The 72,089-nt window shown below is 39.2% G+C and overlaps 1 long non-coding RNA gene across 1 annotated transcript; it reads right to left on the reverse strand.

Annotated features, from left to right (window-relative positions):
* Window positions 1-20,476: 20,476 nt before the first annotated feature.
* LOC120803053 lies at window positions 20,477-28,413 on the reverse strand. Its single transcript, XR_005709280.1, has 4 exons — window positions 28,338-28,413; window positions 24,425-24,539; window positions 22,575-22,637; window positions 20,477-21,163 (listed from the first exon to the last, which is right to left on the reverse strand). It is a non-coding gene; the product is annotated as an uncharacterized LOC120803053 (long non-coding RNA).
* Between the last annotated feature and the right edge of the window lie 43,676 nt (window positions 28,414-72,089).

A 72,089-nucleotide genomic window follows, 5' to 3' on the forward strand; every position in this document is an offset into this window, starting at 1 on the left:
GATATAACATAAAGAGGACAGATATTACACTCTCACAGGTTCACTGAATCTATGGCACTTTACAGCTCACATTAAAATGTACCTCTGGTGTGCGCACTGAAATCTGATTTCTCATTCCCTCGACCGTCATGCACATTACGCCCTCATAATATTTCCATCCTTTAAAATTGACAGTCAACACCTCGTCTCGCTTGTTCCCCATCTGCCAGCACCTTGACAATCCAAGCTACCTGTTTGAGGTGTGAGATCCCTGTTAGATCCACAAAGAAAACTCCATGTTTACGACACTCCTATATGTTGATTGGACACACGTCGCTTTAGTCTTTGTTGTTAAATTGGCCAACTGTGTCACTGACAACATCCAGAGATTATTTAGATGATTGTATCTTTACTGTGTCCTGGGTGTATCTACACTTGATTTCATGCATTTTTCACTTTGTGATTACAATCCATCATCTATTCCAATGCAAATTATGTTGGAAAGTGTGACACCCTTCTTGGTCAGATTAGATTAAAGGTCTCACCCATTTGGATTGGTCTATAATTGACCAAGGAGAAACAGAGCAACAGGATTAGTTATGAAGGATGCACATGGCCATGTAGCCATACTTATTTTAGTTGGACAGTAACTGTTTATTCTTCAGTGCTAAAATCCATTCAAAGCTTTAAAACCTCTTCTAACATAATACACAGTTGTGGTCCTCAAACTCTGGGGCAGGAGCCCCCTGTGGGGCCCATAAGACCAGGGGAAAAATGTGAAGCAAATCAAAAGTTGAAGAAAATAATTTACGTAAACAATAATAAAAGATAAGATAAGAAAGTACTTTATCAACCCCGAAGGAAATTCTTGTGCCATCAACATGTTCAATGCCACAGAAACACTGGTATAGAAAAAATAAAAAAAATAAAAATTTAGTTTAAAAAAAAAAAATAGTTCAGCTATAGACATGGATATGACATTGCAACATAGAACAATGTAGTTGTCAGTGATGGGTTGAAAGTAACAATTTATATTAATATTGAATTGATAAAATGATAAAATAAGGGCCATAGTAATGATAGCAGTCTGACGGCCTTCACCAGAAAGGATCTCCTTTACTGTTCAGTCCTGCAGCGAGGGGCATTGAGTCTCCTGATGCGTGTGCCCTGATGTCCTTCAAGGGAAGCATGCAGGGGGTGAGAGGGTTTGTCCATGAAGCTGAGAAGTTTCTGCAACACCCCCCTCTCGGTCACATCCACCAGAATCTCTAATTCGACTCCCAGAACAGAACAAGCCTTCTTAAGGAGCTTGTTAAGTCTGTTGGCATCAGCTGCCTCCACCCTGTTGCCCCAGCACACAGTGGCATGGAAGATAATGCTCGCCACAGCTGAGTTTTAGAACATGCACATTGGGTTCCTGCAGATTTTGAAGGACCTCAGCCTCCTCAGTAGGAATAGTCGACTCTGGCCCTTTTTGAGCAGAACACACTGTATCCCTAGGCTAGTCCACTTTATTGTCAATGTATACTCCCAGGTACATGTAATCATCAACCACCTCAATGTCAGTCCCCCTGATGGTGATGGGAGTCAGGGACGTCCTCCACGTCCCAAAGTCCACACTCAGCTTTTAAGTCTTTGTGATGTAAAGCTGTAGGTGGCTGAGCTCACACCTCTCCACAAAGCTGTCCACCAGCCCCCATATTCCTCCTCCTGTCCTTTACTGACACAGCCAACAATAGCTGAGTCATCCGAGAATTTCTGCAGATGACAAGACTTCTATCTGTACCTGAAGTACGAAGTAGAGAGCGTGAAGAGGAATGGAGATAAGACAGACCCCTGCGGTTCTCCATTGCTGCTCACTATGGTGTCCGAGGAGCAGCTCTGCAGTTGAACATACTGTGGTTGGTCGGTGAGGTAGTTGGATAACGAGGTGACAAGTGATGCCTCCACCTGCATGTCAATTAGCTTATTCCCCAATGATGATGGTCTGATGGTCTTAAAAATACTGGAGAAGTCAAAAAATGTAACCATCAAGTGTTTCTGACTGTCCAGGTGGGAATAAACGTGTTGCAGCAGATATGTGACTGCGTCCTTCACACTGATGAGGAGTTGATAAGCAATTGATAAGGGGTCTAACTGTGGTTAAGATCCACAAACAGAATGTGGAGTGCTCTACAGAATAGACACAAATGCAGGGGGAAATTGCACAGGGAAAGGACTTAAGAAAGTATATGAGGAATAACTTCTTTTTTTAGGCCACAAACTTGCCAGGTGAATTTAGATGAAAATAACGGCCACTTACTGATCAATTGAAGGAGATATGTAACCAAAGAGCGAGAGTAAGATAATGAAGGATTGAGGCAAGTAAAGCACGTGCAGACATGCAGACACTGAAAAAAAACAACACAGATGAGCTGAGTTCAGGTAAAAAGTAATTGACAATAGAAAGTAATTTAACATTGCAATGAATGATTTTATAACATCCGAACATAGTTGCACGTATGACTTCCTTCAACCACGAAATGATGGAATTATGGCCTGACATGGTCACCCCTTGGCTCTGAAATCACACAGCTCCCCGGCTCTCCACGCACCCGGGTATTTCAGATGCTGGAAACTGTTTGTGGGAATCACTGTAGCATGGGATGACCTTGGAATGGGAGGTATCGCATCATTTCCTCTACACCAATGAGATGAGATGGTGCCCGCCTAAGCTCAGCTGGTGTCCTTAAGCACTCCCTCCTCTACCATGAGAAACTCCCCCAACCACTGAATACTTGGTGCCCCAAAGTGACCCTACAGCCAATATCATTGTGGTCCCAAACACAATCACGGAGGTCTTTCAGGCTCCGGCTGCTAAAATAAAAACATCCTCACTGTAATATCTATGTATTGATACTGAGAGCACTTCCTACAGAAAGGCTACAGGGGTCAAGCCAACTTGACGGCTTTTAGTGTCTTGTTGTAAACGCTGCATCATTTCTTTCACTCTGCATTTCAGATCCATTTTCCTAAATATGGCCCTTGATGCTGTCTTTGATGTGCATGAAATTGGGCAAAAACAGGACATAGCCAACATATTTATAATACAAATTAGGTTAGAATGAGCTCTGCAGCACAATATAGGATAAACTATGGATATTCTTGATAATAAGGACTGAAGATAACATAGAAAATACAATGAATAATGACAAAAACAAATTTTCTGACAGACTGATGTGCAAACAGATTTGTGTATCACTAGCTGCAGCTGTTAACTGTATCTGATGCACAGATAGGAGAGCAAGAACAAAGAGCTAAAGATTTGATGACTCCAATTTTTCTGTGATATAGCTTTCTTGCAGCGCAGTCATATGACAGCATTTAATGCAAACAACTTTAAAGGCGCAACCAGCACTATTTTTGCTGCCAACCAACACCGTATATGGTAAATAATATGAATTAAAATGTAAAAGTTGCTAATAGTTTCTGTTCATAAAGTGAATGTAGGCAATTATCATGACATAACATTGAATGAAACTCAACAGTAGCTCTTAAAAGCGGAAGTCTTAAAAAGTCTGGATATTTTTCTCAGTCGCTAAGATGTTGAATATTGCGGACAAGTTTTCTGGAGGACAGCAATGTGTTTTCATCATTCCACTTAACATTACATTCAATCAACATGCATTTAGTCTTAAAACAGATTCCTAATCCATGTGTTTTCAGAGAGAATATAACTGTATCAACATTGTATCACAGCAACAAAAGCTTGTTTAAATGGCACTGCTGGGAAGTGCTATTCAAGTGGACTTTTGAGCGTAGATTATTAGTTGTATATATTTTTCTCAAAAGAAATGAACTTCCGTGCTTATGTAGCCTGCAAAGATGATCAATTATGGAAAAATCTACTATAATCACATGGATCAATGTGAGGTTTTTCAATTATGAAAAGGGTGGAGACTGGTAATAATTATAATTAAAAACATAAATATATATAATATACGCCTATAAAAAAAAATAGAGAGAACTATAAGCAATGTGAAAGATTACAGCCCATAAACTGGGTTTGCACAAATGCTTGTTTTCACATAAACAGACCTACAGGGGGCCATATAGAATATGCACACATATGTTCTGGGAGAACTATACTCTTTGCAGCTATTTTCACTTTATGGCGGTAAATGTATCAACATGTGCAGAAATCCTGTGTATATAGCAGTGCAAGGCAGAGAGATTGTGTACAGTCTTGAGGCAGCACAGAATGGGTTTGAATTTTTTTACACTGTTAATTTTTAGAGGGGGCTATCATGAATTACAGTCCCAGGGCTCAGATAAGATTAAACAACCCATCGACTGACTTTCTAATGCAGAACTTTGAAGAATCACTTTATTCACAGAGTGCAGGGAAACAGGATGGATTGTCTTCGTAACATCAGTGCAGGAATTCTTTAACAATTTGTAAGATATATACAAACAGACAAACCAGGTATGAGGGCCCATGCTCATGTTAAGTGTAAAGGTGCAAAAAAAACATCATATAACCGCAAATGACTATGCACAGCTATGAAAATATATGTTAGATTCAGTAGTTGTACATGCATTCAAGTGGCATGGTAGAATATAATATGACTGAAGTGCAGAAAGGTTGAATAGTAAACTGGTCTTACACTGAATAAAAACATTAAGTTAACATGATACAGAGCCTAAAAAGCATCAAGATGTATGAAGCCTGACGTTACCAAGACTCGCACAGACGTTGAGAGTCTGACTCTTCCCTGCAGTGAGCTTTCCTATTACTCCAGTGTGGTCTCGGGGCCACTTAGCTCTAATTACTGTACCCTAATGGCAGGGCCAATCACTAGCAGGTTAATTGTTTGATCTCTGCCATATGCACAGGCTGCCGTCATGTTAATCTACCTCTACACACATATGTGAGCCCACCATGCAATGTCCCACATGGCCCAGCCGCTCATGTCAGAGGAGCAGTCTGTGTTGGTACATAGCAGGGAAGTGTCTCAAGGTGAGTCTCGACAGGAAGTCAAATTAATCCTAAGTAGCAAAGTATCACAAGGTAAGATAAAGAAATTAACAACCTTATCTTCATAATGAATGAGTGGCATCTTTTTAAATATTTTTTCACATTGTGGCAGGTGGATTTTTATGAAAATGTGTGGGTGTAAAATGTGTAAACCTTTCATCTAGCATTAGCAGTAAAAGTGTGGTCATGTTTTTTTTTTTTGCTTAAACGTGCATTACCTGATTTTATAGCCATTTTGGGGCAGTTCTAAAAAAAAGCTGTAAAATCAACACAGACATTATCACCTTTTAAAGTTGATATGGCGAATTTGGATGCTGTCCTCATGTAAAAAAAAAAACAAGCCCATAGGGCGACTGAATAAACACCTTATTACAGTCTATAGTTACGTTTTATTGTTAGGTGACCTTTAGAGGCCGTAGTAATTATGACGAGATCAAAGGGGGAAGCTAGGTGACATAATATAAAGAGCAACAAAGTCCACGTTAGCAGGAGGTTGGGGTGGATGGATGGGTTGACAAAACACAGGACTGTCATGCAGGAGACTGCTGTTTGTTTCGTGTTTCAAACAGATAATCAACATTGTTTCTTTTATCCATTATCTTTCCACAACTTTAACCAAGTGTTTATCATTGTAACCGTGACAGCAAAGGTCCCCTGACCTTAAGGAAGTACTAATTTGCATGCAATCCACAATTGTTTCCTAAATTTAACCAAGTAGCTTTTGTGCCTAAAGCTAAACAAACCATGACTGTGAATTTATTACCACGATGACAAAAGTCTGTGTGTGTGTGTGTGTGTGTGTGTGTGTGTGTGTGTGTGTGTGTGTGTGTGTGTGTGTGTGTGTGTGTGTGTGTGTGTGTGTGTGTGTTCTTGTGGCCTTCTGCCAAATATAGGTCAAATATTCATTCTCCTTTTGGCTCTGTTTTTATTTCCACCAACTCCTGAGGGAAATATCTGGCTGTTTAGCTGCTAAATGTTCCACTATGTTTACCAGCTAATTGCTAAGTTTGTCTGTGTACTTTTTGGCACTGGACAGGGAGTGTCCAGTTGGCTAGAGCTTTTGTATTCAGACAGCTACCTGCTCTATTGATGAGACCAATGAAAGTGAGTAACAACAGAAAATTTGCAGGCTATAAAAACCAAAACAATGAGCTGAAAGACAGTAAAATGCTTTGTAGAACTGAGAGGAACTGCAGAGTCGGCTGATGATTCTCTGTGGATTTGTCACTATAAGCAACCCCTTTCACAATCAACTTTAAATAATTTGTTTTCAACTTGACACTCCCGCTCTTCAGAGACACAGTAACAAATACCTCACAGGTTTGAGAGTATAAACTCTAAATGCATTTAGAATTGTTTTTAAAATCTGAGAGATGACATAGTGATCTCAAATTTAAGAAAACATAACCTTTTTACTTTACAGCATACCTTTTATACGCTCCATATCCATTTTGCTTCTAACCTGCATCCTTTCCTTTCATTTGTATCTCTAACACATTACACCTTGATGTCTCACTTTTACAGAAAGGTTATGTATCCACTTGAGTATTTTATTTAGGCATTATAGAAACAGCTGAGCAGGAGTTAGCCTACCAACCAAACATGGCCTGTTACAATGTTTTGTTGAAGAATTACCATGACGTGTTGTTAAAACTGTCGAAATGTATGCAAGGACTCTGCTCTATTAGAAGCTATGAAAATGCAAAGAGACCGTGTCCTTGTGTACATACATTGTGGAGTTGTTTGAAAGGGTCATTCATATGATTTGAAAAATTACACCCCCCCCCGACACACACACACACACACACACACACACACACACACACACACACGCATAGGCCACAAACAGTATTCCAAATAGCCTTGCCTTGATGGAAAACAGCACATCCTGTGGGAAAGGACAGATATTACACGGATCATTAGTTGCAAATATAAAAGGGAGCATCACAGCAGCCTAATGACGCTTTGATAAGCTCTGTTCTGGAAGTAAACATAATCTGTTGACTTTCAATTCTTTTGTCACACCATCAATGATAGTTGAGGCAGAATGAAGCATTCTTCTGTAAATGGGCTGCAATGTGGGACCCTCTTGAAGAAAATAGGAGCTGGTGGGGAAGAGTTCAACATGTAAATACCTTTTTTTATGTAACATTTTCTAGATAATGAACTTGCCCAAGTGTCTACAGCTCCTTCTCATCTGGCTTGACATAAATGACTGCTCTCTTCCAGCCTTTCCATTACCGCTGATCACTGAGTCACTGTGACTCATAATGCCGTCTGACAGGACCAGCATTTTTTACCAGTCAGAATTTACGGACACCTGCGAATTAATGCTGCATTACAGTGATGCCATCAGAAATTCCCCTCCTCCTATGGGGTAAAAAAACAAAAGAAGGCCCTTTAAGTCTGAAGATGCAAAGTCCAGCCAAAGTCAAGGCTTCCAAGATGGAGTTATCTGAAGACATGTCAGTGTATGGCAGAAAAACACCACCAAAATACTTTGTTTTTCATGTCCATACATCTAACAAAATACCTGTTCAGGTTTCAAACAAAAAACCTGATGTGTACATTTGCACTTACAGTTGGTAAAATTCTCAATCACTAAGTAAAGGCACAGGGAGTAAAGTGCATGACTTTGGTACAGGGTTCACATTGACGTTTGGTATAATTAGGTGGTATTTTTTTATCATACAGTATCAGTGCGTGTGTTAGGGGTTGGTAACAATCATGGCCAATCACGCTGATTTCATGGCATAGTAGCAATGGCGCAGTTTGGTAATGGAGCAAAGGGTCCACAGGAGCAAGGACATGGATAGAGGTTAATGAGAGTAAAATGTTTAATGCTGTATAAGTTACAAATTTCTGGACTGCTGCTATCAGCTGTTTGCAAGCCATGTTAGCTCCTACGGGATATGTTAACTTCCTGCTTTTTGCACAAGTAAATTTCCCCAGGCAAATTTCGGTCCAATTTAACAGGATTAAAACAAGGTTCACCACATCAACATGTAGCCAGTGAGCAAGTTAAATGGGCAAAGGCAAACAGGAAACACCATGACTATGAGGCTCAATACATGATCCAGCAGAGAAATAAAACTGCTGGGCAAGTTTATATACTAATGGAGACTAATGGGGCAATGAGGAGCAGGTGTGCAGGCAGGTGGGCGAGTACAGAGTGGGAACCCACCGAGGACAATTGGTGGACAGAAAAGGAATGGCAGGTGTGAAATGAGGAGAGATAAGACATTAACATTCAGGAAATGAAATTACAGAGATTTTGTTGATTAAGCTGGAGTTGTCATGACAAACTGTGTATGAAACAGTAGAATGTTTATACCTTCAGACAACTGATAATCTACAAAAAATGTACTGTAACGCTTTTGGTTCTTACCATGAGCTAAAACATTTAGCTGCCAAAAGCTCTGGTTTCATCAGACAGACCAGAGTGTAAATACACTCTGGTCTGTCTGATGAAACAACTGTGTGAGTTGAGGTGCCCTTGTGCAAGACCCATACCCAGCTGATACTTAGTGGCCAGCAGTATAACACTGCAGTCACAGTGCCCCTCCCTGGTGGATTTGTAACTTAAGCATAACTGAATGAGTGAGGAGCTATTCCCTGAAAGACCGTAATGCTGCTACCCTGAATAAATAAATGGAGACGAGTTACGGGAAAATGGCTGGTTTGGTCACTGAGAATTGAGGTCATAAAGCATCGACCACATTACTTATAGGGCAAATAGTCATCGTTTATACCTCTCTGTTGTCAGTATACGAGACCAAAAAATTGAAACTTTTGGAGGGGGTTCTCCACACGAGACCAGACATTAATTGTTGTGCCTCTCGATGATGTTATATATACATAACTGGATTCCTCCTCACCTCATTACTCAAAATGCAAATCATCTTCCGAATAATTTAAATGCACCAGGAAAACTGCCTTGTGGTGAAAGGACGCTTGCATTAGGAGAGGGTCAACTAAGCCATTGCTGCTTCCTCTATATTAATTTCCTTTATAATTGCTCAAATCTTCGACAGCATTTAGAAAGCAATCCTCACCCAGAGCAGTGTTTACTTTTCACACAATCAGGAATGTCTGGTGAGCAGAGGGGAGGCACAGGAACACTGACGGTCTGCTTCATATTCAGTATTCATATTCACTCTCTGCTGCATGTGGAGGGGCATATGCACATGCAAAATTAGTAACATTATTATGTGGGGATGTGGTCAGTAATGTAGGTATTAACCCACACAACTGCCAATATAGCCTACATGGTGTTAATAGCTCTATGAAACCATTTGCTGAGGGTTTACACTCTGAAATGCATAATTTAAGGCAATTACATGGTGCTGCGATGAGGCACAAATGTTTTAGATGTTGAGCCCTGGTCAACACACTTATGATTCATCAATAATAACACTACTGAGATACAGTAGAAATTCATGGTCATGCATAATATTTCCTTATTCTATTTGTTCCAGCAACAGAAGTAACAGCGGGTAGGTGTTGTCTTCACTGCTTTATTTGTTTTGATGCTGACTGACGTAGTTTGGTTTCCAGCATGAGCTTAAAAAAAACTACAACGTATCAACATTTTTGCATGCATATGCTTGCAGGGCTTTAGATCTCTTGAAGGGGTTGCAGCTGTATGAATGTGATTTTTACACTATGTTACAATGTTGAGAAATGAGTCAAACTAGATTTGTTAAATTTAAATTCAGCCCCTAACCACTGGTGGTCCAGATGGAAACATAAAAGACCTTGCCTATAATAATTAATTAATTTATTTTCCCAACACCCCAACACAAAGACAAAAAACAGAAAGTGTAATGGTTTCAAAAACCAGGTAAACGGGTGTTTAGAGGTCTCACTGTGAACTATAGGTCCGAGGCCATGTCAAATTCAGGTGTTTGCCTTGTCATCTAATCTAATCTAATATAATCTAATTGATTTTCCTCTGTTTCTTTATTGATTGGGGCCCTTTTGTTTGAAAAATTTTGGGCCTGTGAAGACCTCTACTGAGAACATTTTTCATTAGAACTACTGTCTACAGAAACAAATATTCCCTATCATAACTGTTGACATTGTGCACTGTTGATCATCCAGGGGCCAATTTCTCCAAATTTGCAACATGCAAAATAGTTTACGCTTGGGTTAATTTTGACAAATTCCACTGATAAATATTAATGCCATGCTTGCAACCCATTGGTGAGCATACGAGAGCCCCGGACAACTCACAAATTTATCCGCCATTTGCAACTGGCAGTTATTTGTGACACTTTACATTGCCACCATTTGCATGTAAGCAGTGCTTGCGAATCCCTTTTGTGAAATGGGACCCAGGGTAAGAAGGACGTTGTCTGTGGAAAGACGTGTTGTTGAATTTTTTAAAATGTCATTTTTTTCAATGCTTTGACCACTACATTATAAATTCCATTCACATTTATCGAACTGGGGTGGAGGCAGATATCTCAGTCAGATATTTTTTAAACTGAGCAAAAGAAATCAAAACTCTCTGTGTAGATACCACCCGGCTAAACTGAGAAATTGTACATTTTTGTAATGTGAACTTACCCTTTAAAACGTGATCGTCATCAATAATAGATAATAGTCAATTCTGTGTAATACAATTTGTGAATTATTAGTGCAAGTTGTCTCATAAAGTAGGACGCCTTTCATTCGCTGTTTTTCTGTCCAAAGTCAAAGCTGTAGCCGCGCACTGCCTCGTGGCTCAGTGTATGCCTCAGTTACACTGGTCCTTCTTGTACACGCCCTAAGGCATGCTGTCAAAAAACCTTGCCTGATGACAACCTGACAACTCCATCTATCTTATTTACCCGCTAGACAGCGCAGATCTGCCGTGGCAATCAATAACGCACACAATTAGTTTCCCTCCTGGGGGTGTAGGCAACGGTAGGTACACGAGGAGGGGGGTGTACAGGGTTGGCTGGCGTTCCCTGACACAGCTGGACAGAGCGTACGTGTGGCCCGGGTCCATGCCAGCCACATGTCCTGACATTAGCAAACATCTCTTGGGAGGTGCTGACATTTCCATATGTCCGGTAGAAAAGAGGGAGAGGTGTGTGTGACACATGCAAGCATGCATGCCTGCGAGTGTGTTTTCTCCGTTATACGTGAGCACTCGTGCATTGTTTTGTTTTTCACCTTGGCTTGGTGACCTGGAAAATCTCCTCTAAAGGGCAGTGAGATGCTGAGAGGGACTCTCTGGAGGAAGCTGATGGATCTATATCAAGCCGTAAAAATAGATAACTGTCATTCATCATCGGGATGTCTGGAAGTTAACCCTGACCAACAGGGCTTAGCCACACCGAGCAGCCAAGGAGCATACAAGTCCCAGCATGCGTCAGTGTCATTTGGATGCCCTTAGCAACCTGGCATGACTGCAGATGGGTGATGGATACCGGGTTTCCTCTTTATTATATTTTTATGAGATAAAATATATTAGATCAGGAACAAATTAAGGAGAAAAAATCAATTAATAAAGACATATTGCCTGAATTCAAGTGATATATTAACCTGAGGAGGTGATATATGCCAAATATGACCTGCCATTCACGAATGACTGAGATGAAATGATCGAAAAACTGTTTTTTTGTCTTTTATTTGACCCTTGTGGCCGATGACGTGTCATTTGTCTTTCTATCATGAGTTTACTCTCTTTATGTATATTCATGTATTTATCATTTATTATTTTTCTTTTTAATATGCTAAATAATAATTATTGGGTTTTTTTTGTTTTTGTTATTTTTGTTTATTGTTTATTGTTGCAATTATTCCTAAATCTGCTTATATCTTCTCTAACTTTGGAGAATGGTTTTCTGCTTTTGCTTGAAAAGTGCTCTATGAATAAACTAATTTTTAAAATTATTATTATTATTATTATTTGAGCATCCCACTTTTGCTACATTACATTTAACTACGATGAGCATCCCGAGTATCAGAGAGATTTGACATTTACCGAGTGTCAACTTTTTTCACTTGTTGCAAACTTTTTTTTTTGTTATGCTGCCTCACAGCTCCGATTAAATTACATGGGTTATTTTCTTTTAGACATACCACAAGTGTTCAGGTGAAAATTGAACTGTAAAACATCTCTACAAAATAGTTTATATAATTTAAAATGTTGTTTTTAAACGTTTTTAATTTTTAGAAACAGCAGCTAATATGCATTCATTTAAGAGCACTTTACTTCCCCTAGGCAAAGGCGAAACCTTGGAAGGATCACTGCGGAAGGTCAACAAATGTGTTTCCCTTTTTTGGTCATCAGAAATTCCTTGAATATCTTCCCTTTCTCTCGTCTCTCTACTCCGTTTCCATAATCACACTTGGCTCAGTTACCCATCATGATCCCTTCACTACGAACCAATTACCTTTCTTCAACCTCTCCCAGTGAGCACTCCCACTTCTGAACTCATCCAAATGCTTATCTAGCAGAAGTACGACACATCAAAAAAGCCACATTTCCTCTTTTATGTTGTTAGAAATTATTAATGTTGCTAAACCCTTTTAAAACCCTAAGAGAATGGCAAATACATATTCGATTTCCCTAGAGGGCAGCGAAGAAAGTCTGCACAAGCAAGTTGTTCTGCGGGAATACTGCACCACGGTGAAAAATGTATTAACTCAGCATTACAAAAACTCTAAACAAATAAGAGATATACCCTCCTTTCATAAATGAGGCATCAGCAATCAGAAACCTGAGGAAAATTATTTCTCAGAGCAGTGGAAATACTTCAGGCAGGAGTGAGAATGTGCTGTTTTGTAGTATTTAAGAAAGAAGTCTAATTTATCCATGTTCACTATGAAAAAAACATGTCTTGATTGTCATTAAAAAGAACACATTTCCCTTTCAGTGCCCTACTAAAAGAAGAGTAAAAGACCTATGAAAAAGTAGAATAATCCATGAAAACAGCTGAAGGATATAACCTAAAAACTGAGGCTGTTTCAGTTTAACTGTACAACTTGTATATCTCATCAACCTGGATGTCCTTGAAGGTTAAAGACAGGGGTCTCAGCAGCCTGCGGCACCATTAAATCACTGTGTGTCAGCGTTAAACTTTGATCATGACAAATAATGGTGTTTTCATGTGAGTCCATGCATTGGACATCAATAAAGTCTAATGGCGTGTCAGCCCTATTAATGGATTACTGCACAGAGCTCATAAAAACACAATATCCCATCAAGTCTTAAGGCCCTAATGATCCCACAGAGTCTAGTAAAGTCACTGTAGGTCCCATCCCCTGATGGATATTGGCTCTTAGTCCATTTTGTCTTCCTGCTGTTTAAGAGAACAGAGGATGTAAAAGGATGATGAGCCAGTATGATTACCTGCTGCAGTATGCAAGGTAGGAGACCCCCAGTGTCTTAGGTGTAGTAAAAAAATTGTACTGAATATTAAACTGGCAGTAAGGGTGAAGAAAAATGTTGGTTTAATGTGAAGGTAAATGTAAGTTTATAGCACCTTCCAAAAATAGTTAAACCGCATAGTTTTTGTTTGTAAAAAGAAGTAGAAATGTGATAATTGATTCATTTTATAAGTTTTTTTCAGTCCAGTCAGATGGGCTGTAGATGTGGGCATTACTGATGCTTCCACCGGGGGGGCTCCAAAGTCTGAAATTTTCAAATCAATCGCTTCAAAAAATAGATCAAAATTTTGGTAATTATATGCTTACTTGCTTTCTTGTCAAGAATTACATGAGAAGACTGATACCACTCTCCTGTTTATAAACTAAACACGCAGATAGCACCAGCAGGCGGTTACCACATCTTAGCAGGGTGACTGAAAATAGTTTTCCAGCTGGCCGTGGCTGTAATGTGCTTTAACCGTATTCCCCACTTTAAAATTCTTTAACTGACTTTATGATATAGTAGAACGCTGGTGGGCTACGCAGGTGCTTATAGAACCTAAGTTACAACCAGGTAACTTCTATTTCCCCATATGTCGTTACTGAATATGAGAATCCTGCTGTGCCAGCTGGCAATCGCGGTGAACAGCAGGCTTGGAATAGAGATGGCTTTGCTGAATGTGTTTTTACTGAAAAGTAGAAGATGGGTCTTTATTCAACCTGCTTAATACTTTTAACAATCTCTATTGGTATAATAAGCTTGTAGGAAAAAACACAAGCAGTCCAGGCTGACCAATTACAATCTTTCAGTCTCTTCAAGGTATTTCTGTAGCCATGCAGAGCTTTAAATCCTCCTTTTCAGCCTCCCTGTGAAGCTCCCTGGGCTTCTGTGTGTATGTCTTTAAAAAAAGCATAATTTGTAGATGCACATGCAGTCATGTAGACATGCATGCACGGATGTGTGTACGTGTGTTTGGGCATTTTTCCTGACATCAGCATGACTAGGCTGTTTAAACCCTCTTAGCATTGCAGGCTGTGGAGCTTGATGCTCTTAGAAGTCTGATCTGAAATTAGCTCATTTATTCATTTGACAGGGAAAAATCTATTTTGGGAAATATTGTTCACGCTCAGTTTAAAGCTTTCTTCATATATCTGTGTGGTATCCTGTGATTTTTATTATTAGTTTTTTGCCTTTGGATAGCTGCACTCGTGGCTATGGTGTAGTTTCTGTTTAGAGGTGTATTTCATCACTGATCGTTCTCTCAGCCTTTCGGAGAAAGGTATGAAATACAGCTGGCTCACCCTCCTTATCACATCCATCAGGTCAAAATTCAAGTTCATCTGTGGATATTTGCAGGCCATAAATTTGATGATGATTGTTCAGAGATCAGTTCCGGCTGTGATGAACGTGATGGTATCTCTTGCCGTAGGTAAGCGATGTAATGATTGCCTTTATTTTTCCCTGTTTCCTTTTTACATATTTCTGCTTTCTTAAGAAAAAGAAAACCCTTTCAGATTAGACATGAGTTGGTCGTGCTTTGAAATGCTTTATTTATGTATTTAATGTGACTTTTGATCCCAGTTGGTCGTTGTATAGAAGTCAGGTTACAAACATCTTCTATGGCCATGCCACCACTTTTAACTAAGTACTCCAACCCAAATTCCCAAACTCACAACAGTGATGCAGACAGCAAGGTAAGATTGTTAATTTCTAGAGACAAAGCACTGGATGTTAGGTATGACTATATGTCTGCTACACCAGAATTTCCACTCTGAGCTGATATCATATAACAGGTATAGCCACTATGAATATCAGTATTGATACACTTGAAATTAAAGCCATGAACTACACCGGCTCCATGGGGCTGGTCTTTGGCGTGTGGTTAGCTGGGAAAGCAGAAGCAGGAGCACTCAGTGCTCAGCATGGCTCAGTATCAGTGCACTCTGTCTCCTCTGCCACTGCCACTGTCACCACACGCTGTCTCTCTCTGTTTCCTCTGCTCAGGCGCAGTGTTACTATGCGCCAGGCAGCTAACTCACTTGACAGCACTCTGCTTATTATCCAGCAGGAATTGTCAAGGAAAAAAAGAAATACCAGCCTCAACGGCACACCCTAACATGCTCAGGCTCCTAGGAATAAACATTTTGTCCATATCATTGTCTACCCACCTAGACACAACCTTTAAACATCGGCAAACACATGCAAAGGGCTTTATCTCTTAGGTTCCATAGAAGCTGGCTGGATGCTATGGTTAAGTGTAGGCACAAGCATGACTTGATTAGGTTTAGAGAAACATGGTCGTTGGGGTCCACACGTGCTTATGGTTGTGGAATGATTGTGGCTCTTAAAAAAAAGACACTGTTGACTGTTGGTTGGAAAAAGGAAACAAATAGTGGCCTCCCATGTTAAAGTTTGATATTTTACCGAGACAGCCATCCACCCCGACCTCCTCCACCTGTGCCGATTTTGTCGCTCTCCAACAACACCACCAGACTTTCAGAATTACTGCAGTACAGGCACTAGAGGGCTTTGAGCGTAAACAAATGTCAGCTGGGGCGCTGTTGATGAAACAACTGATGCTATCATTTCTCTTAGGAGGACGGTCTCGCCGCTGTAACCTGTCCACATTTTGTTGAATATTGTGAAGACAGTTTTCACTGGTTTTCTTTTATTTATGACTGAAAGATACAGGTGGATTACAAACAGGTTTTATTTGGTTGCTGTGAAGATGCTCTGTTGCTAACTTTTCATTAAGAATTGAAAACCCGCTTGTCCACAGGCATTAAAACAGTGGCTAGATGAAATAATTTCCTCACTAGACCTAGAGAAAATTTGCTATGATAGAACTGGCTCTGGTGAAAAGTCAAACAAGATCTGGAGGCCTTTCTTTAATGGATAAAGCTGTGGACTCTTAACCCCATTTTAGAGTCCTGTGAAGAAAAATTTCACGTTTTTCTGCAGGACTGTGAAAGTCATAGCTGAATATGTTAATATATTGCTGGCTTATCTTCATTTGTTTATTTGCTTTTGTCCAAAAATTGTATAAAATATCTTTTTTCCTCTGCCCACCTGTGTTGATCTGCTTGTTTGTTGTAATTGGCTTGTACAACTTCACTCACCAGAGGTCAAATCCTTTTATCACTTCCTATGATTACAGCCTTATCTCATTGTTATTAATTTAGCAGGACACACCTCACTGCCTCTTCCCCCCTGTGTTCCCTCAGGTCTCACTGCTACTTTTGCTGCTTTTACCCTGTTGTTGGGTCTCATGTAGTGATCCTGACCAGGGATTTGAGCTGAGGTTGGTAAATGTTAGCCTAAATGACAATTACCATCGTCCTGATGGTGTCTGTGTTATCTTCATACACAGGGCCTCTAGCCTGATTGGTAAACATGTGTTATGATAACTTCCCTTGTGCTTGTTTCTCAGGGAGCCACAGAGGAGGCAGTTTCATTCAGCCACTAGTGTCAGCTAATTATTTCTGGCCCCCTGTTGTTCAACACGTTCAGTCTCTCCACGGCTGCCCCCCCCCCCCCCCACTGCGCAGCACTTCCAGTCTTCCCCGGCTCGTTCTCATTACAGAGCATTAGAGATGGCTGTTACACTCCCCATCTTGTGTATCTCCTCAACACTCTCCCTCTCTCTCTCCCAGTCTTTCTTCATCTCCCTCTGTTTGTTTCTCTCCCTGCTTTCTTTGAGTGCCTCTCCAAACACTGTTAAATAAAGACTCCACTCCAGGCAGAACAAACCCAAAATTCAATCAGAGGTGTATACACTAGCCTGAGTAACGCCTGCATGGCCACATATTCATACACACACGCACACACACACACACACACACACACACACACACACACACACACACACACACACACACACACACACACACACACACACACACACACACACACACACACACACACACACGGATACACATATTAGTACTTCTATCTTTGTGAGGACACCCATTGACATAATGCATTCCCCAGCCCCTGACCCTAACCGTAACCTAAACTTAATTCTAACCTGAACCCTAAGACCAAGACCAAGTCTTAACCCTCAAACAGTCCTTTGAAGGTCTGTCAGATGGTGAAGACTCTCCAAATTGTCCTCACTTTCCCAAAATATCCTCACTCCTATGGTTTAAAACTCAAACTGGTCCTCACAATGCATAGCCATACACACACGCACACACACACACACACACACACACACACACACACACACACACACACACACACACACACACACACACACACACACACACACACACACACACACTCACAGAATACATTTATAAAACCCATGCAGGTACACACACATAAGTCGGCCTTCATTAAGACACATAAAAATGCAAGCACACATGGACAGAAGTTGGTATGCGGCCTGAGTGATTCTTCTTGCTTTTCACAGGCATATTCCCCACTGTGGGTTTATTAAAGACAGAGCATGTTTACAGTGTTGTTTTTGCTAAATAATCCAGTGACACTTTATGTTTCAACATAAATAATACTGCGTGCTAATTAAAAAAGCTTATTTACATTTTTGTTGCTAAGCTTAAATGCTGCTAATCATTTTCCTTCTCAAAGCTCATTATTCAAAAAAAAATCTTTAATTTATTAATGAAGATCGCAAATAACCAAGCAATACATACTCCATATTCTTAGAACTGTTGGCAATGTAAGCACTGTTTGTAATACAGAAAGGGATCTTTAATAATTAGACTATTTATTAAATATTTGAATGCTGCTGCCTATGGCTGAGTGCCTGGAGCCCTGTATGTTTGCTACAGGCTTCAAGTCTGTAGACCACTAAGGCGGCTCAGTTCTTAAAGGAGTAGTTCTGCGGTGCTGGAGTTAGTACGTGGTTAGCCTAGTTGAGCATAAAGACTGGAAGCAGGTGGAAACCTCCACTGTACAGCTCTGTACACAGACATGAGACTGATCATTCTCATTTCACTCTCTGAAAATCGTAAGTGAGCTTAATTCTGAAAAGGTTTCCGTAAAGAAGAATATCTAAAATGCAAACGGGGCTTTTTTGGATGCAATTTTATTCGCATTTCCCTCCAAACATGGTCAAGAGAGCAGCAGCATTTAGCCTATGAACAGAGAGTTTGGAAGGCAGATGAGTTATTCAGAGCAACAGCAGCTCCCGAAGGACTGATCAGCTGCAGGCGCAGATTCTTTGAGCTCAGTAAGAGACACTAGTTGTGTGACTTCCTGCCGGCTTTTCTATGGAGAAAAGCCGAATGAAAAATAGATGTAGTTTATGGCGGTAAATGTTTTGTTTGCATTTGCGTTGTTTTTTTTGTTCTAGCTGGAACAAACAAAAGAAAACTGAAGAGAAACCTTGAGTTTTAATATAACCCTTCTCTTTTTTCTGTAACAGCAACTTTCTGGGTGAAAATATTCATCAATTGTGGTGAAATAATATTTTATTTTTTCAGTAAATATAGCCTAAAGATACTGTTTTTAAATCAAATTATGTAACATTTAGTCATTAAACTTGCTAAATGGTATGGAATTTCAAGTCTTTTCAGAATTTGTTTTAAGACTCCTGACTAAATAATTTGCTTTAATGCAGTACAACACCAAAGAGGACGCTTTTGATGGAAAGGCCACAAGTCTTTGTGTGTTCCAAGGTGATGGTAAATGTAAGGCAGGAATGAGGTAGACAATGACAAGTAACATAGCAGCTGTCAGCTGCCATGTTAACCACTGCTGTTTGCATTTCATGTGGGAGGTTCACTTTCCACATTCATTGTGACATATATATGGTATACAGTATATACCTGTTACAATTAAAACCGATTTTAATGTTGTGGCTGATTTGTGTATGTATACAGTATCTATCTGCCTATATATGTAGGCTGGCTTATTCATCAACATCTATCCTGGCTTGGAAAGTTGACTTCTTGAATGAACTGCAAACATGACCCTCTATAACAGATAGTATTTTTTTCCCCACAGATGTGTTTTCCTATGAGGGAATTAGTTTAATATGATGCTCCATTTCTTTAATTCATTTTTATGTTACATCTGCAGTATCAACTGCTGCAAGTAGCTGAGATGATGCAACACTTCATCCGAACACACCTTTTTGGCAAAAGTCTTCAAAGCCATTTGCCAAACTCCTTTTAAGACGAAGCCAAAAGCCTTTGATGATAGCCAGTCACAAGAGTGTTATTTAACCAAAATGGCAAAATGCCCCCTATTTATTATTTTTGGAAAGTTTATTTTTGTAGTAGTTAATTTTATATATATTAATTTTTTTTATCTAATTTTAATTTTTAATTTTAGTTTTTAAACTTAAAATGCAGTGAGAGTACAGATGTTTTTTTTAATTAATTGAAGGTAGGAGCTGGGAAACTGGCAGCTTAGGTGTGTCATGACTCATATTTAATGGTCCAAAAGAAAAGAAAAAAAAATCACTGCCTCCAACCACAAAAAGACCATAATAAATCTGTGGAGGGCTGATCAGGTTGTTGATCAATGCCTAATGACTCAACAATTACAAATACTCTGACTTCTGGCATTCACAACTCAGTGCCCAATCCAAGGTATATTTTGGAACAAAATCTTCCCCGATTTGAATACCCAGACACCCTCATTATAGACTGGGATCAAATCAGCTTATCAAATCTGAATCCCTTCAAATGCATTATTGCATCTTCTAGGTTTAGCCTTCTGTTTTTCAATTTTACACAACAAAAGTTAGAACGGAAATTCATATTTCCTGTGCTACTTAGCTACATGACTACCTGTAAATGTAGTTATTTGCTGATAAAATAGGAGTCAGGAGATAATGAAAGATTTGCTAAGGGATTTGTTAGTCTTTGAGCTTTCCCAGCAAGGAACCAGATCCCAAATGTAACTGGAACCCTACCCTAGGAGTGACCTTACATGAATCGGTGTCTTTCATTTACTGTTGTGCAGCATAGAGAAAATAGATAAAGGCCCCCCTAAAGTAAGCCTCACTGGTGGATTTTAAAGATACAGGAATTTATTTCAACATATACATCTGCAGAGTTTTCCTCCGCAAACATTTATAAATAGGCCCTTTCAAACTCATTTTACTTTACGAACTTTAATACCATGACAGACAGTATAGTAACTTCATTGTACTCTCATATACTGTACTCATAATATAAGCAAATCTTATATGAAAGAAGGAGCTCTATGGCGTATTAATGCCCCTTATGTAAGTCTACCTTAAAAAACAAAAACTTAAAGAAATAGTTGCATTTGGCCTTACGTGCTTACAAGGGGGAGTCATGATATAGGGAAAAACGAATAAAAACCTTGCATACAATACACTGGGGGTTTGATTTAATATCTCAAAGCATACATTGTTTTTCCCTCAAAACTAAAAATATATGTGTTTTGAATAACTTCAAAATGACTCAACTAAAGGACTTTTGGGGGAATTTCGTTGATTGTCAGTGTAAAAATACTCAAAGATACTGTCTAATTAATAATAAACTATTATCTTACCATTTGGGGCACATAGCTACAGTAAATGAAGCCACCAGACACTATTGAGCATAAGCCCATCCACCCATCTGTCACTACTCTTAACACTAACAAGATCTGGATATGGGTTGTGACGGCATCAAGTACAGCAGATTTCTCCATGGCGCTCACAGGCCACCTGGGAGATTTAGTCCCCTTCAGCATGTCCTGGTTCTGCCCCGAGGTCTCCTCCCAGTAGGTCACGCTCGAGCAGCTGAGTTGGTTGGGACCCTTTACGAGATTTTCCACTCGCCCGAACTGACTCTGCTCAATGTAGAGTACCAGCCACCCTGCAGAAACATCCTTTCAGCTGCTTGTATCCCAAAAGCCATTCTCTCAAGTAGCTTGTGACAGTACAGGTGATGAGGAAGGAGAAGGGGCAGGACTATGATTGACCTGCTCTATATGGGCTCTCTTGAGGGTGAGCCTACAGGCAGCATCAGGTTTGCTCTGATTAGCTTCTGTTCAAAGAGATTGCTTGAGGTATACACCGCCTGTAGTTCACAGACACACACATACTCTCTCTCTCTCTCTCTCTGCCTTCATGTTATGAAAGCCATAAGAGTCTTTGCCATAATTCATGTGAATAAATGGAATGTTTAAATGGGGCAATATTTGATTTAGTGTAGATGGCGGGTCCTGCAGTACAGATAACACTGTCTGCAGGCATTTTCTCACGCTCATCATTCATCATTACACGGCTCTTTATGACAGGGCATATTCCAGGGGACGAAACAAGATGTGCATTTAGAGATTTGGGCAGAGTATTTGCTGTTATCTTGAAAAAAAAAAATCCTAAAAAGAAAAAAATTCTGAAAAACTTTTAATCTGATGGAAATCAAATATCTGCATCTGCCAAATTCTTTTGGAGTTGTTGTACCTCTAACAGCACACAGACTGTATATAATCACCATAAAAATATTATTATTTTTTGACACACAAGCCTTGAACAGATTGATGACATTAAACTGAAACACAGGGAGGAATTTTTCTCTTACAAGCCAAAACTCATATTTTAGAAAACTCTGCCCTAAAGTACAAGACTCTAAATATCAGGCATGTATTATGCACCAGCATAAGACATGACACACAGCACATGCATTTTCATATTTGCACATGAGAAGGTAAAACCACATAGAGGATGCTGGGAGTATAGAACAAGACAAACAAGTGTGAGAAAGCATCTAAAAAGCCTCAGAGCATGTGATGGAGGGAATTCAGTGCCTCACATGCAGTAAGTGCATTATAGTCTGGAGTGACATGCATCCCCAACTCTTTTCATTCTCTTCTTCAGTGTGTTTGCTGCTAAGAGACTCAGATACTATAGCATGAAACAAGCACAAACACCCAAGCAGAAATGCACATGAAAGCACAAAAACACAGGAACAGATACAGGCAGGCTAAAATAAATCACACACATGGTAGCACATTAGAACACAAATGCACACACACACAAAGGGAAAGAAACACACACACACACTCTCTCTCTCTCTCTTCCTAAGCACTAACTGACTCAGACAGTCTGTGTAACAGCCTGCCTGCTCCCAGCCAGAGCTCATCTTGCCCGAGCTGCTCGCTCACCTCTAAATGAGGGCTGTCAAGCGGAGCCATAGTGACGCCTGCCACCTCTAATTGGCAGTGCATTAACAATCAAATCAGGCTAATTAGCCAGAGCATGGCAATGAGGAATAATATTCTCACCGTGTGTGATTGTGGCACATGGCTACTCTCTCACCGCTGTCCAATTTTGCATATTCTAATTTCCTGGGAACAAAAGAAGAAAATTAGAAGACTAGAAGAGTAACAGAAGAAGAGAACTGAGAGGAGTGACAGGAAGAGAGAGAAAGTGAGCTCAGCTAAGACTGACTATTACAACCAAGGTTGGGGGTCGTTTGCTTTCAATTTACTCAATTTTACAATTTAGAATAGCATACCTTTTTACAAGGCCACATGTATTTAGTTGGAGAAGATGAGCACTATAGCAAACATCACGCAGTGTCATAATGAATGCTAGCTGCACATGCAACATTTGCCTGCTTTAGGTTTTAGGGTGAACAGTGTGGGCATTGGGATTAAGGACTTGGCCCATTTATTCACTGATAGTTTGCTGATGTGGGTCCATGACACCTGAAGAAGGCTCACAGGATAAGGGAATCTTCCAGCTCTGTGTTAAAGTTACAAAATTGAGCCACACTTCACTACCGTCACCTACACATTCAGTATATTACTAACAAATCTAAATGAGTAACTTAAAGGCTCTGCACACCCATGCAAGTGTCTTCAGTTAGTCCAGTTTTATCATTTACACCTGTGCTCTTCTTACTGTGACATGCCAAAATGTCTTCCATGAAAAGGCCTGTTAAGCATCACGTCAGACATGTCGGGGCTTGCAGAAAAATTTGAGTTTCCTAGTTGTAATGACAACTTTGATGTTGGCTTGAATGGTATTTACAAGTCGGAAACTGGTAATTATGGTAACCTCTGACTTGATATAAATGCAGCCTCAGGTCAAAGTTGGCGAGACCCATGCTGTAAAGTGCATGAATTCACCAAGCCTATTGCTATTTGTAGCAATAGGCTTGCTCTACCAGCTTGGCTTGAACATCAACTGAAATCACACAGTTATATAGAGGCTCCATTTTTGTTTGTTCCATATTCAAGTAAATAAAATGTATTCAAGAATATCCTGATGCACAGGCTAATACAAGCCTGAATTTAATTTCAGTTTATTAATCATTTGAAAGTACCAAACAACATGCTACCAAGCTGCTGTAACAAGACTACCCAATTATGCTAAACAACTGGTACTTTGAATATACCTGACCTAGAGCTATTAACAAAGTTCAGCCAGAGTTTGAAAATATGAAAAAAGCTTCCCAAGTTGCTCTTTAGCACAACTTGACAAAATTTACAAATTAAGACAACAACAGCTGCTGTGATTATGTGGAAACGTGTGTCACTTCTCATTATCTTTCTGACAAATGATACACAGGCCATAAGATAAAGAGATTGAGGCCTCCCAGTTCTGTATTAATTCCACCCACATCCTGAACATCAGCCAGTTTGGAGTGCCTTGCATAACCTATTCCAAATCACTTGAAAGAAGCATTGATTGGCCACACTAGATAAGAAGTCCATCCTTAAACAGGCTCAGGGGAGCCGTGGCTTCGGGTTTAGAAAGTGGTAGCAGCCCGAAGACGGTCGAGCGGAGAGCAGAATGAGTAATGAACAGAAAAAACACATTAGAATGAGTAACAGGGTGACTACAGTCAGTGTGTGCGAGCTTCAAATGTGTGAACCCTTTGCAGTGAGTGTGTGTGAGTGTGCATTTGAAATACAGATGTATTCACAGAATTTTAATTTCAGGCCTACAAATATGTGTGTTTTAATGTGTGTGTGTGTGTATGTCTTGTACTTCTATCTTTATGAGGACCAATTAGATCTTTGGACATTGAGAGCGAGTGCATTATTGGCTGGTCATCACTTTGTCTATGTATCAGCAGTTTCAAGGGTCAATTCACACATATTCCATTACAGATTTTCTCACTTACCTGTCGTAGTATGTAGATAGTTCCAGGTTTTAGAGTCGTTGATCTGTCGCAGAGATTTCTGCCTCCTCTCTAACACAGTGCAAGTGAGTGAACTTTCATTTGTGCTGCTACAGAACTGAAAAAAGTGGTATTCAAAAAATTAAGCAGCAACATCTCCAGATAATCTACAGGATACAATGTGAACAGGTTTCACTGAAAACTGTGAAAAAAAAGAAAAATCTGCAGGTCCAGATGCCACTATTGATGAGAAAATGTGGGTTTTTTTAGAATTTGAAGGAAATGACCCTTCAAGTCTTACTTATATGGTTGAAAGAGTACCATGATTCAGCATTGCACTCCTATAACATTGTTGGACTTAAAATGGATTAGACTCAGGATTGGATCAAAGTTTGGGTTAGAGACGATACACTATACCAGTCAGTATAGAAATTCACATGTATATGTATGCGTGCGTGAGTGTATGTGTGTGTGAGTGTGACACAGAGCTGTGTGCATCTTTGAAGAGACGGTTACAGTGATGTAAATGCTGATTTTACAGCCCCCACGCTTTTACTCTGTGCCAGCACACATTAGTTATACTAGGTGATTCATACACACACATACACACACAACCTCTCTAAGACATATACAATGAGACAGAGAAATGGACACGTCCTATAAGGACGCACCAAATCCAATACGTCTGTGATACATTCCTACACAAACACACACGGACAGACACATCCATATTTGCTAATGTACAATATATTGCATACACACACACACACACACACACACACACAAACACATTAGTTATACCAGGCATCTCACAGTGCCCAAGATGGATGTGATGTTTGCACTTGTAGTTGATGTTATGTGCGGCATTTTCTGCCCTCCATTTTATTCGTGTTTGGCCTGCAAACTTTGAGAAGCTTCGTTTTCAAATGAGTAATTAGAGAGATGTAATACAGTGTTTTGTTTTATTTGTTTTCCCCTAAAGAGTCTGATAAAGAGCTGAGGGAGAGGGTGAGAGAAAGGGAAGGTGGAAGAGAGGGAGGCATGAGGGTGTAAGATCAACAGCTTAGATAGATGGATAGAGATAGAGTGTTAGCAGCACTTAAGCAGTCTAGCCATGTCACACTGTGAACACTTGTGTTTTACTCAACAAAGAACTGATTGCATTTTCTCAGCTTCTTAGGCTCCCTAAACATTCTCTGCCTGGAATGACAGATTAGGTTTCCCGTAGTATTTTGATTCAAAAAAAAAAAAAAAATCAGCCCTGGCGTACCATTGGTTCATCAAGCCATTATGGCTTACAAGTTGTGCATAGCACATTTACATATCAAGCACACATGGAACAAATTTAGCATTCATTTGGAGCCCTGTTTCTGGTTATTTGACAAATGTACCTCCAGCAGTTACGCTTGTTTTTGCTCTGTTTTGCTTTTGCAGCTTCTATCTGTTAGACGCTCTAGTTCTCCACCAGTGACTTGATTACTTCGTGCAAGGCAGTTGTCACTTGCCTTGGTGAAAGTCATGATACAGTAAATTCAGTAAAACAAATGTGTTGTCAAAAAGACTGGTGTGACCTAAAAGGGATTAAAACAGCTATAATCAGTATTTTCATATTATCAATCCATCACATGACTACTTTTATGTGAAAGGTGTGGCTTGTAGTAACAAACAGAGAATTCAACCAACTGTGCAGTTCTCCCCAGCTCTATACGGCACTTTAGCACCCTTGAGCTCATTATTTAGCTGTCCAGACTGCAACTTTACTATTTTGGTTCACTCTCACTGCTCTGATCAGCACTGTTTTTGGCCACAACAGGCAGCTTTTTTCAAGTGAAAAGCTCGAAAGGCCTAATGTATGCTACCTGTTGTAGCGTTGTTTAAGTTAACAACTGGCTGGGGAGCACAGTGGAGCATTTAGCAGTGAAAGATCATGATATTTCCCTCAGGTGTTAAAGGGAGAGTGAATCTTGGACTTATATTCATCAGGTGGACAGAAAAAACAAATTTAACTGAATGCTCCATGAGTGTCGGATGTGTAAATAGGCAACTGGTTGCTTACAATTTTGCTGTATCAAGGTGATGATATGTCAGCGTTGTCTTCACAACTTGTTTCTGCTGCCTCCAAGAGACAAAAAAGTCAGTCATATTAGAGGTTTAATTCGAGATGGAGGATGGGAAGGTTTGCATCCTACGTAGCAGTTTATGAACATCTTCTAGGCCCCCTGCCCATGTAATATTCTTCAAATGCAAAATCTGAACTAATAAAATGAACTGAAATATAACATATTGAGGTAATTTATAAGCTATAAGGTCAGTACTATTACTTACTCCCCCTTCAAATGCCATGCACAGGAAAATTTTGGCAGTAGGCGTTATATTCTCCTACTTGGTGGAGTAACTGGTGCTAGCACCTTCTGGTCACTAATCTTCAATTTACATCACCATGTACTGCAGCGAGAAATTTACTGTAAATCTCTTACAGGACAAAGTATTGTAATTATTAATGCTGTTGCTCAACTTAATTGAACTGATGTCAAAATATCACCAGTCTGTCTTTATTTTGACAAGACTGATTTACATCATACACACACACATACACTGGCTACCCTCCACACTGAGACTACATCCAGTGACTTCCCTTTATGCCTCTACCCCACTTGTCTTACATAGATGTCTCATATAGATTCAAAGTACACAAGGCTGTGCTAAATAAATAGAGTATCATTTGGCTGACTGGCAGCGTAAGCTAAACTGCATTATGCACACTGTTTTCCAAACCAAGGCCTCACTGCTTCAGTTGAAAGCATAGAAAATCATAATTGTTTGTGTCATATCATGCAATCAGTGTGTCATTTTCAGAAATGAAAGCATAAATTAAGCTGTCAAAACAGTTTCATGACTGTCCAAATGCAGCCATGCCTGCTAGGACATGCATTATAGTAATGACTGAATCCATTTTTATGTGATAATATGGATATGAAACAAAAAAAGACGGTATGAGGTAGCAATTTGATAGATGGAAACATATGCCTGTCTCTACTCCACTGATATTATTTGTTAGTGCTTTGTTTACTAGTACACGTGCTCACTGGGCCCAAAGACATGCACATGTAAGAAACCCCATGGAGGTTATCTTGTGTCCAATGAGCAACTTTTTTTTTAGGAATTTATAGAGTTAATTAATATGGTATCCAGTTCTCCTTGATAAATCCATGATCAATAGGCTACTTGTGCTGTAAAGCCACATGTTCTAGTACTGCTACTCACTAGGTAGAGGGAAACCCGACTTCAAATTAAGAGCACTGCTCTGGGACTTCACAACATTTCAAAGCAAAGTATTCTTTGAAGAATGAACTCAAGGTACACTTTTTAACTGCGATCCAACATTTGGGAATCACTGCTTTAAAAGATACATGCATCCATATTTCAAACCAGCCCATTATGTGTAATTTTCAAAAAAAATACAGTCAGTCACCACAATCTTACAAGTCACATAAGAACATGTGATGAAAATATTATCTTTACAAAATAAAACACAATTTTGTCAACACTGTATTGGAGGAACATTTTTTTTGTCTTGACAATATTATCTATACTTTTGCTGTAAAATTCATATGCTGCCATTTAAAATTAAAAAAAAATATGGCATGTGGCACTACAGCAAATGAGATCATGAAAAAAACTATCCCTACTTTGAATAGTTTTAGTTTTGCTACCAATTATTATTTATCTACTAATTTACTACCTACACACACACACACACACACACACACACACACACACACACACACACACACACACGCGCGCACACACACACATAGACAGATTCACATACACACTGTATACAAACCTTACCCTCTTTAATTTGCACACACTTTAACCCGACATACAAATTGATAAATGTATTTACTATTATTACCAACGCTCGCCTGCGCCTTGGTATGTTCGTCAGCACAATTAGCGACATGAGAGTAATCACAGCTCTTTGCCTCAGCCAGTGCAGCTGTGAGCGTATAGAACACTGAACACAATTAACAACACCTAAATCCAATTAGCAGACAATGAAAAGTAACACAACCTGATGGTGCTAGTTAACCACAGAGGAGCTCACTGTTGATGGCATGTTAGAAGACAGAAGAGAGGTGAAAAGGGGCAACGAGGTGGAGGTTAAGGGATGGGATGGAGGGGGAGGGATGAACAAACAGGGTCATGGAGGTCGTTGCAGTACTGGGGATGTTACTTTCAACATTTTATGTAGAAATACATAAAAAAAACCCACATCTTATCAGCCTCAACCAAAAGGTGAGGCAGTAACAAACAAGAGGATTGTGTGCTCCAGCTCGCCTCAACTCAGCCCTAATGGCTCAAATAAAATTCTGGTGTAGGCTATAACTATTGGCGTAAAATCCAGTCCACAAGCAGAATTGGATGAATCGAAATTTATATGTCACTTCTATGATGGAAGTTTAAATTCCCAGCTGATGGGTTTTAATTACAACCTGCACTCCACACAAAACAATGCTTCCACTGCAGAAGTTATGTAAGTTATATTTGGCTTCATTTCATATTCACCTTCAACACCTCTGCCATCATCACACATTAAGAAGAGGCAGTCACAGACAAGAGTGCTGCTTACAGCCCATTGCACAATTTTAGGATATTAAAGTCCTCGCAGTTCAAGCAAACGGTAAATCTCAGTGCTGGTTGGGGTCACAAATCTAACTTTAATACAACTTTAACACTTCACACTGATTACCTTTTCGAAAGTTGTAGTAGGCCTAATCCAGTGGAGATCTCAAAGTCAAAACTGTGATTAAACCACTTTTGTGTTATAGAATGCAGGTAGGCTATTTGTTCAAAAACTGGATACTGGTATTTAGCAGCAACCGTAAATTATGTTAAAATATAGAAAGCTCTGCCCTAAACTGGATTTTGTGTAATGTAGTAATGTAATCAGCAGCCTTTTCCCCACTGACTGCAAAGAATTTGTAGAAAGACGCAAAATAATATTTTAAAGAGGCATTACAAGCCTAACTTGTAACTAGTTGTGCCTACCTAGCACCAGTTAGGAGCTTCAGACATTCAGATGAGACAAAAAGAAAAAGAAAGAAAGGACTGCCACCAGTGCCAGGACAGACACAGAAATGGATATCAGATGAGTGTGAAGATGAGGCAATTCAACTTCTATCTGCAAATTTCTATATAATACTGTCTCAGCTACGGTGTTTTGGTAGCTAGATGGTGCTGTGGTTGGTCATATGACAATGTTAAAACTGAAAACAAGGAAGATGGGAAGGGAGAGGATGCGAGGGAAGGTGACAAAGATGAGAAAAAAATGAAGGAGATAGTGCACGATAAGATAAAAAAGGACTGGAAAAAGGATAGGAAGTGATTAAGGAGGAAGGGCAAGAAAAAAAGAGCAAGATAGAGGAACAAATTCAAGAGGATAAGAGCAGTGTGGACCAAGAAAAGGTGGACAGGTAATTAGCTAGGAAGAGCAAAATTCAGTGATTCAATTGATGAAGAGGAGAGGGGTACAAGGGATTGTAAGGGGTTTGGGCTAATGAGCTGCAGTCTGGAGGGCAGTTCTTTTATAATCACCATCTTGTGGGGAGAGATGGATCTTTTGAATAGTTAAATGTTTTTACCTGAGAGGTTTATTTTGGAACTCCAGCCCAGATTGTAAAGTAAAAAAAACAATATTTTGTGGTATAAAAGTCTCAAATATCATCACGAAGTTCAACCTTTTGAGACACAAGGAGGATTTGTTGGGTTAAAGCAGTGGCAGCTCTCCCTGATGGTAAATATTCATGTTAAAATACATCACATTCAAACCAAACAAGACCGGACAAATACAGAAAAATACTATGTATCATCACAGCTAATGAGTCATCCAGAAACATGGAGAAACATGCTACCAGGGGGGACAGAGGGAAATACATACAGTATACTTACTCATCAACACTAAACTTTGTTAAAGCTGCATCATTGAACTTTTGAACACTAGGGGGCAGAAGAACTTCAAAACGAGCTGACAGACGCATAGCACTGAAAGTGTCAGCAAGCAACTGCCCATTTACACATCCATATTACACATGAAGCAACATTGGCACTTATTTGTAGTTCTTTCTGGCAACCATGAAAGTCTAATATTTACTTTCCTTTTAGCTCTGTTTTGGTCTTCACCAACTCCTGAGCAAAGTCTTTCCCTCTTTAGCTGCTAAATGCTCCAGTATGTTTGCCAGGTAGTTTTTTTAACTTTACCTAGGACCAGGTGTATGGACGATTTCACACAATGTAGCGCACTTGATCATTTCAGAGAGCTCAATCTGACTGTTTGACTTGTTAATAACTCAACCCATATCCAGCGTCATTTTCTAAAGAAGAGAATACTAAGAATACAAGAGCTGCGTTGGGTAAATTTGTTCTGCGCTTTTCATTGAGTTTTGACAGCAATCTATGGTGATTTATTTAGAAAGCAGCTCATTACGCAGTCAGCTCCTGGACTGAACCTCCAAGAAACACCCTGCCAGTGAGGGAGAGCTCACAGGCGCAGTTCAGAGGACGGATCAATACGTTCAGAAAAGAAATCATAACTCAGTGATCTTGATTACACAATATTTACTCTGGCTGCGGTTCAACTCCACCTGAGAAAAACTGCAACTATTACTCAGAAAATGATTGGTAAACATTACTTACATTGTTCTCTTTGGCACATATCTAATTCGTAATACATCAGGAGGCAATCCAAAAAAAGGGAGATGAAGCAGCCTATAAGACAAATCAAAGACACACAACATATACACAAGACAGACCTACACAGAGCAGAGTAACCAGAGGAAAGAGAGAGAGATTCCAGCAGAGTGGAGCAGGTGGAAGTGGAAGTGGAGATGGTGCTGAAATGAAATCTCACTTAAATGTTTTAACGAAACCAAGAAAAGTTAAGTTGCAGTCTGCAGTGATTTTCACTATTCTTTTGTGTTACAGTAATCACATATCGCGTTCAGTATTTATTGCCCATTGGTTTCATTTTTGTTTCTAATAATGAGGTTTTAGTTATATATAAGCCAGTACTATATTTCCGCCACTACAACCTTATGTCTGGCTCCTGTATATCCCATCTGCACCATGTTTAGGCCTCATTTTCAGAGGCGGAGAAATTTTGACATTCGCAAACAATGTGACCTTAGTAAATCCAGCGGAAGGCATGATCGTCCTCTGTGAACATGCCTCATGCAACGAGGCGTGAGATGCACAGTGCAGAACTTCACACAAATGACACACAGGCTGCCACTCAAGCAAGTGTTACACATACAGCCTGTGTTTGGGGAGGAATGTTTCACATTTGCACCTGAAACACTGCTGCAAAGCCTGCAAAAACATCCCCTGCAGCCTGTGTATTCATGGTGGTCAAACAGCCCCAAACGCCTGTGTGAGTGCATTAAACCACACAGACAAGACTGCACTTCACTTTCAAACTGCGAATCACCTTAAATTATTCTAATTAAAACTAATTAAGGCGTTTGGTAAAGAAGACATATTCAGTAGATTTTAAGGTGTACCCTTAATGTCCCGTTAATTTACACATTACCATAATTTGGACACTTGAAAAATCTATTAATTATCAATTTAAGGTGTTAACAAGGTTGGCATTTGGGTTTAGTTAGGGGTATGAAACATTTTTAGGTGCAAAGTAATATTTCATTTATATTTCAGTATTCAGATATTTAAGGGGGTGAATAATAATAGCAGGAAATCCATATCCAAATTTTTACTTTGATTTCAAAATTTAAGGCGTTGTTGAACTGTACAGATATCCCATTAAAAATATCTTAATGTATTACAATACTTTATCTATTAAGTATCACTTTAACATCCAATTGAAAATATACTTATTACATCCTTGTTAATGGGTAAATTTGTGTAATTTTAATAACTTTAATAATCACATACAGTACTTCTCTTTCACATACTATAAGCTTTATACAACTGAGGGATAAAATGTCAGCTCGTGTCTCGTCAAAGACCCCCCTCCCCATCAAACACACACACAGACACACAAATCATCTCAGCCAACGTGCAATGACATGCTGGTTTTTCATCTTTCCTTGCTCTAACAGCATTGTTATGGTTCCTGCTGTGCATACACAGAGAAACCAATCTAATCCCTTTTATAGATTTGATATGCTATATCTAGTGAGTTATATCTGTACAGAAGTGCATGCTGTGACTACTGGAACGTTTACATGTAAACAGACCTGTTTCTCAATCCTCAGCCTCAGGCTCTGCTCTCTAATCACATTTCAGAGGCTGGAACGGGAGGAGCATTTATCTGTAGCAGGTGTCTGATTAATGCTCCAGTCTGTTCCTTGTTTTGAAGGGAGAGGATGTGTGTTTGTGTGGAATGTCACACGTGAAGCATGCACAACATGCTGGACTGGTGAGTAGGCAGGAGGTTTTTATGGTTATGTGTGAAATAAAAAGCAAGCTATCAAGTATCTTCCCTTACTGAGTAGACAAACTGCTCCAAGTAACTCCACACACCGGCACTTGCTGTGGCAAATTGGTTGTATATGAACGTATGAGACAGGGCTGGCTTTGTACACCCACCATCCTCCCTGCGACTGCTGTGCAGTTCATAATGGTCCTTCCTTCATTCAAAAAATGTCTCTGAACAAAATCCAGCCAGCGATTACATTTGTCACCATAACGTAATTGGGAAAACAATTTGTATATATATTCAAATGTAATTTCCAGGAGACAGGGTTGTCTGGTCAATTACCTATATTTACGCTTAACCTGACAAGGACCTCTTGTGGCCATCTGAATAATAACCACTGTCTCTCAGAACATTTTATAGCGCTGCAATGGTTTGGGGCAGGAGGGTTGGACGGATCGCTCAGCAAAGTTTTTGACTTTGAGAGGAGACATCCTGTCTCATACCAGCTGTCAGCGCTGGTTTCTTTTAACCATGACCACAATCGACCTATAACCTTTACCAAGTAGTTGGTGGGTGCCAAATCAGAAAATGCTCATATGACATCGGAAGACAGAACATGTTGTTGTCATTTAATTTGGAGGATCTGTTTAGCCACTTCATTTCATAAAATATAGTGTACGTGGTGCAGATTAAATAGACGTGAGTTTAAAGTTTACACATAATAGTGAATACAGCAGTTGCCATCTCTCCTATAGAGGATAGAGAGGTGAAGCTGTAAGATTTACATTCACACCAGGGAATGTTGTAAAGAGATAATTAGCATGACGCTGACTCAGTAATTGTTTCTTTACCATCAAGGTCATGAGACTAATCAGCATGAGAGTTCGTACGTGTGTGTGAGAGTGTGAGAGTGATGAAGGCAATTACAGTTGAAAGAAAAAAAAACTGTGGCAACAAGCTGGTGAGACGACAAGCTGCAACACTGGGGCTGTACTATAATATTACTGGAGGAGGAACATGTGGGAGGAAACAAGAAAAGTAGAGAAAATAGATCAGGGAGAGGGAAAATACATTCAGAGAATAAAGAAAACACTAAAAGCAGATAAGGAGACTGCATGAGGCACTCCATGCCTGTTATGTGATATAATGGCACACTAAAGTGAAAGTGGGATGGAGAACGAGGAGAGTCAGCTAGCAGATGTTAGCTAAATCTAGCCCAGATGGGACCCAACACTTTACTTCCCCTGCAAAAACCCAGCACGAAGCCTGATGGCAGGTAGAGAGATGAAGATGACGAGAGAATTAAGAAGGGAAGGTGGGGGGTAAGAGAGTAAATAAGAGAATAAGAGAATAAGAGTAGGAAAGAGAAACAGAATAGAGGAAAAAAAGACAGCGAAGCAGAATGAGGCTTGAGTGAGAGGGAAAATGAGTCAAGTGGTGCATGTCCCTCTTCCTCAGTGATGCCAAATAAAGATTTGGAAGCACCAAGCTCTCAGAGTGCTCAGCAGTCTTGCATCAGTCTGTTACGCAGAACTGGGGTCAATTCAGTTTTCATTCATTCAGCAGAGCATCACTGCTAGAGGAAATGGAATTTTCCACTATGAATGGAAATTGTTTATTTAGGTTGAATGGTCAAATTTATAAAAATTACATTTGCAATTCGAGGTTGAAGTTCTTTCAGACTAAACAAACATATTACTGTTTAAGATAGTTTTCATGAAAACTCAGTTCCTTTAGGCTTGTCTTGAGAAAATATACTTTAAGTTAGTTGAGTGTTATTTCAATTTAGATTTTAATGTTAATATAAACAATAAATATGGGTCATCATCAGTGTGAGTGTTGATTGTGCGGCTAAGTGACATCTGAGAAAAGACATCTACTGGGAATCTCAGCAACCGTACATACAGTAGGTCAGTGAGCGAACGCGTCGCTGTTTCTCAGGGCTGATTCTGACTGTCTTCAGGTCAGTAGTTCATTCAGTCCAAGCTGTTAAGTTCAGTTCAGTACAAAACTAGCCTATACAAGCACTTGACAAAAGGGTAATTCATTTGTGAATTTGGCTGAGCCGACAATGGAAGCTCTCAGTCACCAGTTACTGGAGCTATGCTGCTAAAGGTTGCTTATTCAGTGTGTGACAATGGTGATTCAGTTTAGTCAAAGTCATTGTTTGTACATGTACTGAACACCTCTAGTCACATCTAGTTACAATCTCACACTCCATGTACCGTATGACCACTTTTTAACTCGTGACTGAAAGCCCACATATACGTTATATGATGACACCTGAACCAGCTCCAACACAATTACAGTAACCAGGTTGCTGCCAGCTTTCAGCGGTAAGCTGATTTCTTAAACGTCATTTAACAGGAAACCTGGTTTCTGTAAATGGATTAGTAGATTAAGGAAACCTGATTTCTGCTTGAAGTAGATTTCTCCACGAGAAATCAAATGCTGATTTCTCTGCCATGGATACAGGAAACCAGATTGGTCATGACAGAGCAATGCTTCCTTCAAAATAACTCCATCCAAAGCCTGACTAGTATCCTCTACAGGTCTAAATAAGTTGGTTTTCACTGCTGAACATTTGACTATTTGTAAAATACCCACACTTTCATGTTGTATGGGAAAGCGCCGCTCTTTCTTTCTGCTCCCCTCAGAACATAATGACTGGTCGGTTTACAACTACACAATTTATTGACAAATCAACTACAGACCCTGTTTTACCTGTTTAGTAGACCTGGGAGTGATCAGCTGGGCACGGAGGACACAGAATGGCCAGAAACTTTGGAACACGCTAACCTAGCGAGCCGAGCGCGTAGGCATTGTGTTCCCTGTTGCTGGAGGACGCCTAAAAAAGAAGCAGGAGGACTTCAGTGAACGTTCAGTACGCTTTGGAGTTGGTTTAGCACTGAATAATGAGAGGAGAAAATTACTTTTCTTTTAGCTTTTGGAGGCATTTGATGACTGGTCTTGACAAAGATTGAGGGGCACAAATTTCCATTTCCATTTCTGGGACGTGTCCCCGGTGGTGATTGCGGGCTTGACTACAGTCGGTTAAAATCAGTGAGCCATCCTTCCAAATTAAGGTCAGACCTCACGGAGAAATCTGATAATTAACGTGATGCATGTATACACAGTGTATATGTATGTACAGTATCCTGGCTACTTCAGTGCATGTAAATGCATTCACTGCTTACCCATTTAACCTGGTTTCTCCAAGTAACTTAACTAAGTGCAAGTAAACGCACTGAGTAAGATGCAGTTGAAAGCTCAGGAAAAGCTTATAAGGGGTCCGTTGACCATAGATTCATTATACCATAGAAAAGCAAATCAAAACAGTTTCTGTGTTGAGTTCTCATTGCTTTCTGACCTTCAAACCTAATTCACTGCGAGACAACCTGCTGAATTCAGGCTCACACATTGTGCCACTTAGTTAACTGTTGACATGTAAGCTCATTAATGTAAGTTTGTATGGTAGATTCATGATCCTGAGCAATATAGTTCAAATTGTTCAATTTGTGTCAAGTATTTTTCAGAATTTAAATGTTGCAGGCTTAAGCGGGGTTGCCATTGAAAAAAAAAAAGGCATCTACTTATAAATTAAATTATGTATAAATGATTGTTATTTATTATGCATGTTGTATAGGGAAAAAAAAGAGCAGAGACTATAAGGTATGATTTATTTATGCAAGCTGTGCTTGTGTCTCTGAGGGACAGAATGGAAATAAAACAAAATAAAAATATTTCAGAAATCACTGATGTCTTCCTAAATCTAAATGAAAATAAGATCATCCACAACATAAAACCAAAGTAGAGCTATTTCTCTATCATCAAACTGACCGACAAAGGTTCTGACACAGGGTTCACACCATGTAGACTGAGCAAGCTTTTAAACCAGGAGGCTGTCAGCTTTCAGCTGTCAGCTGTTTTCTTAAACATCATTTAAAAAGAAACCTGGTATCTGTAATTGGATTAGTAGATTAAGGAAACCTGATTTCTCCTTGAAGTAGATTTCTCCACGAGAAATCAAATGCTGATTTCTCTAATAAATATCCTTTGTAATATTTATAAATGTACACAAGGAAATACATTTTTATTAAACGATAAAAACAGCAAGTATAAATGTGACTTTCCAAGTGTAATGCAGTAAAATCTAAGACACCTATTTTCTGCCAACATGTCAACAATCTGCGCAAAATCTATAATTTATAAAGCAGACACGCGTCTGTGATGTTTTCCTTTGTTCCCTCTGCTTACTGCCCACATTGTCTTTCATTTCCTTCTCTTACAACACACAGCAAAAATGTTTACTCTCAGAAATCCCTCTGCTATTGTCCGACAGCGGGAAGCAAAAAAAACCCCCGAAAAACAACAACAAAAAAAACAAAACAAAAGATGATGTACAGGGAACATTTTGTCTCTGTTTCTTGGTTGAAAAGTTGCATTGCAAGCACACAGTGGAGCGCTTGTCAGGGAATACTGGTGGGCTTGTAATATGCCTGATTATAAGTGTTTCTGCCACAACTCCGACAGACTGACGGGGACAACCCAGGCAGACAAACAGGACCTTATAGCACAAACTATATCAGTCTTTTGTTCAAAAACTGGACTGTGCTCTTCATGAGGTACAGTACATTCAGTGACCATTCAGTATGTCCTCGCCACCACAGGGTAGGACCGATAATTTTGATTTCTCAACGTGAATTCTGTGCTAAGATAGCATTGCACAGTCAGATATGCCACAGATATTAAGAATCACTGTTAAGTACTTCGCTAAGGTTAGAAGATGTTCGTCGTCATGGTTACACCAGTGAAGACATGGTGAGAGGTTATAGAACGATTTATGTCCTGGTTAAAAGAAGCAACGCAGACTATTGGTTTGAAATAGATAACGAACAGAGGCCCTATGCGGACTTTTTAGCTCTATAACAGTGTCACCTGACTTTCTCCTTTGCCATATGTACTACAGCCACTAGAAGGCTTTGTCACTTCAACGTAAATGTTGTTTCGGGGCACTTGCTGAAAATGACTGATGCATAACTGCAAGAGGGGGCTTGACAGTAGAGCGCAACCATTGGTTGTAATAAGCTGTTTGCACAAACGACCTATGGGGTTGTTTGTTTTTTTTATTACTACTACCCCTCTTTGTGGCAGAAGGTGGATGTTTCAACCAGCAATCCAGCACTTTTAGATATCCATTTTTTCACACTTTCAAGTTTAAGTTGAAACACACTCTGTGGTTACAACTGATTCAGTAGGGTGGGAAGTGTGTCTTCTGTGCTGTCAGCCTACGGTAGCCGGTAAATTGTTGGTTATTGTAACAGTAAATATACCAGAAATCTTTTAATCCTATTTGTGTTAATTTCTCTCCCAAACACAAATATCTAGATTTTTTTTTTTTGCGCTGAAACTATTAATAGAAAATTAATTGACAGCAGTTTTTCAAGTTATTTATTGATCTAAACCATCAACCATTCAGTTTCTCCAATTTAAGATGTGCTGGTTTCCTCTGTTTTATATCTTTGTAGACTATCTATGGGTTAAAGACAGTTGGTTGGACTTAAACAAGACATCTGAAGATGTCACCTTGGACTTTAGGAAAATGTGGTGGAGAAAATAATCATAATAATCAAGATTAGTTGCTAATGAAAATAACTGTTAGTTGAAGTCCTAATATATTTTGTCACCAAATCACAATTTCCCTTTTTTTTAAGTTAGCGGAGCTACTACACAAACTTTCCATATAATAATTGCAGATGTGTTCCCTGGGACACATACATCCATAAGAGCTTTTTATCTAGAGGAGAAACACCAGTTCTTAACTGTGCAACCATCTTTCATCTCTGGTAAAGTGTGATGTAACAATTAATTTGGTGAACTCGGGAAATCTCATGTATCATGTAACATGTATCGTTTTGCAATAGGAGGCTTCAATCCAGCCCAAACAATTTTAGTAGAGATCCTGAGTAACCACTGAACTGATTAAGATAGGTAAAATACTTAAATTTTAAGTTAAAATTTTTTTTCTCTTTGAATGATGATTCTTGTGGGATACTTATCACATCGAAGGTCAAGGGGTTGCATTAATCACCCGCATAAGCTATTTGATCGCAACAAACTTTATTTGACACAAGCCTGCAGCAAAGATGGAAGTTTTCACTTTCTACCTGTGAAAAAATGATTTTATTTCCCTTTGAGCTCTGGACATGAGCTGCCCCCTCACACAATTTCATGGTCAATGAGTAACCCTCACAAACAGCCCCACACCACCTTAACATTTAATATTTTCAATTTTTCATATATACCTTGACCTTTTTTCTTTTTGAAGTTTCCTTCGGTAGCCAGAGGCCTACTGCTTGTCTACACTGCATCCAAGGTATAATCATTTTTGACACTTAAATCCAAAGTATAGCAGCCTACTATGAGCAGGGGGGTCAAGTAGGAGATAAACTTTAAAAATGACTGAATCATGAGGGGCAGCATGTCTCTTGCAATATTAAAATGAGTTAAAGAAAGAAGGAAAGAAAATTGTAGTCAATATATTTATGCTTCTGACTTTATTAATCCATCAGAAATTAGTTATTTTGGAGAAAATTTGGTCAGATGTGTCCCCTTCACAGGGCCCGTTTCTACAGCCCTGCCGATTGTTGGAAAGAAATGGAAAGAAAATGTGGACATTTTTTGCAGAGAACTAAACAGTGGACAGGCATGGCAAAAAAGTGGGTCACACAATAATCTTATTCCAAGTGGAATAAAACTCTTCATGAATCATGTAGATACTGTAGAGTCAGGTCCTACAGTACATACACTGTGTGGCACAGTGCTTATGCGTGCATGTATGTCAGTTTTCTGTCTTAGCTCATGTTACTGTGTGTGTGTGCGTTTGTTCATTCATGTGTGCCCAACATTTTCACACTGTGGCCATGTTCTCTTTTATTCCGGAAAACATATTTTGCTGCAATGTTCCTGGCGAAACCTCAGAATTATGAATGATCATAGGAGACTTTTTAACGAGACATTTTAATTTTTAACATGTGCACAATCCTAAATGAATTAACGACCTATGAGTAGTGAATCTGCACCATGATCTACAAATTACAATCATGACACATTTTTATTTCTGCAATATCTTTTCTGGGAGAAACACAACTACCCCCTGTAGAACCTTGATAATTTTATTGTTTACTTCAGCCTTAAACTAAGGAGATATAACATGTTAAGTGGTGAGCTCTAGAGATGCGGGCAGGTGGATTTTTATACCTCTGGATAGAGCCAGGCTGCTGTTTCCCCCTGTTTGCAGTCTTCATCCTAAACTAAGCTAACTGTCTACCGGCTGTAGCTTAGTACTTAACAGAGAGGTATGAAATCCATACAAATCTTCTCATCTAACTTTCAGCAAAAAAGTGAATAAGTGTTCCTAAAGGGTTGAACTATTCCTTTAGCTCAGCTTTAGTTTGGAAGCATAGGTAATAATAATAACCAACTGAAAAATGAAGGCAGTCTGGTGTAATCTGTGTAGTTTTATGTTTCCCCCAAATGGTTATGCCCAATGCAAATTTGCATGTAATTTTAAAGGATTTGTCAAAAATTCTGGTGTTTGATGAAGATGAAAAAAGACCATTTGACCATGTTGAAAGCTTTCGTGAATTTAGAAAGTGGAGCTTGAGTTAAGTTTTTTTTTTTTTTTTGGTCATACTCGGGTCTCTTGATTGTTCCTTCTTCACTTTGTCTGTCCCCATTAGAAATGTAGAACCGAACATTTTGGCAGGTGTAATTCTACAGGCCAACGGGGCTACATATGATAACATCTCTGAGCACATGGTGATGAAAACCTCGGGAGTGACCCATCCATATGTTGCTCTGTGAAGCCTTTTTACCTCATAAAATATCAAGTCAAGTTCCTGACATGGGTGGGGATGCATATTAATGCAAATAACAATTCCTGGACTGCGCCCGTAGAGGTTAAATCTCCTCCGTCTGTTCTTCCTATTATCTATCACACAGTCCTTGGGGTGAGACTGAGCCAGATGGAATGAGGCGTGAAGAGGAGTCCTTGGAGGTGTGACATATCAAAGAAATTAAGATTACAATCTCACTTCTTCCCCTTGAGTTATAGAAAGGCAAGAGAATTCAGACCGGTTGTTCTCATTTGCATGTACGTGAGATTATGCAACATACATACACATGTAGGTTTAACTTCTAGGTGGAACTGGAATTACAGATTAGAAAATCTTTCAGAATATGTGTTCCATCTGACTAATTTGCAAAAGATGACATGTAATGGAAGAACGTAATTCTGGTTATTGAAGAACGAACATATTAGCCACATCAAAGTGCCCTAGAGCAGCAGAAATCAGAGAAAGTCCCATGTTTGATAACCTCAAAATCAATGCTACACATCTAATCTAATCATACTACATAGAAGCCCCTAGCAATGTCATTAAATCCCTCTGTAACTTCATGCTGTGACTGACAGATTGTTGACCACTTAACGGTGCAGTGTCACAGGAAATGAGGCAAAATAGCATGAGACATGAGTTATTGATAACAGTAATTAGCTGAGACCAGTGCAAGCTGTTCATGGTAATTTAAGTAATTGGAAAAGATCTTGGCAACCCTTGATGGCAACTCAGTTAGACTCCTTGTTTCAGGTGACTTTGTTTTAAGTAACAGATAACACAGTTTGATAGAAACTTCATAAATGAACAATAAACATGAACAGCGAATATCAGGTTTTGCTGTCAGCCCCAGTTACTGTAGAAAAGTGCTGGGAATGTTTTCTACTGATACATTTTCGACTTTAGTATTAGTTGGGTCTGCACAGGTACCCACTGCTTCCAGGAAATATTCACAGTGTCATACGCTGATTTTAACAAAAGCTCTCACCTTCTTCTGGCTACTTGGCTCTGGTGAATTAACTGCCAGCAGTAAAGATAAGTTACAGACAGTACATTCAGTGCTTGTTTGGCTCTGGATACTGTTCCTGGCTGCCTGCACAGTTTGGTCAGACACCTTGCTGTTGCTTGGTTGATTGTAGTGCTACTTACTGTATGTGTTAGTTTTAATAATTGTTTTGTCTACTCATTTAAATAGTTTAATTGAAGGTTTTTTTTTTTAACTGGAAAAATGATAACAAAAGAATTTATTACCAGAGTGGGAAATTATTTCTTACTCCAAAAAACTCCAACCAGAATATACCAAAACATAAGACTCAAACTTCCTTTCTCTACTCATTAATCAATTAGGCCTTTTTTGCAGAAGACTTTTGGACATGTCGCAGTGGGAAAAACACAGGTGCAAATGATCAAATTAATATTGACTGAATTGCATTTAGTTGCTTCAGTTTCAGGGTCCTGGCACTGTGCGTGCTCCATCACTTTCACACTGTCACGACTTACTGAGACAAATGAATAAATCGGAGCCATCTTGTTTTTCCTACTATGACAAGTAAAAATGTCGGCTGTGAAAAAAGGCATATAGTTCATTCAGGGGAAGATGCCAATTTCTGCACTGATGACACATCTCGTGCCTGAATGAGATGACACATCTAGCTTAGGCACAGTTTATAATCACTCGCTCTTTCTTTTGTGCAAGGCAGTGCTGTTGGACCTAAGGCGGATGTGACCTTAACCTAATATGTGCACACACAGTGCGTTTTTATTAATCTTGTACATTGATTTAACTCACACCACGTTTTGATTGGCCTTTCTGCCCGGCCAGAACCTTTGACTTTTATGCTCACATCCACCAGTATACAGAACAATTGACAAGCTAAGATGTGGGTGCTCACACCGAAATTAAGCCTGGAAGCCCCGGTTGGTTTTTTCTATTCCAAAAAAGTTTATTCAAACAAGATGGCTTCACCCTCAATGACACTGACAGAAAAAAGAGCATTACTTTGTGCACTTCTACTATAAATAGAAAATAATCAGAAAATATTGAGCAGCAGATGGCTGCAAGATGCAGACAATATGGTTTGTCTCTTCTGCAGAGAAATTTAGTTTTATATGACAGCAGTTTCAGTCAGGACTAAAAGAATACCTACAAAATGTAAACTACTACTCCAGTAATATTAAAACAAGTTCATGACAGTTTGACAAAAGCATTATGGCAAATTGCACCATGGAACTGCTAAAAAGTACAACTGCCGAAAATTTAAGACATGTCAGAAGAGCAATTGATTGCCGAGAGCGATATTATTCAAGCAGTTATATAGGCATTGTGACCCCCCTCAAACTACACGACAACCGATATGGCAAAAATGCATCCTGATTCTAAAATTAGTCAAGGGCTACCAATATTTTGGATAATCTGGGCTTAGAGTCTGGTCGGGTTTAAGGGACTTGAGCCTAGCTTTGTCTTGACTGAGTCAGAGCAGATGCAAGGAAAGTGGTTATAATTTAAAAGAGTTCATCACAAAATAACTATGAAGACACATTTGCTTTTTATTTTGTGACTTAAAAAGGGGACTAACATGACCAATGAAACAGGAAGACGGATGAAAGAAAGCTACAGATGGTCCATTAGAGCAAGACATTCATTGTGAACTCTGGCTTTCTTTTTATAGTCACTGAAAGGTCTTGAAGACACTTGTTTTCCTGAGTCTGCACTGAAGACCACTCCTGTGTAGCCTCTATCTCAGACATACAGTATAACAGGGCTCCCTCTCATTCATAATGCATATGAGGACACAGACTCTCTCCAGACACACGAGCTGACTAATAAAAACAGATATTTAAGAATGAAAGTTGATTCTGCTATGAGGATTAATGGCCATCCCAGTGGTGGTCACTTAAGAGTACATGATAACTCAACAATGAGTTCAGAAAAGTCTCCTGTGGCCGTTGTATTTCAGCCATTTGCTTCTTTTCTTTCGGTATTAAACTATTCTTCAAAATGTCTTTTTCTTGTCCATTATCTGACTTCAAATTTGATTAATCTTCCTTGATGAGACATTAAGATGTGAGGACGTATTTGCCTGCAGTACACCTGAATAACAGTGTGTGTTTTCAGTTTGGAAATTCAATCTGCAGATATCAGGTAGAGATGAATTACCTGTGGTAGTCAGTACGCCTCACCTGGTTTTATCTACACACATCCAGTTAATTCTACAGAAAGTGAGCTTGGCTGTAGCCCAGATCATTATCTAACTATCCATTCAGCTGTGTCACAGTCTTATTTAAACAAATGGCCCTTATTGAACCTTTGGCTTTGCTCCAGTTCACTTGTCAGGAGTCAACCTCTGGGAAGAGAAAGCAGTTCAGCAGCTGTGTGAATGGCTGCAGTCCCACTACAAATCTGTTCTACAAATATGCTTTCAAAACTTGAGGACTTTAGTGAAGAGCTCCAGCAAGGAGATCAACAAAGCATAAAATTGAGTGATTATATTCAGAAACAAAATATTCGAAAAATGAATCCTAAGGTGACTAATTTACTGCTTATGTAAATGTAGTGGAAGTACCCTTTATGTTCTTAAAAACAGAGTTACAGTGCTCTCTCTCTCTCTCTCTCACACACACACACACACACACACACACACACACACACACACACAAACACACACACAAACATTTTGCATTTGACAAAACAGCCAACTTCACTGTGTAGTGGCCCCAAGTGGTCGTGGGAGGTAAGTGAATTTTTGAACGATTTCATTACAGAATAGTTTGACATAAATTCCTGCTTTTATCAGTTGTCATGGTGATTTTTATTAAGAATCCGATCATTTCTTTCACTCAGTGCAGACCTTCCCTGTTACTTAGAGTTTAAGAGTCATAGGCAACTGGACTTGGAATTTTTTTTATTCTTGAAGTTCTTTTGCATATGCAAGAGGCTTCTTCATTTATTCTGACTATTCTGGTTTTATAGGCATTTTCATCTCTTTAAGGTTGTTTATGTGTTAAGTTTCCAACTACAAATTCCAATTTGTAGAAAGTGAGATTTCCATGTCTTTTTTGATTATAAAACAGGTCTAGGTGCTATATAAATACTGCGAAAGAATCAAAATGCCCTATCAACAGAAAAATGCACACAGCCTGTACTCAGAAACTGTGCTTTTAAACAAGTCTTTGGGATTTCCATAAGGTTGTGATATCACAGCTATGCCATGATCTGTATTTTAGTTGATTTCAGCAACATTTTTAAACTCCAAATTCATTCATAGTAAGGTACTGAAATTCTTAGCTGGTTCCCCCCCGGAGAGAAAGGCAGAGTAATTGCACATGATTGGGGCAACAGATCTGGACCACTCCTAAATTTATTCCCTACCTGAAAGAAATTGTGGAAAATGAGAAAATTGGTGAAATTCGACAAGTTCCCCTTAATCACTCATGAATGCCACTTAAGAGGGAATCTAGTCTTAAGAGTGCTTCTTTTATAGGGCCCATTATGTGTTGTATGAAGACAATGCTTTGACAAATAGGACCTAGAAGTAAAATCAATAACATCGAAACAATCCTATCTCAAACCCTCCTGACCTTGCTGACCTTTTGACTACATTGACAATTTAAGGAGAGTAAATAAAACTTACAACTTCGGACCACTTTTCCCCAATGTCCTCCTAATATGTAATCGGATCCTAAAATGCAAAACTGTCGTCTGTGTTGAATGTTCACCACACACACACCAAATCCTCGTTCACCTCCAAAGTGACTCATTAACTTAGTATCGATTGGGCCCTGCTGGGACGACTGTGGGCCATGTTCTGCAGTCAGAAATCAGCAAGATAAGAGAGAGCTAGGGAGGGAGGGAGAGATAGAGAGAGAAACACACACATAGAGAGAGAATGAGCGAGAGGAAATTAATGTGATACAGCAAATGAGACAGATAGTAAGAGGAAAAGACAGAGAGAGAGAGATGCATCGCGTGCATGCATCTGATAGCTGAAAGCAATGTGTGTGTGTGTGTGTGGACACTTACTGTATATACTGGATAATGACATAATTACAGTAAGAAAGATAATAACAGTGTAGCACCTTACTCGCTGAGCAAGTGTAAGTGTGTGTTTGTGTTTGTGAGTAACATTATATGTGGATGGACGTGTTTGAGTTCACATACGGTACAAACAGTATGTGTGAGATTGTACACACTGGACAGCCGTCATACAGCACCATAAAGGCCCGATCCATAACAAATCAATGCTTGAATGTTACAGACATTCATGGGCCTAGCAGATGAGGCCCACAGTCACCTGTAATAAAGTCCAGGGTCTAAGGACAGAGGGTGTTCAGATTGTAAATCCCTGTGAGGCAAATGTGTGGTATTGGGCTATGTAAATAAAATTTACTTGACTGAAATTTTTTGTTCCATTAACTTTTTTCTAAGACCATTATTCAATTTTAAATTTGTGCATGACTTTGGTTCATGACCATATGCTTGCAAAACTATTGACCTTCCCATCAGTTTCAGCTACACTTTGTGTTTAGTGCCAATTAGAAAATGCAAGCATGCTAACATGCTAAACTAAGATGGTGAACATGGTGAAAATTTTGCCTGGTAAACATTAGCATGTCAGCTTTGTCATTGTGAGCATGTTACCATGCTGATGTTTACTTTACTGAACCTTAGCTGTAGTATCGAAAAGGCAACAGGGCAGACAGCCATGTCATGCTACATGGATGTCACTCTGGGACAAAGAATGAACTGGCTGAGAGAAACACCGACTGCACCAGTTTTTACAAACATTTTCTCAGTTTTTCTACAAACTTTTGCCATCAGAATTATTTGAATCACATAACAATTTTACACGTAAACTTGTATAAAGTTTATAATGAGCTATGAAAAGCTAGTTTTTTTCCTTACAGCTCTAGAAAATCTTGACATTTGAACAAAGCCTGATAAATCACTCAATAAACAGGACTAAAGGCTGCCTCTTTCCTGTTCTTAGAGGCTGCTATTTGTAGATTTAGGAAATATCCTCTCTCATTTCATTACTTTGGTAGATATATTTGCTGTCATCATCTAAAACCTTAATATTTTTGAGTTTCTTCGAGGTAATAGGACATAAACTACTAAAATAAGAATTTGAAGGATTTGAAACATGCTTTTCTTACATTGCATCTGATTATAACTGAATGGAGCAGATAATATTCATAAATTAGGTTTAATTTTTTTTCCAGTGCCTTGTGTATTAAAAGACAGACAAATTGGCAGTGACAGGAGGTCCTAATGTTGAGTTTTATTAGGATTTTACCCTCCAGCCTCCTGTTAGCATTTGTAGCAGCTTGTAAGTAGAGCTTCAAGTCTGTTTGTGAGACCGAAACATGAAGAACAGATGTAGCAAGGACAAATTTTCAGTAGCTCAGGATTGTCAATGCCTATATTTTTGCTGTCTGACTTCCCTTTAACACACACACCAGCCCAGTATCCAAAGGAATTACATTCAATTTGGACAATTCTGCACCTCACGTTTTACGTTCAGTGCCCACGCAGGAAGAAGTGCGCCCCTTATAAAGCAAAGCAGAAAGCTCAGAACAATTTTAGCCTTGTGGGAAAATTCAGCCCTACCATTTATTTCAGTGGAGCCAGTCTGGCGGTGCAAAGGGGAGTTCAAATGCAGGGTTGTCCAACGAAAAAAGTTCAACCTGGCTCAACTTCTGCAGCAACGTAATGCGACAGCATCAAGCAAGGCAGTGTTGTCGCTGCGTTGGCAAATCAATGCGACAGTACATTCCTGGTTGTAAAATTTTGTCTGTGAGTATTACAAAACAAAATGTAGTGTTTTGGCACCTGATAAGCCTTTTAAATGCATGAACTTGTTACTCCATCTGGATGCAATTTCATCATTAGCTATAGTTCCTTGTCTCACCATTACCTAAACAACATACCCCCATGTTTTAATGCAGTGCTGTTTTTGGTCTGGATCCCTGCTAAGGGTGTGGAAGTGTGTGTGGGTGTGTAGCACATCTGACTTTCATCTTCATCTTGCATCTGTCAAAGACTTGCAATTATTGTAACCATGCCAGTAATCACAGCCTTTTCCTAACCTAAAAATAGAATTTTAAAAACAGATAACATAAAAAACAATAATCCATCTCTGACTCAGGTATCCACACATACAAAGTCACATCTAAAAACATGCCATTCCTCGATCCTCCATCGTCTCTCTAACTCTCTCTCTCACATACACACACAAATGCACACCGGCACTTGTTCTTGCTCTCCATTGCGTGTTCCTCACAATAGAAAGGATAAATTTGTCTGTTTGTTTGCTCCTCAGCTCTTTCGTGCTCTTCATTATTAAAGCCTTTTCCTCAAGTGGCTGTGCAGACACTCAGGATTGGCTCCAGTCCTAAACCTCACTGGCCCAATCTCCCCTGCATGATTGAATAGGCTAAGCCTTATCTCCCCCCGGTCAATATCATATACCTGCCGCTGCTAAGCGATTGCCTTTCTCCCCATGTAGATGCTTGTCAAATTGAATGAGGGCCGGAATTTATTGATTGGGTGATAATGGAGGTGGCAGTTGAGGGATTGGGTGAATTTAGGTTGTTCTGGGCATTCCTGGGTATGTGTGTGTGTGTGTGTGTTGGAGGGGGGGTTCACTGGGTACTTGAGCAGTTCAGTGTCGTGCCTGTCAATGACTCTGTCTATCATCATGTGTTTTTTGTGTGTCTCTGTGTGCATGCAAGAACAAGCACTCATACTATAAGTCCATGGATACAATGCATGGCAGGTTCATATGTTCTCAGGTCCATTTTTTCCCCCTTATCACAGCTCATTCAGCAGCTGCAGCCTCTAATGTGTAATAATATTGTACCTGTATCATCCCCTCAGGAGCTACTCATGTTGCCTGTTGTTCTAGGGGTGCCTGGTGAGATGCGACACAGTAATCACGGTTCGTGTTTATATAGAATATCACGACATATCTAATGTGTCTCTGTGATCTTCACACTCTTTCCCAAATTTGTCTGCAAGCGAAATACCAGTGAGTTACACTTTTATACTTATACATTATGTTTTTTTAACTGACTCTCTTTGTGGTCTAAACCGAAGCCATCTTTGAATGGCCTGACCCCCGGCAGTCACACAGACATTGATTTAGCTAGATACTCAAAGGAAAATTTCAGTTAATTACAACTTGGATCAAGATTCGATCATTTCTGTCGTCTGGGGCGACAATGTAGTCACCAAAGTAATTGCTGAGCTTGAAGAACATGGTAACGTTGCTATAACAAGGTTTGATGGGGCAAAAAAAAAAAAGAGAAGTCAGACAATCAGACATGTTCTAAACAAACCAACAGTTAAGACAGATTATATAAAACATCTTTATTTGTAGGTAAAAATTCAATGTCAGCGAACCCTAAACACTGGTAATAAACACCCATTGTATAGGAAAATGAGTACAGTAGGTAACATTTTAACCTGGAAGATGGCCTGTGATGGACATTTACAATAGACAGTTTGGGTAATAATTTTACTATTCATCTTTGTTTTCTCTTCCAAATGAGTTTGACTAGCTTGACGTTTGTCTGATCATCTGACAGCTTGTGTGTCTTGGTCCGTCTGACTTCTTTTTAGTCATATTGCTACTTAACCAAATCTCGGCAATGGTTGGTTGGTCAAGTTGGTGAGTATAATCTTATCATTACTGGTAGGAATCATGACCAAAACTATGAAAAGTGAAACCCAGGTCGTAACAAAACGGAAAATTAATTCAAAGGAATATTTTCCTAATTTTTTAAAAAAATTTCCCACAAATTTGTATTTGTGTTTAAGAAGCACATTGGTGACATTTTTTTCATCAAATGCTACTTGGTTTCAGGGCACCACCCCCTCCCATGTGTGTCTCTTGCCTTGATATGTCATATCTTAAGGCAGTTTCTAGATGTTCATGAGCCTGAATCGACCTCCTAAAGAAGAAAATTTGAATACTGAATATCATTAGTTTCCCACTTGCAACATCACTCCGAAGGGCAGATCAAAAATTCATGTTCATGTGATAAAATTCCTTCATATCAAAAAAGAACTGAGAGTACCATCTTTATGGTTCAACAGCACTTAAACAATACTGTGAAATCAGACCAGATGATACCTCTATTGTATAATACCTCCCCTTTAACCCCTAACTGCTCTGTGAGGCCCTCAACAGTTGGCTGAGCTGACACTCCAACCACAGGGCAAAAAGAGATTTCCCATCTGTAGTAGAATATCAAATGTAAAACAGTATTATTAGAGCAGGAATTAGAGCTACAATAGCATTTTCAAAAAGAACAAAAGTTGGAGAGCCTGTTTGATCTGCCCACAGATAATGCTTTGTCTGCACTATATACACTACAAAGGGAGGTCCTGGAAGGGTTTTCTTGTATTTTATATGGGAGTCTCGCATTGTGTAACTGCAATAGCTTTTACAGCAATAAAATGCACAAAAAGAGATGGTACGTTAGCTACCTAAATCAAATAAGGAGGCAGGATAGAGTGATTACTCTTTTCCGGCAACAGATGAGAAGTACCGATGAGGTAGTGAAATGTGCCAGCCAGCCTGATGATTTTCCAAAATGAGTGACCAGTTTAATTAAAAAATCCTCTCCCATCTATCCATCATATTCAAATGGAAATCTATCAGATTGAAAAAGCAATTAACAGTGGCAGGATGTTGTCAGTAACTTCATGGAATGAGAAATACTTTTGAATGTTACATTTTGGTGTATTCTGTAGTTTACGGGGCATGATTAAACACATGGTAATTGCAGGTTTCTGTACATGTCTAACTAGATACCAGTAATTCTTCCTTTATCTGTTCTACTGCAAAGTTGTTACAGACAGGTACCAACCAGGGGCTCTCCGCCATCATTTTTTAACGAGTCGGTGCATGTGTACAGTAGGTACTGAACTGGCACGGATAATTGTCTCAGTAAAAAGGCAGTTAACAAACATTGTGTTATATCAGTTAAATTAAGGATGTACTGAAAAATGCACTTACTGTCTAATATGGTGTGGTAAAATGTACTCGGGGTGTAAATGAAATTGAAGTTGATGCAAAATACAATAACAATCAACATGGACACTGTCAGTGCTAACTGTGTTCACTGGCATGACCAGACCAGAGCTACAGGCTGTTGTGGAATTGATTCATCTTGGTTTAATAATATTTTAACCTACCATATGTGGACATGTGTGCCCCAGTCCACATGTGAAAACTCCAACTGTTCACATGACGTTGCTAACAACTTGCAGGAGACGATGGATTGGGGGTGAAATAACGAGACTGTTCTGACTGGCCATCAGGAGTTCATACATAGTGTAAATTGCAGACCAATGCGGATTGCCTGCGAAAATGCATAATATCAAATTGTAATATACTAGCAGCTTTGTTCAGAAGTATATATAGGAGCGGGCATAAGCAGAGCTGCTGGTAAATTATAGTTTTTAAGTTTGATAATCACCAGCTGGATGTACATTTGACATAAAGCATTGGGCTGAAGTTAATAGTACTTGATAGTGTCACAACTCTGCCTCTGCATTTTCAGCGGGATGCCCTTTAACTGTCTTATTGTTGCAGGCCATGCAACAATTCAAAAAGTTTGGTCTGCTAAAAGAGGTTAAATGAGCAGGCGGAAAAACATTGGTAGTTGCCGTTGGTGCACTGATTTCTCACATTACAGTAATTTTATTCTCGATGTAGCCACACATCCACCTTTTCTACCATAAATGCTATAAAAAAGCAAAACTTTAACTTCCCGACATTGAATGTCAGGCTTTAAAATTTAGCAACAAGTGTAAAAATGTGAAAAATGTATGTAATGTAAAAGATATTTTAATGAATACAGCAGATGATGGACTGGACTAGAGTTTCGCTGCAAAAAACAAGCAAAACACTACTCTAAACATGGCTTACGAGTGAGGAAAAGTCCTTCAAAACTTAAAACATACAACAGCCAAAGCTTGACTATATACATACATAGGATTAACAGCAAGTAATCAGGACAAACTGCTTGTGCGTCTGTTTTCTGGTTTATTCAGATTATGTCTCAATTTGGGAAAATTTAAATAAAGCACCTTGGAAAGTCACCAAATTAAATTCTTACTGTCTACTGTCCCTCCCCACCAGTCATTCCCCAACTGTTACTTGCCATTGGGATGCCCTTGAGCAAGGCACTCGGTACTGAATAATCACAGTACAGCTGCTCCGTTGCCAACGGGTCAAATTAATGACTTGGGTCAAATTAATGTCCCAGGTGGGAAGAAATGAATGTAATACAGGACGAAGCTGAAAAAGGATGCATGATCAGCAAAATCCTCTTTGAGATAAATTAAGGTTAAAGAAATAGTGCAGAGGGCAGCCAAACACCTGAGCTGGGCTAGTGCCCAACATCCTCAAGATGCAGTCCTGTTCCCCTGAGGGGGCGAGAAAGAGAAATGATTCAGGGTTTGAACTTGTTAAGCTTAAACATATGGATTACTTGGCACCAGTACTATCAGGGCTTGGTAATGGCAGTGTGATCTAAATCAGTGTTTTTGCCGTTGATTAAGTCAAATGACAAGGTGAAGCATGGGAACAGACTTGGTGGTTATAATTACCGGTCTTTAATTTCCTCTTTGTGAAAACATGTCAAATTGATAAGCGAAATAAAGAAAATTTAGTTCAGCACTCTGCTGCTTACATCCATTACGTCTCAGTTAAGTCTCAGTGTACTGCGACAGATAGTATCTTTTCATAGAGATTCAAACAGTCTAATAATGTCCTAGCCGTTACTGAGTCAAAATATTGGAGAACATTTACAGCCTGCCAGGAAACTATGATTTCAGCATCACAGGATCTGTGCACATTGTCCTTTTATCATTATTCCAAAAGAGAAGACCAGTAATGCTGCTTATTATTCATTGTTGCAAGTTAGTTTCAATCTAAATCAAAACACTCTTCCTGATTTTTTCAGTGGAGATAGACGCAGATATTAAAATGTTAATAACAGCGAGGTGAGATTGTCCAAACAATAAAGTTTTGATTTTCTTGTCAGCGATGAGCACACCTTGTTTTCATTAGGTACTCGTGTTTAAAGGTGAAGTTGATTGATTTTCTGTCCTGTTTGCCATTTTCTCCCGACACCATTTACATTACACTTGAATCATTGAATCAATAACCCAGAATCAGTCTTCTCTTTTTTTCTCCCTGCCCCTCTTTCTTCTTTCTACTTTCATTTTTTGTACCTAAGAAATCTCTTGCCCTAAAGGCTTCCTTTTGCTTTACCACTAACCTATTACCTCCTTTCAGACTACTCAGATATTACCAGAAAGAAGAAGAGAGCACAAGTGATGTAAAGTAAGGATGAAATGGAGAAAGAAATAGCCTAAAAGTGGCAGGTAAGGATGGCATTAAATATGTGGTAAGTAGGGCAGAGGGAGACAGAAAGTGCAAGAAAGACAAAGCAACAGAATGAGAGACAGAAAGAGAGAAAGGGACAGCATGAAAGAGAAGGAGGGAGGGTGATGGAGAGAAGAGAGACTCCCCAGGTTAATAGAAACGCTCCGGCGCAAATGAGTGCACGGCACCGGGGCAACTACCTGAAAACGAGAAGAACAGGAAAAGAAAAGGAAAAGGGAGGTGAATCAATGTAACAAACAGGATGAAGGAAGGAGCCATGAACTATTAATGAGAACCCATTTTGCCTGTTGCGGGGAGAGACAGGATAGAAAGGTCAGCGAATTGCCTGGCTGGGGTGGCTTGCCGTAGAAAAACACCAGAACACTGATGAGCATCGTATCAGAGGGAACATTGACCGGACTAGCCTGCGGCACATTTGAGCTAGCACTGTGCAGAAATGATGTCGTAGAGAGGAGACAGAGACAGGCAGGGAGGGACGTAAGTGAGCAAGGACGTATGGGTCAATGCAGCAGCAGACCGCCGACGTTTCATGCTGTAGTCGGGCCTTTAATCAATGTGTTGATGGGAGGATTCTCCATTATAAGTTGTCATGTGTAGCATTTTTTTTAAACAGATGACTCAACACCTCATCTGACAAATTATAATTACTTTTTATAAGGACAATGAAATGAAATTAAAACGAGAAAACAATGTCACAATATGTAGGGGAAAATTATCAACCAAATCCATAGCTTCCCTTGGCTTTATACATATTGGCTACATATTTCCATAGTAGCGTACCAGCAGCAGGCATACCAGACCTTCATCGCCAAGGTAACAGTATACTATTGACTAACAATATCTATATACTACGTCACCTGACTTCCTCCTTTGCTCCCGTCCTATTTTGTACAGCCACTAGAGGTCGCCTAAACAATAAAACGTAACTATAGTTTGACCTATGGGTTGTTTTTTTTTTAGAAGAGGACAGCCCCTTTTTCAGCCCCTTTTTAGCGTCATTTTCAGCAGCAGCAGGCAGCTGTTTTGAGCAAAACAGCTCTAAAAATCCACTGTAGATTACCAGCTCAGCACCAAATAGCCGCCGGACAAAGTTGTCAACCAGTTGGTAGTCAGCAGCCTAGCAGCCGCTGGATGTGTAAATAAACAACTGTTTACTAATAAATTCACCCTATCAACTTAAAAGGTGATCATATGTCACTTTGTTTGTTCCTAAATCCCCCAAGTGGCCAGTAAACAAGGCCAATGCTGAACAGATCACCAAAGGAGTACCCAACTTAAAATCTCTTTTTGGAGTTTCAAATCCTCACTGCCTGTAAAACCCTGTCTCCTAGAAATTATGTTTTATACAACTAATTTTCAACAGCACATACGTAAGTAAGTGAAAAGTAAGTCTGATTGGATTACTTTTTCTATCGACATAATGAGGATATCTTGTTATTTTACATATTTGCCAAATCTCAAAAATGTTGATAGTGAATGGATCAGTAAAATGTTCACAGACAACCTTACGGATGTCAGATTGTGCATGACAATATCCACTTGTAGCATTATTAAACTGTTATTAAACTGTCTTATGGATATGTTTAGACACTCACAGTACTTGGTTAAGGTTAGGGAAAGACTTCAGACACGTGTTTATTTACGTTTAATCAAAAACCATGACCTTTTCCTAACTTTAAACAGAGGGCTTTTGTTTACCTAACCTAACCACAGACAGGACTCTGACGCTTTGTTTGCCCATCATCCACCCCAACCACCTCCTGGAGACTTTGGTGCAGTTCATTATTGTAGCACTTCATACATTCAAAAAATAAATAAATAAATAAATTTAAAAAAATGAACATAATCCAAGCAGCCATTACATTTGTCATCAAAACATAATTGCAAAAACAGTTTAGTAATAGATAGCTACATATTGTATGCCACTGCTGGTGGAAATTCCATGCCAGGAGCAGGTGACAGCTAAATATACCACTTCAAGATGAACTGACACTAAGTTTCCTCATTATATTGTGTGAAGAACTATAAATCACAATGATGTAAAACATATTGTGCAGATTTTTCTGTCTTTCGAATGAGAATCAATCTGTTTTTGAATGGCTTTATTGGTGCAAACAGCATCTAAACCTCCACTCTCTGAGTTGAGGAAAAACCATGAGAGTCGGCGTTGCTAGGAGACATGCTGTCAACTTCTATGAATCTGTGTAATTTAGCCAACACTGATTAAATGACTTTGTTTTTTTTACAACAAAACTTTGTGTTGTCATTAAAAATTTAAGAAATCTGTTCCTTTACAACATTCAAAATTTAGAAGGACAAATTGTTATTCCACTCGGGAAGGTTTAAGCAAGATTGTAACTCTGGTCAATCCAAGCTGACTAGAGCTGCTGTCCTCCATGAACAGGCAAGCTACTGACCTTTCAGAGCCACCATTCAGGCCTAGAGACGGTGAATGTTTGATAATCGATGACAGATACTTCTTTGCTGACAGTCTTGTCAGGGATGGTCTTGTTTGATTAGAGTAATTATAGTCAGGTATTGAGGCTGTCCTCCCAATAAAAACAACAGCATCTGTTGTTTCAGCAAATGGGCAAAAATGAAAACTTCAAGTGCCAGAGAGATCTACCAATCACAGGAAGTTCATCGGGAGTAAAAGAGGAAATAGTCTGATGTTGTCATAGAGCAACACAGAGGGAAAAAGGTTGGAGAGGATGGATGAGTCAACAAAATATTGAAGAAACTGTTGTCGCTTCCTGTTACTTACTGACAGTCAACGTCGGTTTCTTTTAACAATGACCATAATCGTCCCCTATCGTCAACCAAGCAGTTGTTTCAATCCAAGTCGTTCTTGTGCCTAAACCTAATCAAATATTAACGATAACATTGTCAGATAAGAAAACTGTTTTTTTTATTTTTTTTATTATTTGCAACAGCCTTGACAAATGATGTCATCCTTGCATATTTTCATTTGGAAGACTTTTGTTGAATGTGTCAAAGTCAAAATGCTACACATCCTTTCCTCTCAGCCCCTTTCAGCATCCCCACACTCTCACTGGACAATAGCTATTTTTTTGGTGGAGTACTCCTTTAACGTACAAGCTCCTGTGCATCAGGCAGTTTTTGGTTAAAATCTGCTGAGTAGCTTTATGGATAAACCAGGGAAAATAGAGTGAAATTTTTGAGTTCCTATGTAGCTGCAGATGGTGGTATTAAAATGCCAACCAAAAATTTAATGCCTTTTCTCATGCTTCTCCCATTCAGTAACGTGGTGAAAAAAAACACCACTGTATGACTGAGGTAAGATGAATGCTCCTCATTTTCCCTGCAGAAGCACCATAGACTTATTTTGTTTATTGTAATTTTATTAGGTTGTCTGAAAATATTGATTAGCTAATGTGCAAAATTATCATCTTCAACTGTAATTGTTTCAGATTCTAAATTTAATCTGACAAAAGTTCTTTCATTTAAAACAAGATACCTCCTGTCTATGGAAAGGACTGATGACACTTAATCATTTAGCACTTTTCTGTATAAACCAGGGGGCCTTATAGCATTCCTCTCAGTGTCACCCTTGAAAGAAACTTGCAGTTCATAGTGTCATGAAATTAAAATCTGAGATGAAAGAAGTGTAAGGGTTTCAACCTGTTGGTTAGGTATGTCTTGGGTTTGAAGGCATTTCATATCATCTGGCCATGTTTTTTTATTCATTCGAAGCCTGATAGAAATCTTGTCAATTAGACATTTTTGCGACAGCCAGAAACGTTAGATCTTTTGCGCTTGCTCTGCTTCTTATGTTCAGAAGAGATTTTAAAAATGCCCCTGGTGTAAAGGCTCACATTTGTATAGATCCTCCAGATGAGATCAGGGGAGGATTGAACGGATTAGGATATGTTGTTATTCAACCCTGTTTTTAGTGATGGAAACAGATTAGAGAAAAGTGGCTGAAAGAGGACACCCGTTCCTTCTCATTGGAGGGGAGAAATGAGTGGCAGAACGCTGCCGCAGGTCTTTCTGAAAAATGAAATAATGTGATTGTCTCGTTGGCGGGGGGGTAAAGGACTTGCACTGAATGTTGAATCCTGTTGTCGGGCCAAGTTGAAAAGGAAAAGCTTTAAAAAACATATTAACCCAAACAATGGATCCACCCAGGGCGATGTGTGATACATGAGGAGGATTGCAAGGACCTGAAAGATATCATGGCCTTTCTCTATGTGGATGAAACGTAAAGGGATCACACTGCAATTGTCTCCTCCGAGTCCTCTCATATTCAATAAGCCCACTTTTGGCGAATGAGATGTGAAATTGCCCACTATCAATATAAGGCTCCTTGGTAAAAGGCATTTTCATATCTCTCTGAATTGGATTGTTCCACCATTCATTTTTGGTCCCTGAGTTAATGACCATTATGAATGCAGAGCTAGTCAGGCAGTAACCATGATTCCAGAGGTGTTTAATATGCCTGCAGGGAGACCAGGTAAGTAATCCAGAACCAGCCATGTGAAAGAACGGACGTTGTTTGATAATTTAGAAGGAATTTTTCAGAGAGGGAACAGAGGGGCGAGCAGGTGAGGAGTGAGGAAAAGATGGGCAGAGGAAGTGAAGGTCTTTGTTTTTTTAACTTTAGTTTAGTTTTAGGAAAGAAAACTTTTGCTGTTCTTAAAATATCAAATTATTCATTGAGTTAGATAAGGTTTCTCTCGTACAAAACAAAATATTTTCTTATTTAAAATGGATAGATTCTGGGCTTTAAGCAATAGTGTTTTTGTCAGTGGCAGCATCAGTCACTTCAGCAAGTGCCCCCCAAATGACACATGATCCCGCTGACGTGACAAAGTCCATGTAGGTAGGAGGTCAGAGTGGGTGGATGGGTCAACAAAACATCAGACTTAAACATGGGAGCCCGTTGTTCCAACTGACAGTCAATGTTGGCTTGTTTTAAGCAAGAGCATGATCATTCCTGAACCTCAACCATTTGGTTACTATTGTCACCATGGCAACAAAGGTGCCCTAACCTTACTGAAAGAGTACTTACACAGTCTCACACTTAACCCTAACCAAGTCATATTTGTGGGAACATTGGATGCTGTTCTGCTAGCAGGGCCGTCTGATAAGAAAAAGCATCTCTGTTGTTGTAGAGGTCATGGGCAAATGACGAATTTTGGTATTTATTGTCGAGGACTTGTTGGACTCAAAACCACTCAAATCCACTGATGTGGTTCACCAACAAAAGCTGGTGAATTCCTGTGCTTCCATTCAGCAGGTAAAGGTAAGGTAAGGTAAAAAAAACAAGTTTTATGGTGCGACAACACTGTGGTAATGGTTTGGTTAGGCTCAGGGAAAACGTGAATAAGAATAACTACCCTGTTAGTGTTAGGAACAGATCATGGTTGATAGTGTTGTTCTTGGGATGAAAGTCTCTTTCTTGTGTTAGTTTTTCATGGCTCTAAATTGTTTTCAACGATAGTTTTCCAGCTATTCTGGTGAGATTGCTATATGAATTGTGTTTAATAAATGAAAAAAATCTAGTAAAATCTACTCAATATTGAAATATAATGAAATGAATAAGGTACTAAAAGGTAGCAAGATCAGACCTTTCAACTCACATCCTCTATTTAAAGGTCAAAAACTCATCTCTTCCCAATATCACCTCTGTTTGCATCTTCATCCACAATGTCTAACCTGGTCATTAAAATAAATTTACAGAAATGCATTCAGGACAATGGCTCTGCTTGCCATCATGAGCAATTGTACTGCATTTATTGTACATATTTCTTGGCTATTTGCCTAAAGTGTAATTAAATAATTGAAACGGTGGAAATAATCTAGTCCCTTTGAAAGCACTATCCTCCGCTGCCTGTTGATATACCACTGCATGCTCAAAGAAAATATCACATTCCTTACAAATTTAAGGCATTCGAACTCCTGTCCTAAGAGAAAATGTGCCCATGAATGTAGTAGCTGCAAAAGATTCGTGCAAAAACCTGCAATCAGCAACTTCACGACGAAGAGGACAGGGGAAACTGATAATGAATAAATTAACCTCAGGCAGCTGACAAATGAACCGCAGGAAAAAAAAATCACAGACTAAGATAACAAAAAGTGCATTTATAAGATGAAATTAATTAACTGTTTATGTGTAGTGGGCTTAATATGGACAGAGAGGGATAATAATTCATCCTGTTACCTCGGGCTCACCGCTGCATAAACAAGACAATAAAAAAGGAGGATATGAAAATGAAATTAGCCTCTTTCTTTGTTGACCATGAGCTCAAGATGAAAGCAGCCAGTTACCCCAGTTCATATATGCTTAAGAAATAAACAGTAACACAAGCACAACTTTCTTATTTAATTAAACTGGCGAGGAAAAGCCATTACCATGTTTGCAAATAATAGTCAGGAATAAAGCGCATGGAAAAGAAATGAAAAGCTCATCTAGCTCTCCACTCTGTCTACTGCACATTCAATTTTCACAAACCAATGATATACAGTATGCTCTCCTTTGCAATTTGGTTATATCCCGGTTATGCTGTGATGTGTTCATTACATCTATTTATGTGAGCGGATGCATCCGTTTAGAGTACCAAAGTGTTCTTCTACGCATCAGTGTGCCGTTCAAGATGGAGCTGCAGTGGCACAGGGGACGCTTCAGTCATCGACGAGTCTTATTTGAGTTTGAGTGAGTTAAATTCCTGCTGGAGGTGGTGGCATTTATCTGTCAGCATGACCACACAGCTTGCTCTAGTATTCCACGCAGATCAGCAGATTGATTCGCCTCAGTCCTGCTCTGCTTCGGCAGATTCTCAAAATGCAATGATTGGGACAAACAAATCCATTTTTATGCATTTCTCAAAAGTTGATCCAGGTGCATCATTTAAATTCAACAGAGGGAGTCCACCATCTGGTCATATCTGCAAAGTTACAGTATATAAACACTTTTTTTCCCTTAAGTTTTCCACCACTTTATGTGCTATACTCCTGCTAGCGTTTAGTAATAAGGATGATAATATCAAAGCTTTTTTATCTCCTTTTAGTGCTATATGGTCAATGTCTTTTATGACCTTAGTAGGGACAGTAAGTTTGATGCTAATGGTCCTTATGTAACCTGCAATTATTAATGTGCTTTACATGAAATGCTGCCTAAAGTAGCATCCTGAACTTAAGTGACACTGAGGAGGAAGAGGAGAGTTTTTCCACTCTCTCCAAAATGATGACTGTCAGTCAGACAACACCACAGTAAAGCAGTAGAGCAGATATACAGTCCGAAGCTCGAATATGAAAACTGAAGCCAGATCCAACTGAAGCCAGATCCAACTGAAGCCAGATCCTGTTGTCTGCAGTCCTCCCAGCCTCTGACAGTCTTTCTCTGCACAAGTCTCAAGCTGAGGCTCATCAGGAAGAATTCTGTTCATCTGGTCAGTTTGCTGCTAAATTGTGCAGGTTAATGTCACATTCATGACATGGGAATTCCGACTTGTTATGGTCATGTCAACATCCAAGTTGTGATAGACCTTTTTCAAGGCAGATATTTTGACATGTCAACGCGACAAAGGACAGGTGTAATGACGAGCATTAATGATGTCTGTAATACATTAAAGTGAGCCAATTTCAGGGTTTGGTGTTGTACATGCTGCCTCACTGGACACTTAATGGAACACAGCCATCATTAATGTTAATAGGTCTATTTGTGATTTTCCTACTATGATGAATCTAAATGTCCACTGTGAAAAAGGTCTATCGCACTGGAAAATTCAGATTTTTTTGAAGGCTCTGATATATCCACTTAATAATACTGATATCCCCGAAAATGCAACAGATTAACCTCATGTCAGCAAACATTCAAGGTAAATTTATGGATATAGTGCATTGTTTAAGTTTGTTTTATACTTTTGGTAAATCTTTAAAATGACAAATTATGTGTGATCTCCTCTTTTTTGTTCTTTCTTATATTAGGTTGTGGCAAACACAGGGCTAGCGGGATTCTGGGTAAAATTTGTAGGTTTGTTAAATTTGCCAAACAAATTTAAGACATTCAAGATTTCCATGATACCAGTGGGAGAGAGTCTGGCTGAATGACTCCAGCTTATATAAGTAGCAGCCAGTCAGACCACATGTGCAGATCTCTTCCTGATCTGCCTCAACTCCTCCTCCCAGGCTCCTACATGGGCAGGCTATGAAAGCACTGAAGTCGATAACCTGCAAACCACTGCAATGCTCCATTTTGTTTAAGGGTCACCATTTAAATAAAAGAGCCTTCATTCAGAGTTGTCAAAAATTTATTCAGCATCATATTTATTGATTTACAGCAGGAGTGTTTGCTAATTTTAGAAGGACTATGTTGATTATTTTTTCCCAAATAAAACTAATGTTGTGTTAACTCTGAGTCACATCATATATATCTGTCTTCCTGTCTTTCGTTTTGCGCCTTATTCCTCTGTTCCCATTCATGAAAACATTTACAGGGAATTAATTGGCTGAGAGAGATGCTGGTGGATTGAGTCGGGATTAATGAACAGAAGGAAGGATGGATAGAAAAACACAGAGCAACAAGAAGGTGTCCTGGGGAAACCGGTTGAAAGAAACATTGAAAGACAAGAGGAAGAGATAAAACAGAGCGAGGTGAAAAAGGAAAGGAAACACAACATAAAAGGAAGTGAAGATGCAGAACAGGCAGAGGAGAAGTAGAGTGAAGAAGCAGGTGAAGGGGAGAAAAGAGGCGAGAGAGGTGGAAAGAGAGATGGAGACTGATAAAGGATATGAGAAACCCAAGGAGGAAGGATGGCAGGAAAGGTACTGTGGAGACAGAAAAAAAAGAAGAGTGTGAAAGTCTGGCAGAGAACAAAATGAGTAAAATGAGAGCAGAAGCATGTTAGAGAGAGAAAGAGAGAGCGAGAAAGAGAGAGAGAGAGACATACTGGGGTCACCATCCATCCCAGTTTGAGAGAACCATTAGCAGTGTGTACCTCAGATTTCTGTCCATTCCTATTATCATCACAGCTGGATGCATCCAAGTGTAAGACCTAGCTTACTCTGAGCAGACGTTCTCTTCCTCTCCTACTGAACCCCCTGCACACACACACACACACACACACACACACACACTTTTCTTACATTAGTTGTGAGGACGCTCATTGACATGATGCATTCCCTAGCACCTTATCCTAACCTTAACCATCACAACTAAATGCCTAACCCAAACCCCTTAACCAAACCATAACCTAAACCTGATTCTAACTTGAACCTTAAAACCAATTATTGACCCTCAAACAGCCCTTTAAAGTTGTGTCAGAAAGTGAGGACCGGCCAAAATGTCCTCACTTTCCCAAAACGTCCTCACTCCAATGGTTTAAAACTCAAACTGGTCCTCACAATGGTCCACACACACACACACACACACACACACACACACACACACACACACATACACATGCACACGCAAATAATATATAAAACCACTTGCACACAGAGTATAGAAAACATTCTGTGCAAACCTAATAATGCTTATGCCCACATTTCTTTTGCATGTTTGTAGCTGTGCACACATAAGACACAACTCTCTATAGCTTGCCCAGCAACCTTACTTTCCCCGCTGGGTTCAAACCCAGTTTAGCTGCTAACTGCAGCGCTGATCACTACATCCTGCTCTGTCAAGCATGATGTCTTATTAAGCGATAAGATAGCAATACAAATAAAAACATTTTAAAAAAGAGGGCAAGAGCACCGCCCTCAGAACAGTGCAGTGTTTCACGCGAGCAACTGCCTTGAATAATTTGTGAGGAATGAATTATTGACAAGGCTTCAGCGATCTGATGAGGCGCTAGGAGCCAGGGTGGGAGGTGGGTTGGATGGTTTCCAGCAACCAGACCGTCACTTTTGCGTGTGTGATTCCAGTAAATGCACAAACGTTTCCCCTTGGCATGGCTGATGCATGACAAGATCTCAGCTGGCAATAGGATGTGATGAAAGTGAGTGTGCATGTGTGTGTGTGTGTGTATGTGTGTGTAAAACAACAACTCCAGGGTCTAGAATATAGCTCAAGGTGAAGGGATTGTATCACTCTACTAAATGTGATTAATTAAAGAAGTTCTTTGCGGATGATTAGCATCAAGATGTGTGTGCTTGCATGAAGATCATTATAACCATGCGATGCCTCAACTGTTATACATGAAGTTGTCTAATTGGTTTACATTATTATCTGTGGGTTTAAACTATGTGCCCCATATATCTGTAAAACAGGAATTCTATTCATAAATAAAATAAGGTGCCTCTGTTCGATATCTTCTGGGGCTTTTATCATATTTGCAGACTTTGATGTTTCCACTACCATTCTGAAGGGTCTTTATTAGATCAACGGCTGTAACAAGAGCTCCCTCAGATTCCCCTTAGCTGTTTAAAGAGGATTGAATGCTGTGGTGAAACGAGGGAGGGCTATGAAGCAGAGAGGGAAAGATGAAAGGGAGATGAAGAAGAAAAAGGGAAGTGAAAGCAGTAAATAGACATAATTTAGTTGCCAAACCAAATGCACAATAAATGAGGAGAGCGATGGCACAAGTGGAATGAGTAGAGTGAAAGTAGGAGAGTGCAAGAAATAGATGAGAGAAGGGGAAATGTTGAAAGAGGCAGGGGCAGCGGGAGGAAGCGACAAACACTGCATCCCCATTTCTTCCCCTTCACCCTCAACCTTGACCCCCACACTTTCACGCTTGACTGCATGTGCAACAAAGTGACGTGCCAGTTTAAAAACTGCCAGCGAGAAGTGACCATTGGACAGGAGGACTATTCAGAGCAGTTCGTAATTGCTAAAGCTTATAAAAAAAGACACAGCGATGAAAGATGAACATATAAAATATCAGCAGCATTAAACTGGATTTGATCCAACGATGAACAACACAAGAAGAAGAAAAAATACTTCCATAGCAATGCCCCCTATTACATACTACATGCTCATTCTAATCAGGTTTTAAGTATGCAGCATCTTCACACTGGAAAAGTAACAAAATTAAAAATGAAGTCTTCAGTTACAAGTATAATTAGAAATATGAAAATGTCAGCAAATGTGTTATTTTGTTCAGTTTATTAAGCAGGTTTATTTTGAAACAGGCTGCATTTTTATATAATTTCTATTAATAGACTCCAAAACGCTCTCTATATTTTATGTTGTTGTTGAGGAACAGCAAAATGATAAGACAATGCCATACATTTTCAAAAGTGATGTGATAAACGATTAACACAATCAACAGCAGTTTTTTTTGCTCTATTGTCTCTTTGTAATTCCATCTGGCAACAGTAATGCAAGTGTCTACTTTCTACATTATTAATACTGTACAACATGCCAAGCTTTTTTTGTTATTTTCCTTTGCATTTAATTTCTTTCTTCTTCTTCTTCTTCTTTTTTAAACTTCTCTTTAATTTCTCTATAGAACCTAGTTCTGTCAAAATGTCTTGAACTTGTTTTAAATTCACCCCTTTCCCTTCAGGCAACAAAATCTTAGAAACAGTCAAGTCTTGTTTTTCTAGAATCTACCTAGAAAAGTTTCACCTTTAAAATGAGGACAAAAGCAACACTGGAAGGGCATTCAGAGAGCGCAGACATCTGCCAAGGCCAATGTCAAACAACATACACCAGACTTCACAGGAAAAAAATTAGAATTCATAGTAAATAACCACAATAAATAAAGCTGTCGTCACTACAAGTGGATATTATACTGCAAGACTGGATATTTTGGTGGAAAACAAATATGTTGGCTGTGAACATTTTACTGATACATTTGGTATCAGCATAATTTCAACTTGCCAAATACATAAATTAACAACATTCTCATTAGGTTAATAAAAAAAACCTAATCCAGTTGCAATTACAGTACTTTCAAAATAAGGTATTTACTGTTGCAACTTAGTTGTACAGTATGTAAATGGACTTTGTAAGAGACAGGGTTGCTCTGGATGAGTCACTGACAAATACAGTATGTCACCTTGTTTTGACCATATTTATTATTTCAACGTGCATGTTTCCATGAAAGATTTAGTGAAGTACATTTCGTCATCTGACGATGTCCACAAGGGGGTGGTGTGGACCATACATGCCAATAAAAATATAAAATGAAAAGCTGGATTAGATTGCAACATTTAATCAAAATTTGATCAGTGGCGTGTGAGACATTGCAAGTGAAATGCAGATGAACAAAAAGATGACGTACTGGCCCCTTTTGGATTAATAATTATACAGTAATTTACAACCCCTTAACCAAGTGTTGAGATGCAGAGTTCCGCCAAATTTGAGAGAGGAGGCAGAGAATGGGGAGGACGTGAGGGGCACTGGCTCGTCCCTCAACAAGCATTTTTTCTGTTTTTCCTCTGTTAAAGCCGTTTTTCACTACACATGTGATATTCATCTTAATCACAGAACGGGAAAGCATAATTTCATTTTTGGGGTCAGGCAGATGGTACATTTGTTAAGGAGATTAATTACCATGCTGCACAACATTAATAAAGGCAAATATTTGAAGGGGGAATGCAATTTGCCAAGAGTGCAAGGCTAGTGTAAATAGGTGAGTCAGGGCCGGAGAAAGCAGATAGCCTGTGGGTGGATCATAATTTATTCTCTCTGTAGTGCCTGTTGAGCCTGAAGCCGGTAGAGCAGAGCAGACAGGGAGACTAATGGGCATTCAACCACCTGGCAGCAAAGTGGGGATCATAGTACACACCAGGCCAAGACAGGCTGCAGTGTTAAGCTTTTTTCCCTCTTTTTCCTCTGAAGTGTATTTTCGTTTATTTATCTTTTGAAGGTTTCATAACCGGTCTTTTGAACATATTTCGCATCTTTATATCTTTGCAATGCAGAATATTGTGTGTGTGTGTGCATGTTGTGTTTACATGTATGACAATGTATATATATGGAATATAGGCATTTATCAAACTATTGATGTCAATGCCCATATATGAATACATATTTGAAAGTTAGTCTTCATTGCAGAGTTCTATTCAAATAACCACTAATTTAATTGTTGTTTTTTTTCATTCACAATGAAAACAATTATCTGCAGTTCATACACCACATTAGGAAGTATTGTTGATTGATGTACAAAGATTTATGAGACACTACAAACAGAATAGGACAAAGCCAATGTGTTCAGCACACTTTTTGGTTGCATAAAGCCATTAGTTCTTTGTGCGAAAAAAGTTTTTTTTTTTTAAACTGTGCACATCAAAAATACAAAAAGCTTTAAAGTTATTTTGCTATTTTTACTTTTAAAGCTCAGGGGATAATGTGAGCATAAAATTAAAAATAGGAAAGGCAGTTGAAGCCTTTTATTGTTTTTTTGTGGGCAGATCATTTTAAGTCACACAGTAAAAACATTGAATTATTTTGCAGCAGATGGGAGATCAATGCCACAGCTGTTTATCAAGCCAACCATTACAAATGAATAGCATGATATCCCATCAAAAAGGCGTCCTTACTCCTCAATCCACAAATTTCAGTCCAAAACACAGGTAACATCATGAGGCAGAGCATGAATGCTTGTCATGGAGTGATGCCACACAAATTGCCGACAGCAGGACGGCCGGTAATTTTCCTGAAATCCGGAACATATCAGGGATTTTGAAGAAGAAGAGCAGCACCTGAGCGGCACCCTGGAGACACAGAGGGACTGTCACTTCAAAGATGAGTGCTTTTAGGAAGATTTCCCATTCCCATCTAGCCATGTGGATAGACAGAAAATGGGGCAAAAGTATCTGCACTTTTATTACCAGGTTGTTACAAAAAAGGGATACAGAAGCCAAAAAGTGAACATAGAATGGAATCAGGACAGCATAAAATGCAGCACATTATGAGTGTCTGTCTCTGCCTGTGCTTGCTGAAGCCTACTTGCATTGGTGGAAGAAGTACTCAGATCTTCTACTTAAGTAGAAGTAGCAGTACCACAGTCTAGAAGTATTGTTACAAGTCAAAGTCTTGCATTAGAAATTTTACTTAAGAAAAAGTACCAGTACTTGAGTAAATGTACTTCTCCACCACTGCCTTTGTGCCTGAATCATCTGGTTTCTAGCCATCAAGGATGTTCCTGACTTTTGGGGGTTGTATACATTTTGCTGTGTGCCAGAGGTTTTATGTTGTGCCCGTTAAGTTGTGGTAAAATCACATTAACAACAAAAATGTAGGAAAGAGGTAAGCAATAAAACAGCAAAGCTAAATGTGAACTGCTGAGCCACACAAAAAAAAAAAAACCCCACTGAGAACTTTGAGCTGCAATCATTGTCAGCTTCTTGAACACCTGTGCTGGCTTTACAGACACTGTTTACCTCATTTCAAGGCTGACAGCTCATCAAGATGAGTCACAAGATGCACCGCCTACTTCCAGACAAAAAAGGACACGGTGGCTTTCATTCAAAACATTTGAAGCTGAGATCAAGGAATGCAAAACACCGTCTATCTATTAAAATTCTGACATATCAGAAATGCCACTGCATTTTATCATCTAAGGATAATTTTTCTCACAACATGCATTTCTTAACATTCAGGTACATTTTACAGTTGAGGTATGTACTGTAGTTTTGGTGTATTGCCACAGTCCTCTTCTGTGGGCTACTGATGGCTAATGAGTAGGGGCTTGAGTATCTTGCACAAAAGCACTATGAGAGTACGGTAGTTAATGATGGAGAAGTGTAGTCTCTTTTTCCGAAAATGAGCTGTAAAAAACGACCCAATAAACCTGACCAAACTGTGATTGTTCCACAACCTTAACTGCATATTTATTATCATTACCATGACGATGGTAATGGTAAGTCTGTTGCTGGTACGCTCCTGTGGGTTGTATATCCAAGGGTAAGGACAAGCGACCTCTGGTCCTATGGTTATTAGATTGGGTGACTTGTTGCTTTTTCCAGGCAGTCCTGAAACAAAAAAAAAATTGACTGACCAGACTGCTAGATGATTTCTCTACCTAGGTTCTTGGGGATAGAGATTTTATCACAATGAATGAAAGGTCCAATACGTCAAGCCAAGGGAGGACAGGATGCCTGTGAACAATACAGTACAAGATTTGTCTGACAAAGCAGCCAGCTAGACACTTTATTTCCCTTATACTGTATGAGTATTATGTACCATCATCAAGAGTTGACACAAAACTTAAAGAAAAATGCTGAAACTGATGAGCAAGCGGGCAAAAGTCATAGTATTTTATGATTTAAGTGGATGCTGCTTGACAGTATCCACCAAAGTTTCCTGGTTTGAAATGTACAACATAATGACTGATGATTGCAGGGAGTGGAAGATGAAAGGACAATGTGATTAAATTAGTTTCTCTGCGAGTTCACCTGTTGAATTTGTCTGGGTTTGACATTGATTGCCTCAAAGAATACAATCCAGATTGAAATCACGGTTTGATTTAAGTTGATTGGTTGCTTATGTGGATGGTGTACTTCCAGTCGTAGGTCTCTCTCCCTGTTGTTCTGCGGTCATCAGAAGAGGGAAATTGCAACTGCGCTGTTGAAACTCATGGCAAATCAGCTAGAAGATCCAATCAACTTATTGTCTGGGAAATGGACACGCTTCAGCAATATTTTAGTGATTGGACTGCATTATTTACCACATTTTATTTCAAGCATGAATCTCTGTATATATTAGATAAACTATTAAAGTTTTCTCCATATTTAATGTATTCTTTATGTGTTTTGAAGGTATTTTGCAAATCACTGATGTGTAACTTTTGTTAGATTAGTCCTGACAATAGCTGGAAATGGTTTGTTACTTAGAAAATAATAGTCCTGTGAAAAAAAAAAAAACTTATTTACAGTATGATATCTTTGTAGAATTGCCTATATACTGATAGATAGAGTTCCATGGCAATTATTACAGTTAGGTGGCAAATAAGCTACAAAACAAGTAAGGAAATAAGCAAGCAAGAAAATGAGAATTGAAATAAGCAAGCAATTAATTAAAATAAGTAAAACAAGAAGTAAGATCTAGATTTAATGCATTGGTTGTTGACTCACCAAATAATACTTTGTTGCTTCTGAAAAAGAATGGAGAAGAATGTATTGTATAATCTCTATAACAGCAGTAATTACTGCAGTGACAGTTAAAATATTTAAAGGTACACTGTTGAGTTTTTGACCACTAGTTGAGCTATGGAGCAATATTTTGATGATGTTTTACTTGTATCATGTAATCTACTAGTAAGTGCATAAGCATGCAGGTGAAGTGATACACATTCTTGCCAGCTGGAATTATCTCATCAGTTGCTTGCTAGGTGTGCAAATTGTCTAATGTGATTTGAAATTAAACTGGCATTCACCTCAAAGATTGGCTATGTTTTTTAAATGAAATGAGGGCTATACACATGATGTTATATGTGAAGTGTTGTTAAGTTTGATTGCCTAAGGATACACACAATGCATTTTGGTTAGAAATACGGCATGTAAAAATTAGTTTATTTGTTTACAAGAGAACGGAGGACCTCTAATACAATACAGTGATTACGTAGTGACGTTGTCATTAATGAAACTGGATCTGGGACAATTATCTGTGTAATTTTAATATTAGCATGTTGCTTGTCCGATGACATTCAGCACAGAAGAAATCAAATGAGGCTTTAAAGTTTTGTCGATATTGGGCTGAGCAAAAAAATCAAAAATGCAGGACATGCAACTTAAATCCTCTTAACAGTTTAATTTGACACACTTAAGCCTGGAGTGTGTATTTTGGTTTCTTCTTCTCACGTCTTTCAGCAGACAGCATCCTCTCATCCTCATTGATTAATTCTTCAGACTGGCCAACTGTGTTTCGCCAGAGATAATGTTTTAATTAACGGACTTCAATATCTAATTAAGATTAGATGTAGATGCTTTATAGAGGTCATTTAAATGAAGGCAGACAGGCCAGCAGGGGAGGGTCTGGGCTGATGATGAGATCAATACGCTGCCGTTGGGGAGCACCTGCCTTTGGTCCTGAGGTACTTTGAAGGGAACACTTCATTGCCATGTTTTAGCAAGCCCTGTAAGTCAGGTTGAGTGAACACAAGAGGCAGCTCTTTTAAGATAAGTTCATTTCTCCTCTGTTCCGCAGAGACTGATCTGCATTCCTAATGGAGCACAAATCATTACAAGGTCTCATCAACATGTGGTAAAAACAGTGATATAACTTTAGTTTTACTTTATTCGAATATGCATCTTAGAGTACAGCGACTAACTGGATTGCGTTGTTGTGCTTCTCATTCTTTTTAAAATGTAGTTTAGCGTTTTTTAAACCCCATTTTCTTCCAGTGGAATGTCAAATTCCCCATGCATTGTGGTCATCACTTTATTTAGCTCTTTGAGATTTACACATAAATGTTCCCAAAAACAGTGAATCTGAGGGTGAAACCAGTGGAACAGCCATGAATACAGTATTTTAACATCTAAAGGGTGCACAAATTATCTCAGCAAATTATGTGGCAATCTGCTTATTAAATCCTGAGATATACCTTGTCTGGACATTTATGCCTGATAATGGTGCGAGAGAAAAGGTCATGTGGTAACCAAAAACACTGGGATCAATGTTCTGGGGACAATGATTGTTAACAGCAATATTCACATCAATCTGGGAAGTAGTTTAAAGATACAGTATGTTGCTCTGAAACCAAACTAACAGACATGAACTTGTTACATCTCAGAATCAAAAAAATATTACTCATGTGCTACTTAATGTCCAAATACAAAGATATGTACTAAAGATGTACTTTATCTTACAGTAGTACATCAGAAGAGAAATGGTACAATAAAAAAATCAAGATCTCAGATCAACATCCACCATTATATCACAACTGGTCAGTCAAGGAAACATAAAAGAAAGCAGACTGTGTACAGGCATCATTTCTAGGACAATGCTGATTACATTATGGCAGAATGTTAAACAGAGCAAGACCAAGTAAGATAAATGGTCATAAATGGTGTTCACGATATTCCAATAGATGAACCTTTTTCATCACAACTGTTTTAATCAATAGAGAGTCGTTTCTCCAGTGTTCATTATATAGTTTTGTATCTCTGAGTATTCTCATGATGTACTGGACCCTGACACTGTTACTTGAAACTGCAGCTATACTTTTACTGTTGTTCCATCTCATTTAACAAACCTGAGTAACATAATAGTTGTTTAACATCAGATTAATTCACATTGAGAGATGTTGTATCTTATTTTGAAATTGGATAAGGCCCTGGTGAATTAAATCAAAAAGCAGCATATCTGCTAAAATATTCTAAACAAGCTCTTGTAACAGATATATCACTTTGTTTAGAGAGACAGAGAGACAAAGACGGAGAGAGAGAGAGAGAGAGAGAGAGAGAGAGAGAGACGGGGGGCAGGAGGGAGGAAAGAGAACATAGCACAATACAGTTACTATACGATACATAAAGATGTATAATAATAATGAGACTAATAATAAAACTAATAATTACAATAAAAGGGCAAATAATAATACTAATAAAACTAAATATAATGATAGTAATGATAATCATAATAATTGAAGCAGTGGGTGTTAAGCAGGATCATGGGGGCAGTAGGTGGTTTGCAGTCACAGATCCAGACTCTGCAGCACCAGGGGCAGAAATACCTGCAGAAGGCGACAGGTGGAGAGAGGAGAGAGACGAGAAAGCAAGAACTACAGGAGAGAGGAGAAGTCAAGTTTATAACGAGCATTGATGGCATATGAATGCGTACAGATGGAGAAGAGGAGAGAGGAGGAGCTTGGTGCATCATGGGACGTTCCTGGCAGTCTAGGCCTATAGCAGCATAACTAAGGGGTGGTTCGAGCCAAGCCCGAGCCAGCCCTAACTGTAAGCTTTATCAAAAAGGAAGGTTTTAAAACTACTCTTAAATGTGGACAGGGTGTCTGCCTTCCGGACCCAAACTGTAAGATGGTTCCACAGGAGAGGAG

Source organism: Xiphias gladius, chromosome 17 (assembly GCF_016859285.1).
Source record: "Xiphias gladius isolate SHS-SW01 ecotype Sanya breed wild chromosome 17, ASM1685928v1, whole genome shotgun sequence".
Classification (NCBI taxonomy): Eukaryota; Metazoa; Chordata; class Actinopteri; order Istiophoriformes; family Xiphiidae; genus Xiphias; species Xiphias gladius.